Source organism: Chelon labrosus (assembly GCF_963514085.1).
Source record: "Chelon labrosus genome assembly, chromosome: 9".
In the NCBI taxonomy this organism is placed as follows: domain Eukaryota; kingdom Metazoa; phylum Chordata; class Actinopteri; order Mugiliformes; family Mugilidae; genus Chelon; species Chelon labrosus.
The window spans coordinates 8,212,237-8,283,946 of record NC_140359.1 but is presented as its reverse complement, the minus strand read 5'-3'; the positions used below and the strand labels follow the sequence as shown (position 1 = coordinate 8,283,946).

Here is a 71,710-nt window from a genome sequence, read left to right as displayed (position 1 = left end):
ATATGCCTTTTGCTGCCCTCCGCAAAAAGTTAATCTTGTTATCATCAGACCATTTAGAGATTTGATCGATGTAATTGCAAAGTTTAGCTGGCCTTGGATGTGTTTTCATCAGAAAACTGGCCACATAGCCCCACACAGACAAAGAATAGTTAGACAGACAGTCTTAGTACTCTATAGACAGAATAGGCAAACAGCTTTCACATATAGGGAGTCACCAGTACTTGCCAGACAGAGCAGCATGTCGGCCCCTTAAAAAGCCTCCCTGTCCGTGTTTCATATTGTCTTCTCTTATTGTTGTAGGGGCTCATGTTCTAGATAATGTCACTATTTTGCCATCTTTACTCGTTGATGACTGTCTTCACTGTGCCCTCACTGGAGCTAAAGCCTTCCCTTAAACAGTGAGATGCCATTGATGCTTTGTGAGCTTATTGTGGCCCATGGCTCTTGTAGTAGCATTCAACCAACAGGATGCCAGAAAGAATATACAAGAGCAGTTAGGATTTATTTGGAGTTAATCAGAGTGACTTTAAGAGGAGACAGGTGTGTTCACTATTCACATGAGCTTGATGGAAATGAGCTTGATTGAGCTTGATTCTGAACGCAGCTACGCACCCACATATAAAAGGGAGCACACAAGTACACAGTTAGATTACAGTTTTTTTTTTTTACCTTTTTTTTTCTTTGAAGGGTTCAAAATTACAAAAGTTCTAGTATTTATTTATTATATTTGTACCAAAAGCTACTATACTATGCAAAAAGCTACTGTTTCAACAAGGTTGTTCACATGCTTTTATAGTGTGCTTATTCATTCCTGTATCCTGTTACTGCCTCTCAGGGGTGAGTAAAGTTCAATGCCTTTGTGTCAAAATGAGCAAGATGAAGCCAACCAATGTTTGCATCATCCCACCCTGCTGAAATACATGCAGGAAGCTGGGTAATGAAGTGTTATAATGCATGCTATCTTATTCCAACTGGCAGTTGTTTGTCTCTAAAAGGACGGTGAGAGGATTTTGTAGCCAATCACAGCGTGCCTGAAAACAGCTCTGCCTACAAAGAGCTGAGGATGAGTCATAGTTATGCCCATCACCCCCCACAGACACACCGATATCCCCCACAAATAAGCACCACAAACACCTTCGTTATTACTGAATTATGCATTCAGAGAAGAGTGTTGTAATATCCATTATGCATTTCTAAGTATTCCCACAGCATGGAGTGTACCCATCTCAGAATCTGTGTCGTATCTATTTGACATTGCTCGCCTGGATGTGTTTAGTCCCCCCATAAAGCTTAAGAGCATTTTAAGCGAACGTTGTAAAATAGTTAGAACAGTGGTTGGTGATTAAAAGGGCTGAATAAACAGTAGTTGTTTTATATCATTCACTGAGCACAGCTAATTTGAGCCAAGGGACCTTTAAGACAGACACGCTAATAGTGTGCACTTTAGTTTAAACGAGAACCATAAAGTTAGTGTCTGGACTTATTGTTTTGATTATTATTGTTTGATTATGACATTTCTTTTACGATTCTGTTCTTTCCACTGACAAATGTAACGTACACCAGTAATTTTTAACTTTCGGAGACGTGTATGTAAATGTTTTTTGTCTCATGGTCTTCGTTGCTACCACAACTTCACACGTGCCGCAGAGGGCGACCGATAAGTGATGGTTGTTTCGCTCGCTGTCATGGCAATGTCAGTTCTAAATTCTGATTTAAGCTGGATATAGGTCACATGCCTCAGGTGCCCGTGGAATTATACATGTGGTCGAGATAGGAAGTGGAGAAAACAGATTTTAAAGCAGATTTAAAAGCATGATCTGTGTCAGACGTCTGTGCGTGTGTGGGCGGCTGGGTGGGTATGATCAAGTGCTTTCAGCTGCGGTGCACTTGTAACCGTGTTGTCCTTTCCCAGTAATTCTGATCTAGATCACTACCACTTGTACTATGGGTTGTCAGATTAGTTGCTGGCAACAGAACATCAGCCAAAAATATTAATTGAAAATTTGGATATTGCAAATAAATTTTTGTTGCTGTACTGTGTACCAACATGTTTTTCAATATTAGATTTTGCCTTTATATATCACATAAAAAAATAGTGACCCTACTCATGTTCTTTTTTTCACTTTAACTGACTTTGGCGCCTCCACATCAGACTTCTCTGGTATATTCATCACATACAGTAGTATCATCTGATTCGATCACTTTTTCCTGATTTCTAAAATGACAAAAAAATTACGAAAGATATAACAATATATCGAGACTGGCGACCTGTCCAGGGTGTACCCCGCCTCTTGCCTCATGACAGCTGGGATAGGCTCCAGCCCCCCCATGACCCTTGACAGGACAAGCAGTTACAGAAGATGAATGAATAATAATATATCGAAAGAAATGCCATGCCTGCCCATCCCATCCCACTTTTATGCACAGACCTTTACATCTGGATAAATATTTTTGTACTATCAAATTAAAAAAACGATGGCATCTAACCAATATTTTTGCATCACTGTGCTTTGAAAACATATCGTAATAAAAACTAGCAAAGGTTCACATTATTTACAGAATATTAAGTGCAGATTAGGACAAGCACAAAATAGTGCAGTGGAATCATAAAAGCAACTGTGTAAAAATGAAATGATGGTTTGACAAAACTTAACTCAACATCAAAAACCATGACAGTGAAGAATCCTTCACAAACTAAATGAACTGATTTTGATTTGATTTCCACACTGACAGCATCACTGGTGGACACAAAGCTCACTGGCCAGAAATCCCTAAGGCGTTTTATCGTTTGATTAACAATAGAGCAGAAACCAGAAAAAACAGCCTCTAATATACAGCTTTTATCAATGACGCATTTGGTGCTGATGAAGACGGTCGGCAAAGAGCCAAAACATGCTGAGATGTACACACAGATGTATCACTTTGTGAGAATAGTGGCTATTTTCCCAGTTTTTGTTCAGATTGAAGGCTTTCACACCTCATTTTATCTTTATTTTTCTGACACTTCCAGCTGCTTTTTGAAAGCGCTGAGCTGCCGCTTTGATTGATAGCTCCTTCTCAACCCGCTAAGCTCAAAGAGCTGAAGAAAAGCAGCAAATAACCTTCCAGGCAATGACTGAGCTTATGACCTCTGATAGAAATGTCTCTCTTTGAAATGAATGGACATGTATTTGATGTGTATGGTTACGTTGTAAGTCATGAGTGAATAACAACCTTTGTTTTTGAGATTATAAAGCTAATATATTAGGCAAGGAATTTAGAATAACTGTCAAGGTAGCTTCAGCCTGTAGTCCTTCCAGGAATTACTAATACTTCTTTGGTCTCCTTTTCCTGCAGGTACCTGGGGATCACACGTCCTCTCACCTATCCAGCCAGGCAGAATGGTCAGCTGATGGCCAAGATGATCCTGGGAGTATGGTTGGTATCAGCATCAATCACCCTGCCACCTTTCTGTGGCTGGGCTAAAAACGTCCACACAGCCGGTGTGTGCCTCATTAGCCAAGACTTTGGCTACACCATCTATTCCACAGCCGTAGCCTTTTACATCCCTATGCTGGTCATGTTGGTCATGTACTACAAAATCTTCAGGGCAGCTCGCAAGAGTGGCGCCAAGCACCGTTTCACCAACCTTTCACGCCGTGGCCGCCTCGAAACAGTGGCTAATGAGGCATTGCGCATGCAGGGCCTGAAGCCACCTGGTGTGGCGGAGGAGTGTGTTGCCTTGTCTTGCCTGTTGAACCATGAGCGCAGAAACATTTCCATCTTCAAACGCGAGCAGAAAGCAGCCACAACTCTGGGGGTGATCGTGGGGGTCTTCGCCGTGTGCTGGCTGCCGTTCTTCATCCTGTCCACTGCCAGGCCGTTTATCTGTGGAGTGGAGTGTAGCTGTGTGCCCATATGGCTAGAGCGCACATTGCTGTGGTTAGGCTACGCCAACTCCCTAATGAACCCCTTCATCTATGCCTTCTTCAATCGAGATCTGCGCTCCACTTATCGTGACCTTCTCCGCTGCCGTTACCGTAACATCAACCGTCGTCTGTCTGCTGTCGGCGTACACGAGGCACTCAAAGTGTAAAGCTGTGTTGTTTAGCTGCATTTCTTGTGGGGAATGGAGGTCCTGAGCTTGTACACTTGGTGCTTAAAGGGAGACGTGCACAAGGCAGCCTTGTAGATAAGACACAGACCGAAAAAATGGGGTCACTGTTGGTAGCTGTTATGACATGGCTCGTGGGCTGCAACAAAAAGTGAAGACAGATGACGACGAGTTACAAAAAAGTATATATTTCAACATTTGTACAAAAAAACTGTAAAAAATCTAAAAAGCAACAGGTGAGACATAGTCCAAGCTTCTGCAGCGGAAGAGTGGCGTTCTCCACACCTTCACGTGTGTCAACTTAGCTCACAAACCACCCAACGACACCTGCACTGCCACTGGAAAGGCATTAGGGTGCAGGTGGACATAACAGTGGCTCTACTGGCCCCTTCCGCAAAGGCCTAGAGACATCATGATCACTTCAGCGTGTGCGTGACTCAGTCACTCTATTTTTGGAAAAGAAAATCATAGAGCGTACTTGATGGGCTATTCAAGTCGACACTGCTTTTGTGCATATGCCACAACTCCGTCCTGGGTCTGGATTTACGGTGACATAATGCAGTGACAAAGGAAATGACATGTAAACACAATCAATCATCTGAGGGCTTTCAAAGAGAACTGAAAGCAAAAATAAATGTGTATATTAGCAAAAGTGATGTTTGTCAAGGAAAAACATTTGTTTTGCAGCACAGTTCGTTCTAAGCATCTTTAACTCAATGTGTATTTTAGCACATCCCAGATTATTTTCAAACAGGAGGTGAACACTGATCAGTATTGTGATTTGTGACAAGCTTACATATTATTTCTGACACTTTATCTCCTACTGTAGCTATGGTCCTCATTATCAGGAGCACCTTAAATGTTTCACAGATGTGTAAAATCTGGCGACGATAAGGAAAGTTGGAAATGGTGTTGCAACATGAGCAGAGCCTCTTCTATTCATAGGACTTATGTGTCCGTTGTTATAAAAGAGACTGAAAGTAGTTTGTTTAGTGTCTGCATAAAACATTTGTCTTACATGCCACTCTATACATAAATCATGAAATTGAACAGTGAATGACAGTTTGACAGAGATTTATCCAAACACTGTATTGCACACTTCGCTATCTGAGTAGGAATCAATGAGACTGTGGACTTCAGTTCAACCCCTTTTTTATTTTTTTGCATTGCTCAGTTCCATTCCTCATTTGTCTTTTGACAATTGACAGAGCCAGATAAACCTTTTCACTTTAAGAATTGGCACATCCTTGTGACTCGTGTTCTCCTCTGGTTGTTAATCTTGTTTCAATCTCTCCTTTGATTCAGGATGTGGTCACTCCTCTCAAGATTACACTCGTATTTGAACTCTTCAGTGAACCCATGTCAAATGTCATCAGTCGGGCAGTGTGTGCTTTTTCTACCTCGATTTTTTGAAAATACTGTACATTTCAGATACCACTGTATCATTTTGTAATTAACTGCAATTTTCTATTGTGTAAAATCGATCTGTATACAATTGTGTGTGAGTGCTCTGTGTGACCTCTTTGTTATTATCTTGAGAAACAAGCTGGGGAATTGGCAAGGTATTTCATCACTCTGTAAATAAAGTATCACTTAAAATGGCACCGTGGCCTACTTTGGTAACCTCAGCTGATATACCGTACATTCATGCAAACTTTGGTTTTAGTTCAATAAACTGAGAATTATTTGATTCAGGAGACAACTGACAAACGTCTCCTTGCTCTTCAAACCCCACAGAGAACTCCTTCTTCAAATGCCTTTCACAGTTTGTCGTACAAAATTCATTATCCTCCCAGACTAGACTTATAGGTCCACCATGAGAAATAAAGACAAAGCCTGAGGGCAGCTAGAAGCTGCTGAAAAAAACCCAAAACAGGCATTTCTTAAAGGATTAGCACCAAGGCCATTGTGCTACTGCTGTGACTACTTATAAGTGTTTGAGGATGGTGACCCAGAAAGATGTATGTATTCTTTATCTGCTTGGAGTAAAATCTTTTATTCAGAATCTGGGTGACAGCTGTCTGCTTGCTTTCATGTCTGAAACTGTCCTGAGAAACAAGAATGGGTTCGACTTGTGATATGTTTTGTGGTAAGACTGTACGTAGAATAAATTACGCTGGCGTTACCACTAGTACAGATTAATTTGGATTGTAACTATGAGGATAATTCCCAGGAAAAACACTTTAAATAAAAAAAGTCCCAATCTAACAATGCATACCAAAATGTACCACAGCTGTGCTACAGCTTGGCCACTTTGCCACTTTGGGCGAGTGCCAAGTTGAGCATAAAAACAATGTCAGTGTTAAACCTGGAATAATAATTTCCCTAGGTCTTCTGGGGTCCAAAACACAAGTAGGGAAAATAAAAGAAACATAAGTTGGCAGTGATGTTTCCACCCCTGGAGTGGCTAGCATGGTCCAAACAGCAAAGGTCACTGCAGTTGTTCTCAGTTTTTCTTTGCAGAATTCAAGAGAAACCTGGCATATTGTATTTGAAGAGATGTGGACTAAAGAACAAAATGTGAGCAATGTTACCAAAAACATGACACATTTGCATGTTTACTTAATATCTAATATCCTACTGATATCAACTCAAAAATAAAAGCTATTTTAATTTGTTTTACAGTCTTGAAATAATATTCCCTAAATCCCTTGCTTGTTTGGGTTGGCAGTACACTTTTTTCTGCATATTACCGTCTGTCAGAGAATTTGCTGGGACAGTTCCCAAATGCAGCATAAGGACTTTTCTAATTATATTTTTCACTCTCTCCAAATCAAGTGAACACTGTCACACAACTCAGCACTAATTCAACCATTAAAACCCATATGCAAGTTCCAGGGAAAAAATCTAGTGAGATGAGGCTTTGTGCACAAATGTTTATCTATTTGGGGCACGGAGATTTTTATATATGTTATGAATGTTTTAAACTCCCTGAAGTAAAGAGCAGGAACATGGCGTCAGCCAGCATGTTGACATTTGTTTTAACACATAAAGGACAGTAGCGGGCAGCCCTAGCGGACCTGGTGCATTGCCCCCGACATGTCTCTCAGCAGCCATGTCAACAGGCGTTACTCTCAGGGAATGAGCACCATTGTGCCTGCTCTCTCAGCTAGTGTGCCTTGTCTGATGTGTGTCACCACTATCAGTGAACAGGAGAAGAGGATGAAATGTTTACATGTGATTCAGTGTATTAATCAAAGGGAAAAGGGTATAGCAGATGAGCCTGTCGCATATGCTGCCCACAGGCTCAGTTGCCAGCTCTGACAGGCTGTGGGGGTTGATTGTACACTCTCACTTTGCTATTTTTAATCTGCCCCAGTAATTAAGTGGGGATGCTTTGATTAGGCATGGAGAAAGACATCTAAAGCTCTATGATTTTACTATCCTGCATGTCCCATACACCCCCGTTTCTAAACTCTCAGTGATTAACAGAGGGTCTTTGTTTGACACTGCATGCAGCAATTAGCCTATGATGATCTGCAAGTGATAAAGCTAATAATTTGCTACTTTTCCATACAAAGGACTACTATCAGTTTCACTTGTCTCTGCCAATGACTTTTATAGTACTAAAAAAAATAAAAAATAATTTAATTGGATTGAGAACACAGGTTCACACTCTTAAGTGCACAATGTGTTTTATATCTGAAGACGCACACAGAATATTTAGGTGAGTATAACTCTGATTTTATATGTAAGGAGAGTATGTGTATTAACATTAACTGTGTGTTCACAGAGTATAAAGTTCCTTTTGTAACATACAGCAGTGGTTTCCATCATGTTTGTCTTGAGATGGAGTGAGTCTGCTGGGTAAAGTAAGGAATAAGAACAAAATTACACTACACTAAGACAATTTCATAATTATTATTTCTTTTCTTATTTCTTTTTAGTATGTCTTATGAAATATTGAAATTTTAGTATTTAAAACGATTGCTTCACATTAACAGACAAATACATCACATATTTACTTGAAAACTTATAACCGTGATGATTGAACTACACCTACTTACTGCTAATAATGGTGATCAAGCTCAAAAAGAAACATTTGAGACACTTAGCAATCTTTAGCAAAAGCTTTTGTGTTTTATGCACATCTCTTGCCCTCCTTTGAATGTCAAATTGGACGTTTTTTCACAGGCATTGACTGACAAAGACACCTTATAAAGCTTGCTCTTTTTCAGTTTGTTAATTATATTGTCACGTCCTGTGGGCATAAATATGATAATTAAGGTAAATGTAACACACCAACTCTGTCTTATTTGCTTTAAATGCTCGTCTCTTGTGCCCCCATTCGAGGGCTCCAAGACAATTATTAAATTATTATTAGTTTATAATGTCAATGTCACCGTTTCTACATTTAAAGTAAAAGTGTTCATTGATTTAACCACAACTGCACAACATATATTTCCAATTACCTACGCCTTATCAAGTTCACCCTCAATTAGTGTCAAGCACACAGTGATGTAAATCTGATTTGTAAGGTAGTGCGGGCACATGTGTACCCAGCATTTGTATCCTCAGACGTAATTGGACTGTGAACGCAGCCTTGTTCCCCACTTCCCAATCAAATGCAGGCTATAAATAAACCAGTAAACATGTCAATTATGTGTTAATCCGATTTATGAGCCGTGTCCTGAAGTATCAACTTCCACCCACGGACACCACCAGTGGCCAATCACGGTATGGGAGGCTGCTACTAGTCCATGCCACTTCCTGCAGGGATGGGCCCGTAGCAAATGAACATACAGAGAAGTTATCTGCGAAGTGTCAGAGCGACTTAAAAAAGCGAAAATAGTTTCTTTCCTCTCATTTTATTTTCTGGAGGCAGCACTCTGTGATGAGGTTTTGTCATAGTGCTGGAAGGTAAATGCAATGCTTTTTAGGGTTACCAGCATCAAAGCAACTGTACACGAGGGCACCCGCCCATGTACACTTCAAAGTGAACACAGTAGATTTATCTCTGCTTAAGTTGTATTGATTTTGCTGCCATGTGCGTTTGAAAGTGTTTTACTCGAGTGGTGGAGTACTGAGTGTTGACTCACTCACTGCTTTGTATTTGCACACATGTTCGCGATGCTGACTGCCAAGAAGCTCTCCTACACAACGTGTCTCGGCTGTGTCGGATCCTTGTTCTGTACTGCATCTGTGATGTCAATCTAGAAGTGTCAGTGCATGTGTGAGTGTGTTTGTGTGTGTGTAGAAAGGCACGATTGATATCTACATTCATATCAAAGTCCCACTTTCTAAATCAACCTTTATTTTGAGGGATCTTAACAAAAGACGTTACAAAGCTTAACAAAATAAACAACGTGCACACTAGCATTAAAAGTTATTGTCACAGAACTGAGACAAAGAGGCACATCTCTTTCAAAAATATGCTGCAGACAGGAAAGGTGGTGTTTAAAGTGTAGTGAGACCCACAATTTTCAGACAGACCTATAATAAGCTCCTTCAGGTCGGTTTTCCAGAAATTAAAACTGTCACTGGCTTAAAGAGACGGAATAATGCCTTAGATACAGTCATGCTATGTACTGTAAAAATAATCAAGATGAAGAAATATATCCTTGATTCTAAATAACTGATTATATTAAACCTGACAAATCCAATCAGTGTTTTCTTCTGACTTCAGCCTAGCAGATATCAGCTGTCCATCTTTTTGCTTGTACGCCTCACACGCAGCAACCAGGGCAAGACAGCCGCTTGTTATCTGCTCCACTACCTTGATGGCCGTCTCTCTGCCTTTTGAGAACAGTGAAAGAAAACAGCAGTTGACGAGATTGAGGATAATTGGCTGCCATTTGCACTCGGTGGCTGCGGCTTATGAAATGACAGTAAATGCCTCAACCTGTAAAGAACATCATTGGTCATGATTTAATTCTATGCCAGTAATAGTCTGCTAGATTCATACTGAAATTGCAATACTATTGTTATGCTGAGGGACATTAAGTAGCGAGAGATAACAATGCACAAAACAGCAGCTATTGAAGCTGGTATTATGTGTTAGATCTTTCAAACTAATTTTAAATTCAAAAACTTTGCTATTCAGTCAGCTTTATGTCTTAGTGTACTGAACAGATAATGCAGTCTGTTTAATGGTGCAATAGACAGCTTCACAAAGGAGGAAGTTATTTAAATTTCAACATCCAAAGTACTCACAGTAGTTAAAAAGACGGAACTTTGTTGTCAACTTGAAATAACTAATTTCATTTTATTTGAATATGATCTGTGTATTTTGCAGCTTAATCTTAATTTGCATTGTACAAACTTTTGCAACTTTCACCTCCTCCTGCTGATGTTTATGAGAATGCTTCCAAAGTTCATTTATGCAAACACCACACATTAAGAAGGAGTGCTAGGGCACATTACATAAACACTTCTTATCATATGAAAACAGTACACACTCTGTATATGCAGCCTCAGTTGTGTGAAACCCGACTGTTGCCATTAACTCTAAACCATGATTTCGTATCACAATTTGGATCCTGACAGTAACTGCACAAAAGTTGCTCTGCGTGAGTGTGTGAAGGCAGCCTGAGACTAGAGTGAAGTTGTGAAGTGTGGGTGAAGTGGGAACTAAATTGCACAGCCTGCCTATGTCAGTTTGTTAAGGCTCTTGCAGCGCAGCAGTGTGCCAAGTGAGGAGTGACAGCAGTTGGTCTGTGAGTGTAGACTCAGGTGTTCCTGAGCTGTCTAAGTCAGTTACAGCAGCAGTCAGTGTGCACCTGCCTCATGTCACTACACATTGTTGCTGATCTGTGGGGTCACGCCAGTGGAAGGATTTCTCATCCTGACACTTCGCCTAACTACTCTCAAATCTCAGCTCTTTCGAGTCCCACTGTGCACTGCCCCACAGTCACTAAGACTTGCTGTCAGTGATGAGTAGCATGAACAAGACACGATGAAGGTCTTTCTGAGCTCAGGGCAGTAAAATTCAAAAGAAATCTCATTATAGGTCTGTTGTGTTTCTCTTAATTAATTTCATCTACTCATTCACAGTCATGGTCCAGGTGTTGTGTGTTAGTTAACAAAGCAGCTATATATTTGTATCACCCACTGTGAGCTTTCCCATGAAATACCTGTCGCATAGAAAGATGCATTTGCTGCTCCTGGTTAGCTGCTGTAACAAGACACTGATTCAATCAGGCTGCTGGCTCTGTGATGCTGTATCAGCATAATGTGAAAGCAGAGCAGCAGCAACGGCTTTAGTTTAGGTGACAAATGTTTTGGTAGTGCTTGTAGCCGGACACAGAGATCCAGTATTAATGCAAGTACAAATAAATCAAAATTGAAAGTGTTGAAATACTAATTTAGTAGAATATGCTATGTGCTTTGCATGCATGAGGCAAACGCCTGAAAAGCCACCTGGAATGTGTATAGAAGATCCTAGTCACGGCAGTGTGTTGGCCATTACCTGTTAGTTCAATAAGGTGAGATCAAGTGGGAGAGCAGACTTAACTATTATTATGGAAACATTAGAATGTGTTTTGGTGGTTAGACTGATGGTATCATAGAGCTAAATACCAAACGATGAAGGTTGGTAGATATCGAGAGGACTGCACGAAGATGAGATGCTGGTGGTGATGGATTTAGGTGGGTGAAGGTTACCTGGATGAAGACCCCTAGGGTGACCAGAGCGAAGTGGAGATGAAGCATGTGGAGGAGGGATTGAATGACTCAGAGAAAGTGGGCAATTAGATAATTGCACAAAAGTGGTAAAGTTTATATTAAGAATGATTCTGAGATGGAGAAGCAGGAACAGCTCATATTCACAGAAGAGGAAAGGAACCAGAACCTGAGGGGACAGACCATCCATACTGATTTTTCACCAAAGCTCCCCATCAGCATGTTATGATTTGCTAATAAGCCCAAAACTCAAACCCCAGCAGAGCTGATGAAGAGGTCTTTAGGAAATTTGTTCATAAACTAAAGTACCAGACAAAATGCAACTGATCATCTAGTGCTACTAGTGAATTTGTCCCCTGGATACCATAAAGGTTTCTACAAGTCTTTATGGTGATCCATCTAATAGAGATGAAGACTTCTAATGGAAGACCAACCAACCGGCAACCCATCTAACCTGAGCAATGACAGCCATCCATAGAAAATGTTGGTCATCCAGCTACAATAACCATCTACTACGCTACACCGAAACCAAATAATACAGAACATTTGTAGATTAGAGTTTTGAAATTGACTGTTGGGTCGTTCAGTGCATACATTTATTTCTTATCGATTTTCCACTGTGTGGACCTACCTCCATGCTTACATACCAGTGATGACACACTGGCTTTGTGATATTCATATAGCATTTATGACCTTTATGTGGGCAGCTGTGCTTTGCAGAGGCTGAATGCAACTCAAGCAGCCCAAATGACCTTCAAATGACAACACTGGTTACTTCTTTCATCTTGAGATTTCAATGCTCACTGACACAAGACACTGGTCCTCTTGGCTTCGCCCATCTCCCACAGTCAGTTCGTGTATGTTTAGCACCCCCCACACTGCACTTTTAATGTTGAGGCAGCATATCACACAAAAATGAGGGTTATCTTATTCTAGGTCCAATGAGGAGACTGCTGGCCTATAGCAGGCTGATTGCTGGATTCAGGCCTGTAACACCTACCCCAAGAACTACACAGAAACACAGACTGAAGGTTTAAAGGAGTTATATTGAACTCACTGAATATCTTCTGCAGCACCGGATCTCAACAGGTAAGTGACACAAAATGAGTATTACACAGAATCAATAGTGTAACCAATACAATCAATGTTCACAGTTACTCAAATGTCTGTTTGACTTAAACCAAAAAAAATGATAAAGAAAAAAACCCTCTGAGATCTCAGGTAATGAAAGTAAATTGTCCCAAAAGTTCAAATGAATGAAAAATAAATAAATAAATAAAATGAGTGCACTCAGTCCTACCGCCCTCTTATTAACGAATGTCCAGTGGGGAGTATTGCAGGGGTGGGGGGTGAAGATGTGGATGAAGGTATGAATCGGGGGGACAACCAGGACGGAGATGGAGGTGAAGATGGATGCAGCAGGTGAACCCAGGACCCAGAAGAAGGACTCTACAAAAAAACCAGTCGGGATTCCTATTGTTTACGTTCGTTCAACTCGAACTCACGGTACACCGATGGTCTCTTCTGTCTCTCGGTCTTCAGTTTTCTGACTTCTGTTAGTTTATTATCAGTTAAACTCTAAGTTCGTTTTTTCTACTTCTTTTCTTCTCTTCCAGCTACTCACACAGCACACCAGACATCGTCGAGAGGGGCTCGCAAAGGTCAGTGCAGAGGTGAGATGCTCACTAGCGTCAGGTTTTCGCGCACCGAAACTCACCTGATTTAAAGAGACAGTAACACAAACGGCTTTGTTCATAGGAGAAGCTATTTTCACTTGTCCTCTCTCATGAAAAAATATTAAAGAACTGAAATTTTATAGAATACTTTGAACATTAACACATATACCTATAATTAACTATAAACAACCTGGGGTTTATTAACCCTGGTTACACCCTCCCCCTCTTACTGCATGAGTCCCTGCATGCACATTAAACCCTACAAGGGACTTGATAGGGACTACTAGACACTGGGGTAACAATAATGTCCCGCAGGCTTTCAAAAAATGAGGTCATGGCAAGGATCAAAGGTTTCCCCAGCTCATCGTAGGTGAACTTATGTGGAACTCGTCTCTCTCGGTGAGAACGTCTGGGTTCTGATGAGTGGTACTCTTGGACAACATTTATATCCTCTTCAGGCCCTTGAGGGGCAGGTTCATGCTGCTGTCCAGAAGGGACCATCTCACTTTCCTCGTGAACTAGGGAGTTGTTTCCACTCCCTTCCTCTTCAAGTGCATCACACTCTGGAATGTCCACAACGACATGATCCGTAGATTGAGCAAAAGGTGGATCTACGGGTCTGCTTGACTGGTCAGGACTTGACTGTTTGGATGTGAGATGGTGCTGTGAGTGAAAGTCAGGAGCGTTTGGATTGAGTGAGGTCAGGGGTTGTCTTGTGGGTACACACTCCATTTCCTGAACGAAAGGTCCCCATGAAGTGATTTGTGGTGATCCCTCAAAAGCATCATCAATCTCCTCTTCATCTGTCAAATCTCCCTCCACATCACATTCCGCCTGCTGATTCCTCACTTTACAGCTCCTCAAGGTCATTTTCCTTCCTTTGTCTAGCTGTGGTCCCTGCTCTGGAGGTTCCTCAACAGGCAGAAACCCACAGGGCAAAAGCAGGTCTCTATGAAGGGTACGGTGCGACCCACTGCCCTTCTCAGGTTTGACGACATACACAGGTCCACCATCAACTTGTTTCACAACAACGTGAACAGGACGTTCCCACCTGTCAGCCAACTTATGTTTCCCGCGCACGCTGACATTCTTCACCAGGACACGGTCACCTTCAACCAATTCAGCAGCTCTGACTTTGGCATCAAACCGCACCTTGTTTCTCTCTCCTGCTTTCCTGGAACTTTCAGCTGCCAGGGCGTAGCTTTCATGGAGGCGTTGACGCAGGTTCTGCACATATTCCGAATGTGTCTTACGAGTCTCAGTATGAGGTTTGGTGCCCAGGATGAGATCAACTGGGAGGGTCGGCTGCCGGCCAAACATCAACTCATATGGCGAATACCCCGTTGTGTCATTCCGCGTACAATTGTACGCATGTACAAGGGGTTTAACGAAATCTCTCCAGCGTTGTTTGTCCTTCTCCTCCAATGTTCCAAGCATGCTTAGCAGGGTCCTATTAAAGCGCTCAACAGGATTCCCTTGGGGATGATAGGGTGTTGTACGCACCTTATCCGCTCCAATCAACGAACACAACTCTTTGATCGTGTGGGATTCAAAGTCCCTTCCCTGATCACTGTGAAGGCGGCTAGGGAATCCGTAATGGACAAGGAAGTTCTCCCAGAGGGCCCTAGCGACCGTCCTGGCCTTCTGATCCTTCGTTGGCACTGCCACCGCGAACTTCGTGAAATGGTCAGTGATGACCAAGATGTTCCGGGTGTCATGGCTATCAGGTTCGAGGGACAGATAGTCCATGCAGACCAACTGTAATGGGTAAGTTGTTTTGATGTTTACCATAGGTGCCGCTCTCTGCGGTTGAGCTTTCCTCCTGGTACATCTTCCACAGGTTTGACATTTCCTATCGATGGATTCTTTCATCCTTGGCCAATAAAATCTGGCTCTAGCCAGGCTTAGCACACGCTCCGGTCCCAGGTGACCGACTTCATCATGTAACCCATGAAGAGCTCTGTCTCTATACTGTGCAGGCAGCACAAGCTGATAGATGATGTCTCCTCGATCATAGCACCTTCTGTGGAGGATGCCATCTCTGAGTTCAAGCCTGTTCCACTCTCTGAGGAGCAATTTGACCTCAGGCTCCTCAGTGCTTACAGTTTTGAAACTGGGCTTCCGTGCACCATCCAAAAAGGCGATGATTTTCCTTATTGAAGGATCCTCCCTTTGCGCCTTATGCCAACATTCCTTTGTCATGCCAGGCAGAGTAGTTTGGCCTTGGCTAGCAAACAATTCAGGCACTGATGAAGCATCTGTGGCGAGGGACTCTGCAAGGACAGGAAGTTGCGGGGAGATGACAGTGTGGCGATGACAGAGTGCAGAGATGGCATCTGCGGGAACCTCCTTTTCCTCCCCCTCTAGAATGCGTTTTGCCATCGCCTCAATCCTCTCTTTCTCCTGTATGAAGTCCTCGTCTTCCTGAGGTGGAGCCTGCGGCCGTCGAGACAGGCCGTCCGCGTCCCTGTTGGTATGTCCTGCTCGATACTTGATGTTGAATCTGAAAGTTGAAAGGGCAGCCAACCAGCGGTGTCCTGCTGCATCAAGCTTGGCGGAGGTAAGGACATAGGTGAGCGGATTATTGTCCGTCAGAACAGTAAAATCTGTACCGTAGAGGTAGTCATTGAATTTTTCGCAGATCGCCCACTTCAAAGCTAGATACTCTAGTTTGTGAGTTGGGTAATTTTTCTCACTCTTTGATAAGCCTCTACTGGCGTAGGCTATCACACGAAGCTTCCCGCCTTGCTCCTGATAAAGAGCAGCGCCCAGGCCTTCACAACAAGCATCTGTGTGTAGCACGTACGGGAGCCTGGGATCCGCAAAAGCGAGGACAGGAGCTGACGTTAACTTGTCAATGAGTGTTCTGAAAGCGGTCTCGCACTCAGACGTCCACTCTTCATCAAAAGGAGCTTTCGGATGGACACAGTTCTTCGGACGATCTCTTTTGTAGGCCTTACCTCTCTTCTTGGCTGGATAGTATCCAACAGTGAGAGCGTTGAGGGGCTTGGCGATTTTAGAATAGCCTTCCACGAAGCGCCTATAATATCCGGCGAAGCCCAGAAAACGCTTCAGCTCCTCTCTATTCCCAGGACAAGGCCAGTCTTTAAGAGCGGAGACTTTATCTGGATCGGTATGGACTCCTTGAGCATCCACCACATGACCAAGGTATTTCACAGATGACCTAAAAAAATGGCATTTCTCAGGTGACAGTCTTAAGCCATAGTCCTTGAGACGGTGTAATACCTTCATGAGCCTCGTCTCATGCTCTTCGAGTGTCTCTGAGAAGACTATGAGGTCATCTAAAAACACGAGAACCTCACTGAGATGCAGGTCTCCAACACACCTTTCCATGAGGCGCTGGAAAGTGCTAGGAGCGTTGGTCACGCCTTGTGGCATACGGTTAAATTCGTAGAAGCCCAAGGGACACGTGAACGCTGTCTTTGGCTTATCCTCCTCTGCCATCTCCACCTGATAATAGCCAGACCTGAGATCCATCACGGAGAACCACCTTGCTCCACTCAGGGCTGAGAATGTCTCTTCAATATTGGGGAGGGCGTATGCATCTTTTATAGTGCGGGTGTTCAGCTTCCTATAATCGATACACAGCCTAATCTTCCCATTCTTCTTCCTAACCAACACCACTGGTGAGGCGAAGGGGCTCTCAGACTCTCTTATTATTCCAGCATCGAGGAGCTCCCTGAGGTGCTGTTTTACAGCCTCCCTATCGCTTGGGTGTATTGGCCTTGGGCGCTCTTTAAAGGGCGTCTGGTCCTGCAAGCGGATATGGTGCCTCACAGCGGTGGTGTGGCCCAAGGAGAGCTCGTCGACAGCGAAGACCTCTGGGATGGAATTCAGCTGGTCTGAAATTCGCTCCTTCCAATCCTCAGGCATAGGTGAGTCATCAAGATTGAATGAAAGCCTCTCACTTTGCATCTGAGGATCAGTGGTCACGGATTGCATGGCACTCAGGGGCATTGCACTCTGAACAGCAAGAACTTCTCCAATGACACACCTTGGAGGCAGAGTAACACTGTGATCTGCCGTATTTCTGAGAGTGACAGGGATCTTCGTGGAGGCCTTACAGGTGATATTCATAAGTGCACATTCAAGGAACAGTCCGCCAGGTAAGGAAGGAGAGTCAGGGGGTTCAAGGACAAAAGATGTGTTGGGATTTTCCCTCCCAACCCTGACATCCCCAACCACGCACAGCTTGTGCCCTGCTGGAACAGTGACGGGGTACCTCCCATGCAACTTCACAAGACAAGGTTTGTTTTCATTTTCATGTACTTTGGCAACGTATTGGAGAAGCAAGGCAAACTTATCTGACCTCCTCTGGAATGTCAGCCTGTCGTGGTCCATCCCACGCTGGTGGAGTTGCAGCAGAACATTTGTACCGACCAACACTGGAATTCGGCTATTAAACTGGCACTCGGGGACAACAAGCGCTAGGGCAGTTAGCTGCTCCTCCGCACCAGTCACACTGTCGGGGAAGGTTAGAGGGACCTCAACATAGCCGAGGTAAGGTACCGATTGACCTCCCGCCCCCTCAACCTCGAGCAAATGATGAATGGGCTGAATTGGGTAGGATGCCAGGTAGTTGGAACGGAAAGTCTCTGAAATGGTGGTAACTTGAGATCCAGTATCGAGGATAGATTGACATCTTGTGTCCCCTACGGAGACTGTAGAGACACAGCGAGGGCCCACCAGCCCAGGAGGTAATGTGTGGGGAGGCCCACCATCCGGGGTTTCAACTCCCGTTTTCTCTTCCACGTTGTGGGTCATTGCTGTGGGACTTGTCTGATTGACGTCCTCAGCTCCTGGTCGTCCCGTTACAGGAGCCTCTACAAGTTTAAAGATGCTTCAGGGGATCCCTGTCGTGCCCAGAATCTGTCACGCTTTTCCCTGAGTTCTGCATTCTTTTTCCGTACAAGACCAGGGTTAGGTTCATTGGTGCAATTTGCGGCAATGTGGCCGTCTTCTCCACACTTAAAGCAGAACCACGGTCTTGGTTGAGTGGGAGTTTGGGGCGTCGAAGGATTTGTGACATGGACTCCTAAGCTTCCTCTTTGCAAGGGCGTCTCCTTCCTTGTTGAACTGCTTGGGGGCCCTTCACGTTTGAATTCATTTCTCTCTTTGTGTAGCAGTTGTGCAACTTGTTTCCGAAGTTCTGCGACTTCCCTTTCAAGTTTGGAACTTGCATCAGGCTTTTTGGTAACTGTGACACTAGGTTCCTCATCAAATGCTGGAAGGCTCATGACTGAATGAACATGTGCTGCAGCCTTTGTGCTTCCTAGATGTTTTTTCATTCTGTCCATCTTAGCAGCCCGCCGGTCCTCTTCTGTTCTCAATAGGAGCAGTAATTCTGGGAAAGAGGGGGGGCTAGTTTTCCTGTGTTCAAGCTGGAGGCCAATGATCAAACTCTGGTCCCAGCACCCTCGACAAAATTGCCTGAGTAAGTACTTATCTGATTCTGCAGGCGAAACTCCCCCTCTGGAGATGGCTTTAGTGAGAAGGGTTTGGAGGCGGTTTAGGTAGACAGAGGGCTTCTCCCCAGAATTCTGGTTTGAACCCAAAAACGTCGCAAATAGCTCTTCTCCATCCTCTACTACTCCAAATGCAGATTCAAGCTGAGTGAGGTAAGCTGCAGGTGGTGCACTTGTTCCAAGAGGCTTGACAATGTCAGCAGCTGGGCTAAGAAGACTCTCCAAGATCCTTCTTACCTTTTGGGAGTCGGATAATGAAATATCATTAAGAAGAAGGTCCACCTGAGTGCGCCAGGCATCGTAATCTACTTCGCCGGTTGGCTTTGGAAGTCGTCCCGAGAAGGTCCGGACTCTGCTCTGGCTGAAGCTAGATGGTGTTGCATCACTGCGAATGAAATGTTCAACGATAACCTTCTGGACTTGAGGTGGATTAATTGCGCTCGCACTCAGAAGTGAAGGACTTGTGGGGGAGCTGAGGTGGGGAGAAGCAGAAGCTGGATCAGCTGGGCTTGGCTCAGGCCTGTCAGCTGGACCTTCATCAGTTGCTCTACTGTCACTACTTGCTGCAGGAACAGGCTGATCTGACAGTTGGAGGTGAGTATCGGGGCTCAGTGGGGGATCTGGTGGGACGCGTTCTAACTCCTGCTGAAGCACATTCCAAAAACCAGCTTTACTGCTCCCAGCAAGAGTGCTCAGGTCAGCTAAGCATCTTTGGGCTAACTCTCTCCCAAGCTCCTCTTGACACATCTCACGAATAGTCCTCACATGCCAGGTGATGTTGGGGTCACGGGGGCTAGGCACATGTCCAAGGTTTGCAGGATCAAGCCTTGAAATTGTCTGCTCTGAGGAGTACTCTACAAGGGTTCTGGCTTTTGGCTTATCTGGCACATCAGGAACCCTGACCATTTTCTTTATGTCCCCGATAATCTTAAAGAAGTCGGTTATTTCTTCGTCAGTATACTGTTCATCTATGCCCGTAACATAAAGGCAACTAGGTCCATGTACATCAAACCGGTTGCAAAGATCCATTTTATCATGCACTTAAGTTTACTGAGTTTTATGGTCAATGATAATTTGCACGACACATCAACTAAACTCTAACGTCTGTGTGAGACTACTTATTTCAGACTATTTGGGGTAGGATCTAACTTAATCTACAGCAGTCTCCTGGCTGGCTCGCCACTTTTAGCACCCCCCACACTGCACTTTTAATGTTGAGGCAGCATATCACACAAAAATGAGGGTTATCTTATTCTAGGTCCAATGAGGAGACTGCTGGCCTATAGCAGGCTGATTGCTGGATTCAGGCCTGTAACACCTACCCCAAGAACTACACAGAAACACAGACTGAAGGTTTAAAGGAGTTATATTGAACTCACTGAATATCTTCTGCAGCACCGGATCTCAACAGGTAAGTGACACAAAATGAGTATTACACAGAATCAATAGTGTAACCAATACAATCAATGTTCACAGTTACTCAAATGTCTGTTTGACTTAAACCAAAAAAAATGATAAAGAAAAAAACCCTCTGAGATCTCAGGTAATGAAAGTAAATTGTCCCAAAAGTTCAAATGAATGAAAAATAAATAAATAAATAAAATGAGTGCACTCAGTCCTACCGCCCTCTTATTAACGAATGTCCAGTGGGGAGTATTGCAGGGGTGGGGGGTGAAGATGTGGATGAAGGTATGAATCGGGGGGACAACCAGGACGGAGATGGAGGTGAAGATGGATGCAGCAGGTGAACCCAGGACCCAGAAGAAGGACTCTACAAAAAAACCAGTCGGGATTCCTATTGTTTACGTTCGTTCAACTCGAACTCACGGTACACCGATGGTCTCTTCTGTCTCTCGGTCTTCAGTTTTCTGACTTCTGTTAGTTTATTATCAGTTAAACTCTAAGTTCGTTTTTTCTACTTCTTTTCTTCTCTTCCAGCTACTCACACAGCACACCAGACATCGTCGAGAGGGGCTCGCAAAGGTCAGTGCAGAGGTGAGATGCTCACTAGCGTCAGGTTTTCGCGCACCGAAACTCACCTGATTTAAAGAGACAGTAACACAAACGGCTTTGTTCATAGGAGAAGCTATTTTCACTTGTCCTCTCTCATGAAAAAATATTAAAGAACTGAAATTTTATAGAATACTTTGAACATTAACACATATACCTATAATTAACTATAAACAACCTGGGGTTTATTAACCCTGGTTACATATGGTTATTGATTGGAGCGTATGGAGGAGCAGGTCCAGTAGGGATAAGAAGCAGGATTCATGTTGTAGAAGAGACTGTATTGTTTGATAGAGAATTAAAATATAACTTATATAACTCTGTGTACATGACTCACATTGACAGGCATATTTTATTTATTTTTTGCAAAATAACTCAGATGCTTATTGATTCACAGCCACGACTAAAAATAACTGACCACCTCCTCATTTAAGCCGATCACACAACTTGCAAAGTGACAGTGGTTTTTGCACAGTAGGTCTGGTCAGAATCAATAGAACTGTTCCCTGTTATCAGTAACACAGGCTAGTAGCTTCCTTTTTCACCCTGAAGGCTTTTTTTTTTCTCTGCAATTTTTAAAAATCACAATCCTTCACAGTAAGTCAGACACACATGATAGATCTTTATAATGCATTACAGGCACTCGCCACAATTCATAACTACTGCAAGTTCCAGATTTAGGAAAAAAGCACTTTCATGACTTCTTTGAAGTTTATTTTTTCATCTGAGTGAGTTTTGTTGAAAGTACTTCAGTAGCTTTAGCTCCAAAGATTAAAAAACAAACAAAAAAACATGGTACTAAATATGATCAAATAAATATTGGTTTGTAGATGTTGTCAGATTGTTTAAAGAAAGTGGACTAATACAGTTTATAACTCATGTAACCCAAAGCCTAATTCATATATAAAGCGATACGCTCATTGCCCACCATGGCTGTTTAGCTGACAGTTAGTTGCTGGTGAACCTTTCAGGCTCTGGTTGCTAATATTTCCCACTTCAAATGTTTGTAAACCTAATAAACAGTTTGTAAACCTAATAATGACAGTGTCTGGATGAATCTAGCTCTTCTTGCAGTCACAGCTCTCTATGTGAAAAGAAAATGCTTATAGACGCACCAGGCCATCTATCACCACTGTGAATTCACAGTGGTGATAGATGGCCTGGTGCGTGTTGTTTGAGTGTCAGCGCTACAGTTCACTGAATTTCATTTAAATTCCATGGATTATTGTTGCTAAATCATTGCTTAAGGAAGATTATGTAAAATTTATCCAGATGGAAAATATGTATATGTCCTGCTGAGGGTTGGTATCTACAACAGATCTTTACAGAAATGCTAAAAAAGGCTGTTAGGATGGGCACTTTTGTATTTAGTATTTAAATAATACAAACACAAACCATTTTGTTAACAATCACAGCAGAGTCAACCCTATTACAGAGGAGCACAAGCCTCTGTATCTATCATACTGTTGCATACGCTTACATCTTAAAACCCAGTACAACACACATTATTATATTCATTCAAATTCACCACACAAACAAACCCTCCATGCCAATGAATCTTGTACTCCATCTGGGCTGGTGACATGCAGCCCATTCATTCAAAAACGTTCCAGTTTATTTTCATTTCCCAAACCCTGTAAGTGTGAGGTGAATTTGTCCACACCCATTACCCACGATAAAAGAACAAGTGAGTGCTGCGTGGCTTTGTCAGTGGTGTTGCCTCCTATTTTGGTCAAGGTTAAGATGTCAAAAAGCCCGGCTGAGCCCTGCTCCGCCATACATTTCCCAATCCGGATTTATTTACGTTGGAGTCTTTTCCATTTGTGACCCTGTCTGCCTGCAGGAGGCGAGGGTGGGAGAGCAGATTTTAGTAGCTGGGATTTGCTGATAGCTCAGCTTGTGTTATTCATCCTCCAAAGGACAGCACGGCTCTGTTTGAATGGGTCAACTGTCTTGTGCATAATGCACATTTGACAGACATCACTGCTCCAACATCAGCTAAAATGTGAATGCTGCTGTGTGGGAGGAATTAAATACAAGACATCTTGGATACCACAATCCAACGTTCATATTTGAGATCACACATTTAGTTGTTCTTCCTCTTACAAAACATGCTTTATTATGATTGGAGTGCAAACCAAAGATGGCATGCATCAAAAAACAACAAAAAAAATAAATTAAAAACAGAATACTACTAAAATATACTGAACTTATTGCACAAGAAGACAAATTTGAGAGTCTAAATGTCTAAAATGAAACACCACTTTAGACATTTAGTCGTCTCTATGTAACTCTGTAACCAAGGGCTGAAAATAAAAAGATCCCTAAGGCAACTTGATGTTTCAGATCATTTGCAAAATTTTGCCTTGTTTACAACAAACTCAATCAGTAGAAATCAGCCATGCGTGACAATTTAAGTAGACGCTAGTTTTCTGAGCAGTCATCTGAACCAGACACTTAGTTTGTGTAGCAATAAAGGCTGGTAGTACTTTGAACTACAGTCTGAAGAGACTTTTATATTTAGGCTTGTTGTTTCAATTGTATATAATCTACGCTAGACACAGTCATTGTCATTAAGTTAAATGTTGATTCCTGATGTGGACATTGCTTTCTCAGCCAAGTTTCAGGTTTGTACAATGATTTTTGTGGTCAATACATAAACTGGAAGCAACAGACATGAAATGACTGGTGAGACTTATGGTTAGTTTGGAAAAATGCTATCCATAACACAGAGGATATATTTGAAATGAAAAAGTTGTAGAAATCCTTACTACTATCCCAAATGAACAAAAGCCAGCATAATCCAGCACGTCTGCTTTCTACTCTGGTAATGGTCTGGCATGGTCTCTGAAAATACACCAGTAACTGACACGGTTTCTGGTGAAGTTGGACCCAAATGCAAGACACAGAGGGGAGGCAGGAGTTGGAAATAAAACAAATTTAATGAAAACTTACGAAAGAGTAACAAAAGGCACAGCAGCGATGGCAGGAAAATCCAAACACACAAGTCAAAAAAATGATAAAGACCAAAACCAAAATGAGAATATTGGAGCACGAGAAACACAGGGAACTAACAGGGGTAACATCACACCACAGAACAGAAAAGAGGTTACACAGCAGACAATGCAAAAAAGACACAAATGGAAAGGCCGGGCTATATACACATGGGCAGAAGGGTGATGAGACACTAGTGAAACAAATGAGGGTGGAGCACACAAGGTGTAGCCAATCCAACAATCAAAGGGGGAAAACACAGGAAGTAAAACAAGGCAAGAAACACCAAGGAAGAACTTTACGAAATAAAAACAGGAAACACAAGGAAAACTAAACAAGGCCACAGGAAATACTCAAAACTCAGAACCATGACATGAACCAAAGTAGATTTGATGCAGTTCTTTATGGAACAGATATAATCTGTCGCTCACTGTTGGGACTCATGTACAGCAGCAGTAAGACTCTACTCAACTGTATCCAGAAATGTTTGATGTGGTCTTCTCTTGACGACAGCCGGCTACCTGCACAGACTCACCAACGGTTAGCTTCAGAAGGTCTGAGAAGCTGCTCTATGTTTTATATAAAACAGAACAGACGTTAAAAAAAGGGCAGGATGGGCTTGCCAAGTCCACAGTTCAACTACAAGGGATAGGAGGGATTATTGATTCTGGGATTTACTTTTTCTACACACTTTACCTCTCTGCGTCTCTGGACCAGTGTGTAGTCTTCTTCCTACTGGTAGTACACACAAACATAATATTCCGTATAATATATTATATATATATGTTTAAAAGATGCCCTCCATGTAGCTGGGTCATTAGTCTTTGACCTTGCAGCATCACATACTCAGACACCCAGACAGTGTTGCAACATCTTCCTAACAGCTGTCAGCCTATTATATGCGCCACCAAAGGGAAAATCAAAAATTAAGAAAGAACTCCAGGCTGTTAAATAAAGAGTCCCAGTTCCCTCAATCGTGACTGCTCCAGGACTTTAACAACTTCCAGCTGATGCTGCACATCCAGCTGTGTGACATGGGACAAGCCAACATTTGGACAATCATTTTTTTTTTATGCTAGTCAACCCATCCACGGTTAGAGTGTGAGTGTGCCATCTGCACACTTTGTACCAAATTATCAAGCACACGAACAAGCAGAAGAGACCACACAAAACAGCAGTGAGCAAAAACTACTTTCAGTGTTGTTGATGTCATGTTTCTGTAGCTGGGTCTGTTTAGAATCATTAAGCAAATACTTTAGGTCCGTAAAGAGTTCAGAGGTCAAGGAGATCCTGGTTAGTTTGGAAGTCATTGTTGACATAAATCAGGGAGTTTGTTAACTGACTGTTTGTGGTCAGACATTACACACTGAAAAACACTTAAATCCAGGATGCTCTGATTTTCAAAGTGCTCCTCCATAATACTCTGTTCACACTGTTTGCACACATCTGATAAGACTTACAGTAACAGCAAAGATAGGATGTGAATCCCATTTTTAGCCCTGCTGGGGTTTTGCATTGCAAATATTGACCCAGTTTAATTTGTTACACCCCCTTGAAAAATGTTTCTGACTTTTTATACATAGAATGGATCAGAAATTATAAACTAAGTTCTGGCCAAGTGTTTTTCAATAACCAAACAATACTGTGTTGTTACCAAGCCAGGCACATGGCTTCTGTCCCACTCTGACTGGAAGAACAAGGCCCTCAGTGAGTTAAAGTAAATGTGGCTTATTTGTACATTCATGGTATTTGTGCTTTCTTTGGTTGCAGCTCTCACTCCAGTGAACACTTGACCAGTGGGCAGCAACAAAACACCATCAGCAGCTCAGTTAAGAGATCATCATCTCTTAGGAATGACACAACTGAGTTCAAATGTTTGGAGATATTTGGGTTACATCATGAAGAGATGGTTCAAGTGTGTTATGCAAGACAGGTTTCATTGCAACGTGACAACCGCAGAAAAAAACAATTTTAACTTAAAATCCAGGTGTTTTGACGTAATTTTGTGTTTTAGCAACATGATCCACCCATCCAACGGCACCAAGTGGATTTCAAGTGAGGTAAAACTGTACTTCAAGTACAAGTTGCACAGTACTTGTGCTAGATGGAGTGTCACTGCTGACAGTTCCCTCAACATTTTTGGCATCAAACACCAGTGGGTGATGTACACTGTGCTTGTTAGTAACAAACAGACTTGGCTCAGAATCAACTCAGAATCTGACACAAATCACCTCCATTCCTGCGACTGCGATGGCGCCCTGAATATCACCCACTGTATTCCTTAGAAATAAGTTTGCATAATTGTCCATCAGACTCCGATACTGGCGTGACAGTTATTATTTTTTTTTTACCACTATTCCGTGTAAAATTCCTGAGTTTCAAGACACCCACCCTCTATGGGATTCAAATCTGGGCTTTGACTAATGCATTTCATAACTCTCCATTTCTTTGGACCGTTCCTTGGTGGACTCCCTCAGGATAACTATCCCCTTTAATGGTCCACTTCGGTTCAACTTTTGGACAGATGGCCTCACGTCATCTTCAAGCACTCTGTGATATGATGAAGAAGTCACAATGAAATCAATGACTGCAGGCTGCTTCATCCCTGAGGAAGCAAAGCAACGAGGTATTACATTTCCACATTGATATGAAGTTTATTTCTTGAAAAACTGTCTTTGTTCTGCACCAAACATGTCTACTCATGCTGTGGTCAAGCAGCTCTATCTTAGATTAATCTGTCCAGAGCAAGTCACTCCAAAAGGCTTGATCTTTGCCTGTATGTTCATAGATAAACTAGTCTCGGTCTAATATTCATTTAGGACAGCATGAGCTCTTTCATGTAACACCTCTCATGCACGTCAACTTGCAGTTTCTTTCTGAAAGTACACACGTGCATGCTGATTCCAAAAGTCGGCAAAGTTACCTGCAGATACTGTGATGAATTTTAAATGGTCTGCTTCTGGTCTAAATTTGGTGAGGCCCATCATGGATAATTTAGCATTTGTTTGAAAACAGTGAAATTACTTATTTCAGAAAAAAAATCTAGTCATTTGTACCTAATCTGGAAACACTGGTTCTAATTTTATGGCTCTGATAGTAAACAATTAAAAACAACTACGCAATATCTTTTGGAGTATGTCAACCTGTTTCAAAGGATCATGTGTTTGTTTGTCCAGATATTGTTATTTCCATGTCCAATGTATTTAGATTTTCTCAAGGCTGCATTTGGACTTGTGAATAGATAATTTCTTATGAATGTCTCTGAGGATAAATAGGGCTGTTTATTCAGTCTAAACAAAGGCATGCAGCTTGAATTACTATCTAGTAACATTAATAGATGAAACAAAGATGAAAAACTAACATTTATTAATTTAAAAAAATTAGCAATTTATCACTTTAAAACAAGGTGCTACCAACCTTGATCTTTCACTACCAACTGACTGCTCCCTTTTGCACTCATATGGAGCACATCGTTGAAATGCTGAGTAGCATGAATCACTCAGTTGCATGCAAAAGAAAATAAAAAACCTAACGCCTCTCGGGTTGACACCTTCAGTTTTCACACTCGGTTGTTTGCAAGATTTACAAGTAGCACAAGATCCTCACAGCTTGCTTTTTGGTACGTGGATGAAAATGTTGCTCCCTTTCAGGTTCTGGACAGTGAGATTAGACTGAGACTCTGCTCCTATAACAGAGAAGTAGAGTGAAAAAGTCAATGGCGGTGAATGGTTTCACTTAAAGAAATTGGACATAGTCAAGCAAATAACGAGAAACCGAATATAGGAAACAGGACTGAATGTAAATGACACTACCAGCCAGCGCTTAGCCAAATTCAAATATAAGAATTAAAAAGAGCGCTCCTATGAACTATACTCATAAACAGAGTGAAGATAAATGTTTTGGATTTTTGAATGCAATAAACTGGCTTCTTTCCATAAAGCCCTCCACCTTACATCCTGAGAGAAACCAAAAACTAGAAGGCTGGCTGTTAAGACCTGAATATTTTCTTTTCTTCATTCAGTCCTTGGGTATTACAGAATTCCTGTCTGGCAGTACAAAGAAATATAATAACGACACTTTTAAAGCGTCTACACAACCACGGCTTCGCCAAACAACCCAACTATTACAATCATAGTTCTCACTTCTTTCTGCATAATTTCTGTACTGTATCACCTTCTTAACCCTGCAAAGTACAGCTGGACATTGTAGCTGTACTTTGCATTTAGCATATCGATATTAGAGGAGTGGATTACAATATGTAGCCAAAGTGGTATGAGAAAAGTGCTCCAAATTGAGTGTCGCAATACGTTCAATGGAGTGCTTTCCAGCATGACTCATGGACATCACAGCCAAAATTGTTCAAAGCCCCTGGCCCATAGAGATGTGAATAAATATAATGAAGATGCTGTACATGAAGTAAAGCATATAACAGTTGGCAGTGTTAGGGTTAGGGTCACTAAACAAGAACTAGTTCAAGTTCATAGTTCACATTGTTTAATTTTGAAGTTCATGGACTCCAAAATGAACAGTTAATTTTTCCATTTTTCTTTAAATGTCAGTAGAATCTCTGACTGACCTGCCCATCCCCAGTCCGTGATATTTTTTCCACCAGTATCTGTACTGCTTTTTTGAATAACCATTAACTGTATATACTAGTAAATAACTCAAATGTTTGGGTGGATCAGTTGCTTCTCTGGTGCTGGAGGCGGCTTCTCTTTCAGCTGCACCAGCCATGCTGTATGCCGTAAATCGCACGTCGGATGAATGGGGGTGAACGTGCACAACACTGACAGTAGCTACCTAACCCTAATCCCCCTGATCAAACGCCTCCATCTTAATAATACACTTGGTTGCTATGACCACTGACTAAAAAGAATGCCTGACTCTTACTAGTAGCCTGTGATGGAAATGTACAACAATTAAATGGCAGAACAAAAGACAAAAACTTTCAGAAAAGCTAAACGCTAAAGAAAATCATATTTAAATGAGAAGAAACTAATCGAAAATAAGAGCAAGACACTAAGAGTGAATCTATTTGATAGTGTTCAGTGTTTACAGCATCTGCACTTCCACTAGTCTTCTTGATTGCAGTACTTACAGTATGTCTCAGTGTTTCACTTTGTTCTATTGGAAGATGGAGCATTACAGATAAAACAGAGTGCTTACATTTCCATTAGAGGCTGCCATTCGCGGGTAAAGTGCTGTCGAGGGTTCAAATGAGTGAACCCTCCAGAGGACAAAGAATGCTGCCACAGCCTCATAACCTTTGAAAAAATCCCACCTGCTTTTGTCCAATTTGCTTCCACGTCTGCTGGCACAGTTCTGGGGTTCTAAAGATCATGATGTTGGACACAGGGACGCCAGACATTCCTCAAGGTACTGAGGGCTTTTGATAAGCTTTCTCATGGGGACATCTCTCTCATCCATTAAAGGCATGAGGATCTCTGTAATGTGCAGCCAGATTTCAACATCTTGATGAAGTAAACAGTAAACATCAAGTAAACATCAATTGAATGCAGTCAACATTTCCGTGAGCAGGAAGAGCATGTAAATAAAACTGTTGACCCCAAACTTTGTGTCTATGAATAAAACTAGTCTCTAACCCCACTTATGTCTAGATTATGTTTCTTGTCAACACAACTAAACATTTTTTACACTGTGAACACGAATGTCTTGACAAGATAAACAATGCATACCACAATACTCTCTTACATCTACCACCATTTTTATTAAAAAGACTAAAAGGTCACGCTTTGTTTGTTGGACACTTACAGTGAAAATAATACTGTTTTCATTCCATATGAGCTGGGTTCTGCTCTAGGTTTCATCCTGTTAAAAGGGAGTTTTCCCTTGCCACTGTCGCCTTCAGGCTTGCTCTGGGGGTTTCAGGCCGGGTTTTGTAAAGCGTCTTGAGACGATTTGTATTGTTATTAACGCTATATAAATAAAATTGAATTGAACTGAATTGAATTCACAGCAGTTCACAGCAGACGTTTCCCTTACATGAGAATATAGTGTAAAAGCACCGCAGCTCACCAATATCACCGGATTAGTGGGAACCCCAGGTTTGTTTATTGCAACAAGACAGTGGGAAGGTAGACATGCTGTCTCTAAAGTGTGTTCCTTAGGTCTTATTACACAGTTTAGTTTTGGTTGCAGACATTGCAGCCCATCCACACTGGTGTAATGGTGAATTCCATTCTGACTCAAACAAACAAAACACAAACACACACAGACCCTGCAGCCTGCAGCTCATTTGTTCATTTGTTTTAATCAGCACAAACTTACCACTGGTTTCAAAAGCAAAGCTGCTGCCTCTGTGATGTTGCTGATATCATCTGGTGCTAGAGGCGGACATAAGACCTAAAACTCTGAAGCCCCCCCTTTTATTGAATCCCAGAGTATGAGAATATGAACAAACAATTATTTTGATGATCTTACAATCTTGGTGGAAAATAGCAGCATGACCTGATGGTAGTCTGGAGGAAAAGGCCACGAGGTGAAAAATATTCAAAATGGTGCTTCCTGTGTGGAGAATGACGTGCTTTACAGATGACGATTGGCCTAAGACATTATTCATTGTCATGTGGGGAAGTTTCATATTTTATATAGGATGGTGGTATCTCTAAGGACGTGAGATGTGTGGACCATGAATTGAATTTGAGTTTCATTGAATACTGGCTGTTGTAGTTGATTTGGCCTCAGGAATGGTACAAGAACAAAGTTACATAATGGCCAAGTCGAGAGAGATTCTATTGTGACAAAGTTATGTACAAGTTTTGGTTTGAGGTTGTGATGAATAAAACCTTGTATCCTTGTAAAATGTGCTTTATTCATTTCTTGAATAGGTTTTTCAAGTAGTTGTAATTTCTGCCGTGCGATCATTTGCTGACAATTTTGCAGTGTTGGAAGCGCAATGGTCAAACGACATAAGGAGGAGGTCAGGATCAATGGTGAGCACAGTAGGGTCATAATCTGCAGACCATTAATGTCCAATTAATGAATGTGCAGTTGCAGATCAGCAGACTAATTTAATAACCAGCACTGAAGTAGTTGGGCCCTGACACCGAAGAAGAGTTTGTAAGCTAACCCTGTGGATGTCTGTAAAGCTTACAAAAGACCTCATTTGTATTATTGACACTGTACTGACAAGAAGCGTGGGATTCAAGCACTTGTTGTGGGTTGATGCTGTGAGTGAGCGGTCAACTCGTTACACTTCATACACATTATGACAAATTTAATTCCGCATACACAGAACTAAGGACGTGAATAGATGATCTAAAATGAGGCGTCCTGTGCTGAGCATGAAGAGGTGAAAAGGAGAGAAGCTCTCTCAGCAGCACTGGCCCTCTTGTCTGCATCCTTAGTGCTGACGCTAATTCACATTTACATCTTAGTCATTTTGCAAGGTTCTTATGCAAAGCGACTTATAATCAGAGCTACTCAACTGGGAGAGCAGCTGTAATCACAATCACTGTAAGCCTTCATTAAAAGATGGAGGCCCGGAAAATAATAAAATAACAGCTTGGTTAGTGGTTATGACACTCCATTTGCAGTAACAGCTGAGCACACATGTCAAAATGCAAAGCAGGATCATGTATTAAACGGTTACTTCCCTTTTGAGTCCATGGAGCTTTTGTTGAAATAATTCCTGTTCTTTCCAGACTTGATAAGGGTTAACATCTCAGCGGCAAGATATGCAAAACCTCCTCCCAATTGTCCTTTCCATTTCCCAAGCCTGATTATATTCAACTTACACATGAATATTCTGCCGAGGTCCTGGCGCCTTATAAGAAAACATGATTGAGGTGCCCAGGCAAGGTGGCATAAGTGAGTGGCGGATTAGATCCGCTGTCATCAGTTCCTCTAATAAATGCTCGATACTGCATTTCAGTACTTCGTTTATAATCTGCTGTAGAGAAAAGGTGTGTGTCCAATCTAGTCATGGATAATTAAAACAAATATGAAAAACTGGATTTCTGCATTACTAACTGATATCAAGATAGCTGGTGAAGGATTTCCATATATTTTTTTATGTCCTCAAAATAACAAAACATTGTAAGTACAATGTCTGAAAAGGGTGAATAGATGTAACCAGGGGACGTTAGCATGCTACTAAAGTGTTTGCCTAAAACATACATTACAGTATGTTTCACTGTGTGGATAATTATTATGTTCACTCAAGTGTTTTTTTTTTTTTTTTTCCACTTCATGAACTGCTATATTATTATACCACATACAGTTACAATGAGGATGTTGGGGTGGATGGTGGGTGGACAAAGAGCAGTGTTCATGTTCTGTGTACTGCATTTTGTTTCATGCCCTGTTTGACCGGGCACTTTGGTACAAAGTAACCAACCCAGAATAAAATATGTTCCTGTACAATTTTGATTTGCCAAAGTGGCAGCTTTGATGGATGATTTTGCATTATGTTCCTGGGCAAGGTACTTTTATGCCTGACACCAATGCACTGACACCCCCACAACACAAATGGATGTTTGAATGGGATACTAAGCAAGAGTTATTTAAACATACAAACATCAATCATACCTTTTTTCCAGGAGCAGATAATGTAAGAAACACAAATGTCTTGAAAAAAAAACAAACAAAAAAAACCATTATTGTAAGGGCATTTAGAAGTCTCTACGTGCATTAAAAACAAAATGAAAAACAGCATTATTTTAAAATTCAATAAATGAACCCATTTTCTATAGACCTGATGTTCTGTACTCATGCCTTTACCTCACCTTTTCCTTTCAGATCCTGAATGTTTGGTTGCTAAACTTGCTCATTGTGTGTCTACTTAGTATCTTCCATTCGGACATGTGCAAAAATCCTCCACAGGGAAGCATCTACTGCAGCAGGCATAATGATGAGACGTGGAATCTTTTCAGCTGGCAAAACATTCCAGTTTGAGCTCCTCATTCCCTCAGGATCAGCCCAGACGGCCTGAGCCGAGACCCTTGACCTCACTCTTTTGGCCATCGCCCAAAGCTCAGGGACACTGGTGACAAGTGAAATGGAAACTAGCACGAAATGTTCCATACAATACTTGCATTTCCGTCCACTGCACACAAATCCTTCTAGCCAATCCTATCCTCCATCTTACCTTGACATACTGAATGCTTTTAACATGAATTAATTTTCCTGTACACATCATGAAAACATTGCAGACACTGTGAACCCCAGCCTCTGACTAGTGTGGTGAGCTTATCAGGATGACTTAGAAATGTTGAGACATTGGAGCATAACGTAGCTTTAAAGTGAAAAAAATAAAATGAAATAAAAAAACAAAAAACAAAAAAAAACATTTCCCTGGATTGTAAAGACAGCTCCAGGAGCCATAGCATCCACTGCAACATTTCAATGATTTGTCTGGCACGCACACAGATATTGCAGGCAACCCCCGACACCCTGCAGCAGTGAACTATATTTATATTGGTACATTCTCTTAAAAAGAAATAAGTTACTATTATAAATGAGGAAAAATTAAAAACAGATTCGATTAATTCATCCTCCATGAGATCAAGCTCTGCTCCGTTTATCCTGTGGATCAGCTGAAGCAAACAGCATGTACAATTACCATCTGGGTATTTCCCAAAGGTAAGGGTGAAATACACTCCATAAGCAAACAAATATGTGTAGCACTCACTGCACATTAGTCATCAAACGTGCATGGGTAAGCAGAGTCACAAACAGAATGGAGAGTCCACAGAGCAGATTAAAAGCATAGTTCCACTCTGGAGACCCTGTGAGAAACAAATGTTTCGGAGGCGTGCGAGTGTTTGATTTGTAACCTCCTCAAAGGACAATCAAGTGGAGGAGTGTTGCAGGAGAGCAGACAGAGATAGAAGCCAGTGAGGAGAAGGATTTACTACGGGGTGCAGATCACTTGTTGTAACTTGTTGTCACATAAAGAAACAATGCCTATGGTGGGGGCAATAAATCCAAGCTCTTCCATTCTAGTTTGTCAGGTTTAGGTACTGGGATGATTCCTGATATGAATCTTGATATAATTATGAAGTCAGCAGAAATACTTCTTAACCTGTGTAGCATTACTGCTATTTCTTGTTTTTATGTGTTCTCTGCCAACTGATGCTTGTATTGTAAATTCTCCTAGATTGGTATTTTCTCCATCTGTTGTACTGTATCATCTCACTGTGGCCACTGAACAGCGGCACCGGACAGGCTGGCAGTGAAACTACTTTGTGTTGGCAGTTGCTGAAAGAGAGCAGAGTCTTAATCGCACTCTTTTCCCAGGCAGATTTTCTCGGCAAGCAATTAATTTTTGGACTATACCAGCTCCATTATAAAGTAGCAGAGATATAAAATCTCTCTTGCAGTCCATAACATCTTTAGAGAAAAATGTACAATGGGGCATTAATACAGAGTCAGGACTAAGGTGACATTAAAAGATAACCACAAAACGAAGCTCTATTTAACCAAGGCGCAAGTCATAAATAAAGAAACATACATCGGTCCCATAGAGAAGGCAGCGCCACAGCTGACAAAACCAACTCAATCAGCCCTTATCATGATTTGCATACAAGCACATGATTGGAAAAGCACTTCCTACCAGTCAGCTGTGAGCGAAGAGGGGACTGCAATTTATGACTGAAAGCCCACGACAGAAGATTGCAGAATGATGGGGAAAATGATAATAAAAAGTATGTTCAAACATATTTCAGCATTAAGTATGAATTGTGTGGTGCATAAAGGGAACAGCTAAGCATAATATAGATAACATTTGTTGGTACAGAGTTCACTGATTGTTGTGTGGCGACCAACAAGGACACATTAAATCCTGTGCGCTTGGTGCCATTTGCTGCTTGTAATAATTTTTAAACAAAGTTGGAAAACACACAGACGAAAAATCTTTAAAGCACCTTTTTGTGCAGTTGATTTCCAATAAAATGAGGGAAGATTTTTTTTAGTCATTTTTAGTGCCATGCATTTGCATTTTGAGTTTCTTTTTATGAAAATGTAATTGTGTGCTCACCTGGACTCCTCACAGGGAAGTGGCTTTTACACAAAAGGTCGTCTCTGCAGTGGCACGACCCTCCACCCACGCCTCTCTCCAAGGGGCCTCGCCTCAGGCTTTATCTGGGCTGCCAGCCCCACTCTCCACACTCTTACTGTACAAACAAGCACAAGCCCGTACACACACTCCGAGCTGTAATTACTGTCAGGGCAGGCTGTGCAGACAAAACAAGCTGCATCCAAGTTGCTCTAAGGTCCTTCCATCTGGCAAAGTGTCCATATAGATTCACCTTATTGTGACTATTTTTGAAAACAACCGGAGACTGACCGATCAGAGAATGACTCAGGGACTGGATAGCAGTTACAGAACACATTATTATCAGGTAGGATAGGAAAACAATAATTTTATTACACACTGAGATGTATTTATCCAAAAGTAACATCAACAACCATCAAAACAACTACTGCTAAATGTATATACATTTTACACAAAGAAAAACTTACAGAACAAAGTTAATGATTTTTAAGATATTGTTGGTTTTATCAACTTAAATGAAGGAGGACAAAGTTCAGCAAAACCCCAGTGTCATAAGACACAATACGACCTGGCAAAGCAATAATTTGGCAACTGTATCATCATCATGTTATAAAGCCTGTTGTCATCTTAAATATGTGCTCTAAAACTCATGGACAAACTGAGCTGCTTTAACCTCCACCGCACCCATGTGATCCAGAGGAAGATCTTTAAGACTTTAAGACAACCAACATCTGAACCTATGCAGTCAAATGACCAGGATGATATAATATTGTAGCATAAGGACTGAACAAAACGTCTTGGCACACATAGTTGATCATAACACCTTTCGAATCCATTTTGCCGACTTAGTGGACAAACAAAACCACAGCTGTGGAAAGAAACAATTGACTTCTAATTCAAACAAATCTGTTTTAGTGAAGAACGTTAAAAGAGCCCCCAAAACACACCAAATGAAGAACAAATAAGACAAAGATGACAATCGCTCTTTGACTGGCAGCTGATCTAAAATTATTATTTAAAAAAACAGAATCAAACTCACTGCATCTTAAATTACCTTTGTCTGTGTGAGTTTACAGAACTCAGCACTGGTTCCAAAACCATAGCAACCATTAATCCAAAGTCCAGCATAGAGCGGCTGAGTGAACGTGGTCTTGACTCTGTGGAGGAGAGTCATGGTTTCGGAGACGCTGTAGAAAGACAGAACACCTGCACCGTGATCCAGGTACACTCTGGAGGAATGAGGACCTGAGACAAGAGTCTGGATATTGTTGTACAAAAATGTGTAATTGTCTTGGTAGCAAGATAATGCCCAAGATTTATTATTATGTCCAAATCCACATTTGGTCCCCACTCTGCTGATATTCTTGTAAGCGACTGCTACATCAACTCCTCCTCCTCTCCACTCCACCTCCCAGTAACAACGACCGGTCAGGCTCTCTCTACTCAGAGCCTGGAACCATCCAGCGAATCTCTCTGGGTGACGTGAATAAGACCGCTGTTGTTTCATTAGTTTAACCTTTCTGTTCCCCTCACACAGTAACAGATGTATGTTTGCTGTGTTTGGATCCAGTCTGATTTCGCATGAATATTTTAAGAATCCGTCTCTGGTCTTTGGCTCTGGTTGTGATGGTAAAACATCATCAAACATCACTGTCTGTGAGATTTTTGGAAATTTCTGAGGTTTCTCTCTGACCTCTGACACAGCTGCTAAAACATCCTCAAGTTCAGAACGGATATTGATGCGAGATGAGTCTGTAGATCCGCTGAGCGGTGACAGTGAGGGATAGCTGTGTAAAAACTCATGATGCTTTGTGCATGAGCGCTGCTTCAGCTTGGTGTCTTCCTTCTTCAGCTCAGTGATCTCCTGCTCCAGCTTCTTCTGATGCTCTCTGACTCTTCTCGCTGCAGTTTCCTGCTGGGATTTGATCGGCTGCTCCACGTGAGAGCTTATTTTCTGGATCTTCTCACTGCCCTCCTGGCTTTTATCAGCAGAGTGATTAATGGCCTCCACCTTCTGTTGAAGCAGCTTCACATCTTTCTCCCTGTCCTGTATTCTCTGGTGGATGTTTTTTTGTCTCACCTCCAGTTTTCTCTGCCGTTCTGCCACAGCTGAGACTGTGTCATGGTCTTTGTGGTCATCCTCAGAGCACAGATAACAGACGCTCTGGCGATCGGTATGGCAGCACATCTTCATTACCTCATTATGACAAGAGCATATGTTCTCCTGGAGCTTCTTGGATGGATTCACCAGCTTGTGTTGCTTGACTGGAGCTGCATCGTAATGAGGCTGAAGGTGTTTCTCACAGTAAGATGCCAGACAGACAAAACAGGACTTAAGGGCTTTCAGTTGTCTTCCATTGCAGACATCACAGGCCACATCTCCAGGTCCAGCATAGCAGTCATCAGCTGGAGCAGCTTGGAATCCAGCCTTCTTCAGCTCCCCCACTAAAACTCCTAACAGGGTGTTTTTCACCAGAGCAGGCCTCGGTGTAAAGAGCTGTCTGCACTGTGGGCAGCTGTAGATATTCTTCTTATCCTCGACATCCCAGATGCATTTTATGCAGTTTATGCAATAGTTGTGTCCACAGGGAATAGTCACCGGATCCTTCAGTATATCCAGACAGATGGAACAGGAGATTGTGTCTTGGTCCAGCAGAACTCCTTTCTGAGCCATTACACCTCTCAGTGGCAGTGACTGAGCTGCATGTGTTTCTTCAGTGACTGACAGCTTGAGCACTTGGATGACTGGCAGTTGAATAATCTGTTTTAGTCCAACGTAGAGGAGGGAGGAGTTTTCAGACTCTCGTTCTGGGAAAAGCGCTGACCTGAAAGAATACGACTAAAAAGCATAAAACAATAAAACATAATTACTTGGAGCAAAGTTTTATTGGAACAAAGTACAAATCACTAAACATAGTGGCATTAGTCTATGTCTAACATACAATAACTTATATAAGTGTGGTTCCATGAAATGTTAAAAGGACTCAGCTCAGCGTTGCTAGACTCGATCAGGCCCATTTAGCTGTTAACAAATTAAACTCAGTGGCACATGACCACGTGTATGACCACGCCACTGTTACTCCTCTGTCCACCACTGCATAATCAGTTCCCAACAGAGCGACTCCAGACTAACTTTTCCCTTTATGTGGGTAGTAAAAGTTCGGACTGGCAAAAAAAGAGAGAAAACAATACAAAACAACTGACATTAATGCTTTTTCAAGTGCAGCATCCAAGATTGTTCAACTTGGCCTAAAAAAGCTTGCAGCTGAAGGGGTTAAATCCTCCATTTATTTTGTGCCAGCTTGTTTTGTTATTATCCGTGATTGTTTCACGACAGCTGTATTATTATCACATCTCCAGCCTCTGCAGTAATCAGACGTTCATTCATTTTCACTGTATTCTGACTGACTGCACGGTGATTGATGAGTGAAGTAAAACTGTTCAAGCTGTTCCTATTGGATGAAGTTGTCTATCTATCTATCTATCTATCTATCTATCTGTCTATCTATCTATCTATCTATCTATCCTGCAGTATATAGACAGTGGTGGTCACCCCTATCCACAATACACTCTGAGCCAGTCCGTATTTTTCTGCCTGCCTTAGTGATTATTAAATTCATGCCCTCATTGGGATGGCTGCTGCCTTTGGGGAGTTGCTAATAGTTTAGCATGCTAACCACCAGGTCACTTGATGTAGGAAAGGTATGATAAAATGATGCTGAATGGGAATGTCGTCATTTTCCTCCAGTATAACAGCAAACAAACCCTATACGACTATTTTACAATATATGAATATATTAAGTTGCCATGCACCTCTGCCATTTCTGAAAACAACTTCAAAAATATCGCATCTATTGTACCCAGATCTTAGAGAAATATTCCACTTATGATGTTGTGAATGTCATGAAGGAGGAGTTTCAATCTAAAATTTTAAAAATTCTTTATTTAAAAATGTGCAAAGAATTCAGGGTACAAATATCTAGGCAATCAACAAGCCACAGGGAGCAGGAAAAAAAATCAGAGAACAGGCAAAAAGTCTGAAAAGTCAAGTAGATCAGCGTTTGTAATTAGACCAGGAAACTGAATCAGAACTATGAAGAACAGCTGGAAAACCTGATTTGTTATAGTTCAAAAACAATCTGGTCCCGGGTGGTAATCAACAAGAGATTTATTTACACCAGGGTGAGTATTTAATTGACTGGACACAGGTGGTGCAGAAAACCGTCTGGAAACTCAACAGGAAGTAAGATTAACTGGACAAATTATACAACACTTTTTAAATTTGGGAAACAGGGCTGTATATTCAATGTTTATTTTTAATAACTCTTTTTCATATAAAAAAAATAAAATGATGCAAGATTTGGATATAAATATAGACTGCCTGGCCAAAAAAAAAGTTGTCACCAAAAAAAACCCAAAAAAACACTCTAATATTTCGTTGGACCGCCTCTAGCTTTGATTACAGCACACATTCACTGTGGCATTGTTTTGATAAGCTTCTGCAGTGTCACAAGATTTATTTCCATCCAGTGTCGCATTCATTTTTGACCAAGATCTTGTATTGATGATGGGAGAGTCTGACCACTGCACAAAGCCTTCTCCAGCACATCCCAAAGATTCTCAATAGGGTTAAGGTCTGGACTCTGTGGTGGCCAATCCATGTGTGAAAATGATGTCTCATGCTCCCTGAACCACTCTTTCACAATTTGAGCCCCATGAATCCTGGCATTGTCATCTTGGAATATGCCCGTGCCATCAAGGAAGAAAAAAAAATCCATTGATGGAATAACCTGGTCATTCAGTATATTCAGATAGTCAGCTGACCTCATTCTTTGGGCACATAATGTTGCTGAACCTAGACCTGACCAACTGCAGCAACCCCCGATCATAGCACTGCCCCCACAGGCTTGTACAGTAGGCACTGGGCATGATGGGTGCATCGCTTCATCTGCCTCTCTTCTTACCCTGATGCCCCCATCATTCTGGAACAGGGTAAATCTGGACTCATCAGACCACATGACCTTCTTCCATTGCTCCAGAGTCCAATCTTTATGCTCCCTAGCAAACTGAAGCCTTTTTCCCTGGTTAGCCTCACTGATTAGTGGTTTTCTTAAGGCTACACAGCTGTTCAGTCCCAATCCCTTGAGTTCCCTTCACATTGTAAGTGTGGAAATGCTCTTACTTTCACTATTAAACATAACCCTGAGTTCTACTGTTGTTTTTCTTTGATTTGATTTCAGCAAATGTTTAAGTGATCACGATCAATCATGATTTTTTTCCGACCACATTTCTTCTTCAAAGACGATGGTTCCCCACTATCCTTCCAGTTTTTAATAATGCGTTGGACAGTTCTTAACCCAATTTTAGCAGTTTCTGCAATCTCCAAATGATTTCACCCTTCTCAAACATCTTTTCCACGACCACAGGATGTGTCTTTCGACATGGTTATTAAAGAAATGAGAAGCTACTCATTGCATCAGTTGGGGTTAAATAACTTGTTGCCAGCTGAAAGATAATCACCCATGCAGTAATTATCCAATAGGAGGCTCGTACCTATTTACTTAGTTAAATCCAGGTGGCGACATTGTTTTGGCCAGGCAGTGAATTTTTTGAGTCCTCAAGACGAAAAAAAAAAAATAAAAAATCTGAAATAAGCAAACAAGATGAAGCCAAGCCGTCAGCTCACAGTTGTTGGTCGTCATAGTAACACAGCAGGCAAGGTGCGCAGCAGTTATAAATAGTCACTATCTGAGTGAGTGAAGAAAAGATTTGGCACTGTAAACAGAGCTCAGTGAAATGATGATGCACCTCAACCCTGAACACACTCTGAGTGAACTGAACAAGCGTAAACCAAGAGAAATCAAATCAGACTGGATGTTGTGTTGAGAGCTACTTGGCACACAGCTTTCAGAGCTGAGGTGAGGAGAGGTGAGACTAGCTGTCCCAAACTGGAATGACTCTGAAATCACTTTCTTTATTCCATGCACTCATTAGCACTTTATTACCCTTTCAATTAGATACACAGAAAATTCCAAGTGAGTTGTAAATTGACACTTCTGACACATCACGATCACTGTGCATTATCACTGACAGATATTGTGTCACACAAATGTTTATTTCTGCAGATGTGGTTTATTGCACTGTGGGAGTGTTAGCAGAACGCAGTACACATGCTATAACCACTATGCTTTTCCCCTCCCATGCAAATGTTTGAGATAATTAAATAGCAAGAATTTCACATGAAGAATTTAGCCTGTATTAATCATTCATTCATTTTCTGTAACCGCTTGTCCTCTGGAGGGTTTCGGGGGGCTGGAGCTTATCCCAGCTGCCACTGGGTGAGAGGTGGGGCACAACTTGGACGGGTCGCCAGTCTATCGCAGGGCTAACACAGAGAGACAGACAAACATTCACACTCACATTCATACCTACGGCCAATTTATTTGGCCAATTTATTTGGACGGTGGGAGGAAGCCGGAGTACCCAGAGAGAACCACAGGGAAAACGTGGAAACTCAATTATACTTAATTACACACACAGAAAGGACCCAGTCGGCCGATGGATTCAAACCCAGAAACTTCTTACTGTGAGGTATCAGTGTTAACCAGGCCTATATTAATTCACTGAATATTTACATTAAAGTGAGATGTGACAGATAAAGGATGGAGATTGCCACCCCCCAAAAAATCAATGACAGCAATAGTTATGTTGTTGATAGTTGTTTATGTTCGACAAAGCTTTCATGTGGCAGCAGTAATTATGATGGGAGTAAAGGAGGTAATTCAGTCCACGCAGAAGGAATTTTGAGGATGACGGTTGGGTCAACAAAACACTGGATTAACAGCTGTTGCTGTCTGCTGTTGAAGCCTCAATGTTTCCCAAAGCTTATCAAAGCACTGATTTTAACCCATTACGTTGTCTTTGTCTAACCAATATTTAACCATAGCATTGTCACGTCACACCTTCATGATCTTCACCTCCATTGTGCGTCGTTTTCTGTTAGACAAGTTGACATAAATGAGCTTTAAGGGGTTTTTGTTTTGTGTGTCATGTACACACAGTAGACCATTGTGTAAACAAGGAACTAGAGAAGGAACTTTTAAACGGAGGGGGATGCACAACTTTTTAGCTGTGCCATTAAACTGATGGTCAGCGTTAGAATTTCTAAATTTCATTGTCATACGTATTTAGCTGTTTTTGCCACTGTGAAACAACGGGAATAACTACTACATTAGTTAAGGTTACAAGGTAAACTCTATTGAAAATGCATTGTTTACTTATATTTATCATGTTGTACAAACACTGCACGTATTCTCTGGCATGATCTGAATTGTCCCGGCAAAGTAATTATTTGATGATGTCCCAGCTTAGATATGCTGGGTTTAAATTTAAGGTACATAATATCTTAAGTACATAACTCTGTACTGTACTACAAGTTATTTCTGCACTAAGCTGAATAACCTTTCCTTGAAAACTATGCTAGGCTGCAGGGCAGGAGACTAAACCAATCAAAGTAATATCAAGAAAGAAAGGGAGGATGTAAGAAGGTGGGAAGGAAAGAGATGGATGCAAACAGCTTTTGCTGATGAGGGTGAGCCAGTGGGCCGCTGGCTGTTTGTTCCACATCAGAATGTCAAGCAGGGCACCATCAGCCTGTGCTGAGTCACAGAGGTGAAAATAATGTCAGGCGTTGGAGAAGTTGGTGTCACAAGACTACCAGGACCCCAAAGTCACCCACAACTCAAAAGCTGTGCAGACGAGGCTGAATACTACCCACACTGCATCATCACAGATATGTGTGTGGTTGGAAATAGACCTTTAGTAAACATGACTTCTCTGATATGTGTAGTTGTTGCTTTGTGGTGAGTGTAGCACATTAGGACATGAATAGGAGGCTGCAACAAGGCTCCAGTGTCTTTACACCACAAACCACAGGAGGATCTAGCAGCTAAATATCATTTCAACTAGCAGAGACACATTTACTGATGTGTGATGCTCACCTTGCTTTTCTGATCCACATTGTGGGAAAGTTGTGAAAGTGAAGTTGTGAGTGAGCTGAGCAGCAGGCAGCACCAAATTATATGGGTCTATCTGTGTGTGCATGTCCACGCCATCGCAGCTCCACCACTGACAGTACAGCTGGCTCAAATCAGTCGTCCAACAACATGAAGCACTGTGGCTGTGGGCGGTGTGAATGCTGTCACTCCTGTGACAGACCAGAGACCTGGACTGGAATTGTTTTGTTCGACTTTTTCTCAATAATGACTAAAAGAACGCGTCTCTGCAATCAGTGTCAACTTTTATTGATTCTGCATTTGTACTGTATCCCACAATAAGAGTCAGTAGGAAGGTGGATGATGGGTAGCAAGAGTCTAAATTAGTTGACATTGCTGCAGAGATCTGAGTGCAGTAGGCCCTACTGGTGGGTCACACAGGGTCAAATCAATAATAGGCTCTATATTTATCTTGTCATGGGACCAGGAGAGAAATAGAATCTCTGAGATCTGACCTCTGGGAAATAACAGGCTTTTAAATGTTAAGTATTTGTATGACGCTGTCATTTATATTCGTTTTAGGGCTTGTAAGGCAAAATAGATAGATCAAAGGTCATTCTAGTCTACAGTCATGCTAGTAGCTTTGGGATTCTGTACTTAGACAGAGCAGTGCCATGTGCAACATACTAAGTTCAGAAAGGCAATGCTAAAATGCATATGTTATTCTGGTATATATGTATATTTACCTATATTTATTTAGAATAGGAGCAGGTAAACATTAGCTAATTAGCACTAAACTTTACAGTTGAGGCTGCTGCATCACATGCATGAAGACAACAACAAAAGCATGACAATGAAAGACAAACAATTTGGTAATATTCTAATGCTGGAAAAAAATCTATATAACTAAACAAAAATCATATGAGAATATCAAAATGACCCCAGACAAAATTCATGAAATCACATACAATTAGTTCTGTGGTTGATCAGACTCAGAAATATACATTTACTTTACCTCGAAATGTACCACTGCTTGGCTTCCTTAATCCTCAAATAGGGGTTTCAAAGAGTGAGTGATTATTTCATAGACAGGAAATTAATTGTAAGGGTGTTACGCTCTGTGCTCGTCACATACATGGCATCTAAAATGGGAGCGCTTGGCCCAAATCTTCTCAAGGGAAGCTTTTAGTTTTCATTCGCTTTTCAGCCCAGAGCTTAACATTTGACAAAGTTGCCACCTCAGCAAACCACATGATTATTCTAATATGACTTATAAGTATAAAGAATTTTTTTTCCCTCTGCAGTCTGAGAAAGTTACTTGAAAGGACAGGTTTCCGTTAAGGCCAAGTGAGGACATTTTCAAAGTTAAACATAAACAGCGGTGTATTTTCCACCTTTAAATTTATATCCCTGCAACGGATATGTGCCTGTGCAGATCCGGAATAACAATCAAGTTTTATTGAAATATTTCTGATTCAAGATTTATTTAGATTTAGGCTAAAGACTGTACATTTCTTTTGCTGTTCCAAAGGATCCTGTTTACTTACTTACTTAAAGCCTCTGGAGGACAGGATGTATTCTAGGGTGCTTTTATATCATGAATAAATAATAAGGTTGCGTTAGAGTGACCATGGCTGAACAGACAGTATTAGGACCATGAGTTTCTTAAAGAGTGGTTTTGAAGCTAAATGTGGGTGGCTTTGGTCGTCGCCATCTTTTGCTGTGCCTGACTCTACATAGCTTCCATCAAATCAAAAGGAACTTGAGATGGCACCCAGCTCTCAAAACCGTCATGCTCTTAATTACACATGACTTTAAGCTTTGAGATAATTTAAACAAGCAACGCGATTACATTGTTACCATGAATGAGAAAGTTTACTATAAAGACCAAACAAAATTTTTGTTTTCGTCTCTAATGAATGTTTATTTCTGCTGTAATGTTCTTATTGTCACGTGATCAGTGGCTAGCCGACATGATGCTTAAAGCACCATGGCACAGCAGTGAAGTCGACTACCCGACTAGCCTGTACAACCACTAGTGTTTGCACTCACAGCAAGAAGACTCTAAGGTTTCAGCTGGCTGGCTGGGGCTTTTCTGTGCGGACTGTTCTCCTGGGTGGTTTTAATGTTATGCCTTATCGGTGCATAAATACCCATTACAGGCCTCCATGAACATTTTTCAGTACTGACATCACATAGCTGTATAAGAGCAAACATTTGCTAATGATGGAGAATCCATACTGAGCAACCACTGTCATAAACAACTGTACAGCCCTTTCCTCTGAAATCCCTTTCAAGTGCCGGCTTGAATATTCATTAGCGATCCTTCCCACTTGAAGATGTTCTAGAAATCCCCTTCTTATTGAGCACAGACATACTCACCCGGTTAAATAACTGCATACAAATGTAATCAACTGCACCTTTGAATGTTAATGGTAAAGATGGGAGACACTGAGAAACAGCTTTGATATGCATGATGCGATTCTTTCCTTTTTTCTTACAGCTCATTCTCATTCACTGGACACAAAGCCTTGTTTACTAAAAGGTGCAGGGGATCCAGCTTGGTGTCATTACGTAAAGCTTCTGCTGTAATTTATCTTCCAGTGGTGCATCGTGAAGTCAAAACGTTGTGATATGCAAAGCCAACCAGTCCTGTCAAGCTTGTTCTCATCCTACCATTATCTGTTTCATTGTCACTGTTTTACTGGTGAAGGTGTGGGCCAGTCAGCCAACCACAGAGCCTGTCAAACTGTCAGCCGTCATGAAAGCAACTCACAGCAATCAAACGTCAGGCAACCAGTGGGGTAGTAGAGAGGGAGTACAAAACAACAAAAAAAGCAAAGAAAAGGTAATTACAGTGGTGAGTGATACATAATAGAGAGTTTTATAGATTATGACAAGAAAGAAAAAAAATCTTTTTAGCTTTGTTGCTATGTTGTCCAGCACAGTATATAGAGCAGATCCTTTCAAGACATTTAGTTTTAGAACTGGGTTGGCTGGGCAAAAAGATATCTGTGCATTATTTAAAAAGAAAACTCACGTAGGACTATTTTAAAAACAAAAGTTATTCATCTAAAAGGAGTCTCAAAGGAATCCAGTTTTGCCTCTTTTAGGCACTGCACATCTGTTAAGTGCAGCTTTTACTGTACAAAAACACCAAAATCTAAGATCTTGTTCTTCCCCATATAGCCATGAATACATTTCCAAACATATACAAATATGTAATACATATATAACTGAAACAACTGGTTATTTATTACAGAAGTAAGGTTGATGCAAATCAACAATGCATTGATGATAGGCGATTTAAACTTTATGTAAGCTGTGATATTGATAAAAAGCAGAATCATATCTTTTACAAAAATACGCCACCAAACATTCATCATTCATTCATCTTCTGTACCCGCTTAATCCTGTTAAGGGTCGCAGGGGTCTGCTGGAGCCTATCCCAGCTGTCATCGGGCGAGAGGTGGGGTACACCCTGGACAGGTCCGCCACCAAACAGTGTGCAATTTAAATGTTACAGTATACTTGTCATAGATTACTGTCTGGTTTAATGTTTCACAGCTTAAGGATGGTCTGTTTCACTTGCATTTAGAGATCCTTTGCTGTAGGTTCACTACAATAGTTTTCAAATGCAAAAGCCACACTTGGAAATAACTCCAGACGGTTTCTTCTGCTAATGAAGGAATATGTCACATCTGTCTACTAAGCAGCTGTTATGTATTTTTTTTATTAAGTAATTGGAAACCAATACATTGATATTCATTCTGATAGTTTTAGGTCACATTGTCTGTTTAATGTTTTTTTCTTTTTTTACAACTTCAACACTTCTACAGTCCTATCATTGCAACGCTAATAATATGTTTTTTCAAAGACATTATTATTATAACTGTAATGTTATTACTGAATACTCATTTGAGTAGATAATAGTGAGTAGGCAAATGTTAAGAACTGAGTTTGACAAGAAGTCAAGAAGTGGTATCGGTGCTTCCCTGGTATCAATAGTAATGTTTTGGTTCCACTGCATAAAGCTGTTTAGTGTGGCCTTCTGTGATAGATAAACATGTCATTTAAGAATAGCTGTAGTTTTAGACATAAATGTGGGCTAATTAATAAATGAGTGGATGTACACACATATTCCCAACATTTTTTTTTTCCCTAAAGCAGCTCACACATTGACATCCCTAGCTGAGACTGATAAAAGGAGGCTTGCTGAGATACCAGTGTCTCACTTCATTCATGAGGCCTCTGACAGGAAGTGACTCATTCCCGTCTGCTACAGTGTCGGTGGGGAAGAGATGAGCCACATGACCCCAGTGTATGATTAATTAGTGATCATTATCCTATCTCCGCTCCTCTCAGTGGGTGTAGTGCTTTTGTCCTGGGCGTTATTAGCATAGCTAGCTGCAACATCAGCCGCTTTTCAACGTGACTCTAGAACACGGGAATGTGTGTGTCGCAGAGGTCTGGCAGAGGCTGTCCGATGTATAGGCCTCAGCGACATACTAACATTTCTTTCTTCCCTGTGAGATGGGGATGAAGAAGAGAAGCCAGGAAGCAGGGAAGGAAGGAAGGAAATGTTCAATAGATGGCAGCAAGGGTGTCATTAGACCTCTTTCAGAGGGGCGTTAGCACTACTGTGACCGAGCTCCAGTTAATAAAGAGCTCATTCATGGAGAAACACAACGGCAAGTTTTAAATAAATATCTATTCATGAAAAAACATGCACACAGTTTCATGAAATGGTAGCGTATCTGCAACTATCTTTTGATTGCTTTCCTTAGGCAAACTCTTCAGCAGCATCAGTTAAGATACTATGCATATGCAAAAAGGGTTGATTGTAACAGCAGTATAATCCTGGCTGCTGATGTCAGATGATGATTATGCTGATTATTTCATCCAGTTCACGTATTTGAGGATTAAGGCTGGATACATTTGTGAACTGTGTACTGAAGTTTGAAATGTACTCAGGATTTACTGTAATTGTTTGGCTGACGATGTACCACGACGGCACCTTGCAATTAGCTGATCTCAATCAAAACTGTTAAGGGCATGATAAAAAAAATTTAAAAAAAAGGTCATTACTTCCCGTTAAAGGTGGGCGGATCATGATCTAAACTGACTTTAAGCAGACATGCATTTCTGCAGATTTGATATATTTTTTCTTCCCAGATGGAGACTGATCATCAGTTAGTAAGGGAGAAGCCAGAGTTAGAAGAAATGACTCATGATGAATGGCAGCGGTTGAAAAACATCACATAATCTCAAGGAAAGACATCGCTGCTTACTCTAGTTGCATACTTGACTTGTATGGACGTCTGGCGTCCCACTTTCAGACAATGTGATTTTCATACACAGTATTTTAGGAATGAATTGGACAATGTTTCTACTTGTGCTTTGCCTCCAGTGGGGGAATTAGCACTGGTTTGCCAAGCCTGGAGCAGCTTTAGGAAACACATATTAAATAGAAATCTAATAGAAAATACTGTAAATATATTAAAGATATCTGTTGCTGCAATTACAATCCATCATTGAGTTACACTTGCACAGACACACACTACTTCCTCAACAACTTCACTCATGGAATAGATAAGTTCTGATTTTGGAGTGCACTCAGCGGAGGGAGTGGTGCTCAATAACAGCAGCAGTAAATCCTAAGAGCTGACCCTTCTCTTAACACCTACTCTCACAGACCACACACCTTCTGATTACCTATCATCTGGTGTGCTGCAGCCATCAGACACTCCAATTACATCTGCTAATGGAGCAGCCTCTTCTCCAGCCTTGTCCTCCATCCAGGTGTGAGGCAGCTGCTGTGAGATAAAAAGCTGAATTGTCAGAACTCAGGAGAGTGGTACTTGTTGTTTCGAGACTTCTGTAAGCCAAAAGTGGAAAATGCTAATTTATTTGAAAAAACAACTATTTACTCATGCAAACTTTATGTTCCTTGAAGCCAGAGGTTTTATTAAAAGATCAGTTGACACTGAAATATTGCTGGGAAAAAAAAACGTACTGGGTTGTATCTATTAGAGGTGTTCAATCAGTGGTGCTATGGCTGGTGTTTACCAGCTATGAACACCTCTACAAATCCAACGTGCTTCACACACAGAGAGCTGTCTTAAGATGCAGCTACCATGACGTGCAATTTACGACTCCAAGAGCCACCAAGCTGCACGATTAACAGGCTTCAATTCCTCAACTTCACTTTCAGTCCAGAACTAATATTTTTCACATGATTTTTAATGGCGCCTGTGACATTTGTTTTAAATGTTGCCTAAAATTTGTGTAACTAGTTTTCATGAATGAAGATATACTGTATTTAACTGTGATGCTATACAAACATAGCATATACAGTAGCTACTGCTAAGTCCAGCAGAGGATTGAGCACAAATGTGAAATTTTGACACATTAACCTGGTAAAGATACAACAATCTGCCAACAAACACTTCAACTAAAAAACAACACTGTAGGCTCAGGGCAGACTTTCCCAGGCTGTTTCCAGTTATTATACTAGAGTAAACTAACAGAGCTGCTTGTGTATTTAGTGTACATATGAGAGTGGAACGGATTCTCCTACTTAAAACTTGTTTATAAGACAATTCGTATGATAAATAGGTGTCAATGTGTCATCTAAATTACTGATGCATGATTAGGTTGAAATATGCTCTTAAAACCCCTTGTCTGCCTTTTAAAAGCCTAGCTTGGTGTTTCCTTATTTAACCACAAAGTCTTTGTTGTTAGCATAGGCGAACCCTGCGTCTTACCCCGGACCACTGGTGTAAATAACTCCCTCTTTTGATGTGAAGTAAAAAGACCCCAACTTAATCAAACATCAGCATTCATCTTGCTTCTTTCTTCGAACCCTTTAATCTCACAGTATTTGCTAGTGTGGGCCTCCTCTACATTTGCTTATGCAATATGGCTTTTTGAGTTATCTACTCCAGCTATAAAAACTCAAGCATCAGCAGGCAACAGGATATCCTGCAGAGAAATGTGGCAGAGAAAACAGCTGCCTCTGATTTATCTGGGCTTGCTCGATCATGTCTGATGACAGTGAAGCTTTCAGAGGACTGTCACAGAGCAGAGTGGGGCCATTATACACTGTTTCCAACACTCCTATCTGATGGAAAAAAGGTTGAAACCATCAGACCAGCACTGAGAGCTGCTATACTGACAGACTGGGGCCAGACAAAAGCGAATCTCTCTGCGTCTGAGCTCTCCTCTCCATGGGAAGTCTTTGACATCTCCAGCCAGCTGTTCTGCGGGGGAGAGCTTCCTCCATCATGTTTATCGACTGGGAGCTGTCCTCTAATTGAAAAGAGCTGAAATGGAGGCTTTAACTTTGACTCCCTCTTCATGAATAACTCATCAATGGCTTTATGAATAACTAATCAATGATTCTGAGTCAAAGATAAGACACGCATCCTTGCAGAACTTAGCTGGAGCTAAAATCTCCAGACTTTACCTCATTAAAGACTGAAGTGTAAATATCATCCCCCATTTGTCCACTCGACATGCAACAACTGTGATACACGAAGAGCATTTATCCACATTTATTAGCATTTCTTCCTTGAAATAAACACAAGAATTCCCAAACCGCAGTCAGGCTTTAAGACTTAAATGAGACAAACAGGCTTAGAGTGACCTTGTGCTAAACATTCTTTTGTCATCATACATTCTGGTGAGTGAGCCTACTATTAGCATAAACAGAGCAGAGAAAGGTCGACCTAGAGTCCAACCATGCCCCACGATTAGAAAACTGGTGATTAAATGGCTACTTCAACCACCAGCCCCAATTTACAACATAGCAACGCTGTACTGATCCATAGATATATGTAGGGTTTAATGCAGATTTCCTTGGTGTGATTGTCACTAAATGTCATAAAAGTTAAGCAGGGTTGGAGTCACAAAACCAGAGTCTACTCAATAAATGCCTTCACAACCTTCTCATATAAATAAAAAGGCAATGCAGGTTTCAAGGCTTTAGAAAATATGATATAATGTAATATATTTTTGTACACTGAGATAATTTTAGTCACGTCTTAGCTGTTGACCAAAACACAAGGTGCTGGAACTATAGCTACAGCTCTTTAGTACAGAATGTAGCTCACACTGCAATGGTATTTGCATAATAGACTCAAAAGCTGTTTCTTAGACATCTGTGAGCTATTCATTATTTCTTCATCACTTGAGCAGATGAAATGTCATGAGTTGATTTCAAGTGTGGCATTTGCATTTGGAAACTGTGAACGCTGTGAACCTGGAACATGTCACGATTAGTAGCAGCGGAGGGAGGATCCAAATGCAGGACACAAAGAGGAGGCAGGAGTTGGGAACATAATATGCTCTCCAAACACACAAATCCAACAACAGATAAGGACCAAGACAAGAACTCAGGAATACAAGAAAGCACGTACACAGGACAAACAGGGGTAACGTCACATACAACTTGAACGAGAACAAATGAAAGGCAGGGCTATATATACACATGGGCAGAGGGGTGACGAGATACAGGTGAAACTAATGAGGGCGGAGCCACCAGGAGAAACCAATCCAACACTCAAATGGGGAAAGCACTTCCTGTGGGGAAAACACTTCCTGTGTTTTCTCCATTTGATTGTTGGATTGGTTTCACGACTTGACTTGTTGCACAGGTGGCATCCTATCACAGTACCACGCTGGAATTAATTGAGTTCCTGAGAGCGACCCATTCTTTCCTAGATTTTATCCACCTGTGGCCATGGAAGTGATTAGAACACCTGAATTCAATTATTTGGATGGGTGAGTGAATACTTTTGGTGATATAGTGTAGTTTCCCACAAAGGACTCTCAACCACCATTAAATATTAACATTATATTTCTAATTGTGTTCATTTGAGAGCCTGAAACTAGGGGACCAGTTCTAATTTCTGTTTCATATACTGTATTTTTGTTAAACCTCTTATATTACAGCTGATTTGCTTCAATTGAAGTCTGTACTGAACGTATAACTATAACTTATATGGACCTAAATGTATATTGTCCACCCAACATAATTAATAATAAAATAAAAATATTAAGAATCTAATTATTTTAGACTCTTATTCATGTTCACATCCACGTAACTTAGCTGGTTATGAAATTTCTCCATGGTCCATGCACCAAAGCCAGGACAGCAGGAAAACCAAAACACACTTAGACCAAAATTGTACAAGATAAATAAAACAAAATGTTCATATCTGGCCAAGACTAAGAGTCTACAGTCATGTTAGCTGCTGAGTCATGTTTTAGGACTTTTAGCTAGGTAAGATGAACACACTCACAATTGTAATTGTAAGCTGATGTTTACCATGTTTAATTTGTGTTAATGTGCTAACATTTACCAATCAGTGATAAAAAAAAGAAGTATAGCTTTGAGTTAAATAGCTTGGTGGGAATGCTTGAACTGCAGATATTAAACCAAACTATTGGGCAAATGAAATTTTGAACATATAATGGTGCTAAATAAAAAGACAGAGGATTCCCAAAGTTGTTTGAATTGATCCTTTTAGGGACATCTGAAGCAGATTTCACATCAATCCATCCAATAAATGTTGAGATATTTCAGTTAAAAAGTAAAAAAGTAAACTTTGTGGTGCCTTTACAAAGAAGGAAAGGGTTAGTGGTCAGACATACAGATCAGGATTTGTATGACACAGGAGGACGTCTGTTGAAAGGTTCATGGCAGTTCAAACAGTAGCTGTTGAGCTAATTTAATGTGCAACAGCCAGCAGAGCTACCCCACCACTCATAGAGTCCCACGTTAAAATGATGAAGCCCTAGTCTTAATTTAACCTACAAAATCTTATCAACCCCTTTTATGAATGATGTGTTGAATAGGTTTACTGCAGCTGACCTGGATGTGTTCTGGTCTGAATATAACAGATGCAGAAAAGATTAGCTGTGCAGTGTAGTGTGAGTGCAGTTGGTGACCAGAAGAGGTTCAAATCAGACTAAGAGGCATCATAATTGAGTAGTCGCTGTCATGTGAAAATATAAATCCTGTGAGTTTATTTATTTTACACCATTCCATTTTTTTATTACCAGGCAACTCAGATGGAATGACCTCAGAGAACTTGGTCAGACATCCATTAAGAACTCACACCGCAATTTTAAAGTCGTTTGGTTGTCAGCAAGTCCTGAAAAGTGGACCTATTAGAGACTCAAGGCTTCTGTTGGATAACAGCAATAGAGCTGGAGTGAACTGCAACAGAGTGGAAAGAGTAAGAGCTTGATTATGGCCAACAATGGCTCATTAATGCATGTCTAAAGGGTAAAGAGCTTCTGACTGAAGCTGAGCTGAAACAGTTTATGATGATTCAGACTTCCAGTTGAATGAGCTGACTTTGAGCATTTAGGGATTAAAACAATTACAAATGTATCTCACTTGGTAAGAACGAATATGGTGGAATCAACATTTGTGTAATTAGTCATCAGTACATGGTACCCAATGTAATTAGTACATGAGCATGTGACTAGTGGTTACAGGAGCCAATTTGGGACTGTTGGGTCACTGGTGCTGCTAACCCTGCTATGTCCACAGCTCCCTGGGAGCAGCATATGGTTTCCCATTTCTCTGAGTGTGCTCACTACTCTTTGTGTGTGTATGAATGGATGGGTTAAATGCAGAGAATGAAAGTCTCCATCAGGGATCAATAAAGGCAATGAATAATATAGGTAACATTATTTATTGGATGAAAAGCAAACAGGCTGGTCTTAATCTTTTGGGAATTGTGAGGTTCATTACAGTTAACACAGTCTAGGAAAGAGAAAAACCGACAGGTTGAAATCCATGCTAAAATAACTGAGGTGACATTCTGCCGGTTGTAAAAAGGCTAAATATTCTTCTCCAATGTCATTTAATAAATACACTTTACAGTACACGTTTTATATTTCACTTTTAGCACATACACGTAGTTGATAGTAGTATTAACAGTAACATATGGGCACTGTGTGTTGATAGAATGAGTCTCAGCCACATAACTGATGTAGGACCTGATAAGTGATATTGCACTGAGAGAAAGCATTTACACAGGTGTTACCTTTCTGCATGAAGGGAAACTAACCTGCAAGAAGCTGGGACACACTCATTGGTTTACATGGAAACGTTTTAACCTTTACCTGTCACCTGAGGTCTGCTAATGAAGAGCAACAGATGTCTAAATATCTCCGGATAAACCAATAAGGGAGACAGCCGAGTATGCAGGTTTCTCTGTTTCATTGTATCCCCACAATGCTATAAAACTGCCTTAGTAACAGGGCGATGTAGCTTCAGTGCCACCATGTGGACATAAGCGACAAAAATGCTCCAACTTTCTCAAATTGTGAGGGAGAGAGGTCTGACCAATGGAGACATGCTGTGACCATGTGGCAAATAATGAGGCTTTTTATACAGGGGGAGGTAGAAAATCATTATGGCTGACAGCTGATTGAAAGCGCTTAGATTTGAAAGCCATGCTCTCCCTTGAGTGAAAACAATAGTGACTGACACAGAAAACCCTGAAATGTGTTGCAGCAACAGCCACTGCTGTCAGTCTTTGACTGATGCAGAGAACGTGAAATGAAAAGCTCATTACAAAAAGATTCAATGGGGATTTACTGATGATTACAATGGGCCAGTAAATATGACAGTAAAAAAACCAAATGCTGAAAAACACTGGGAGGATTTGAACACAAAAAAGTATCAGCTACGGGATGGAAAACTGAGACCGTTTTGGGTTACAAAGCAATGAAAAACGCACTGAAGACAATTCATCATCTTTTGTTGCACTCATTGTCTTGGCATCAACTGTAACTTAACACTTTGCTCCCATTTTTACAGCACCCCATTCGTGATACTTCCACTCCAACAGCCAGCAGACTGAGTAGTGATGCAACATTTAGTGGTGCTGTATTTAGCAGTAGGGTAATAATCATTGAGATAACAGGATGTAACCATGTTTTATTGCTTCCCCTGTCTCACATTACCAACACAGGTGATTTTCTATTAACGGTTTTAAATTGTGACCCTTTTCCATTTGACAACTGAATGTTTTGTCATCAGCATTTAGACGATTTAACACCTCTGGGAAAAGGTTGCACACAGGCCACGTTGCTCTTGATCCTTTAGACTCAAATCCGACCCTAAAATTGACACAAATATGTCACAATTTACTATGGTCTCAAATTTCCATCAGAGTAACAGGTACTTAGATGAACTGTTTTTCCAATATTAGCAAATGTTATATTTCACTTGTGCTGGTCTTTGCTCTGCTCTTCTGTGTCATGCTGACACCTACACCAGTGATTTTGTGACTAAAGACACACACTTAACAGTTACAATTAATGCTCCTTGGGAGCAGCAACTCTGTAAGTATCAGAAATCTACAAATCTACGGCATCACATGAGGCAAATGCATCCTCTCCATACCTTCAAAAATAAAGATGTAACCAAAAATCCAAACCACATCAGTACATCCACTAGAGGAAAGCAGCCGTAACTTCAGTTTCAGTTTAAGCACCTTAGGGCAAAAAAGACAATGTGTACAATAAAAGTGAAGCTGATTTTAAATAATCAAACTTAAAAATCTACACACTGCCTGATTATAGTTTTGAATATTGAGATTTCTGAAAATCAATCAGCCAGTCTTTGCTTGACACACTGATACTTGGAAAAGGGAGGAATGTGCAATCACACATCAAACTTTACAGAGAATATAGCGTGAGGGTGGAGGATGCTGAGGAACCGAAATTAGCTGAATCGATTCCTCATTGGTGATGCAATAATGTCACTACAAAGTGATTTTTTTCTCTCTCAAAAAATAAATAAACTGGTAACACTGGACACTGGGCAGGTAAGACATTGAATGACTGAGGATTCATGACACTCCTCAGTGTATGATCTTGTGTACGTCAATTGTTAGATCGCATCCTAAATGTTGTATCTGTTAACGTTGTTCGTGCAAAAACAGTAACAGTGTCCATGTCAACGTACAGTACATGGAGATGATGGATTTCTGATTATATTGTAACCATACACATAAAGAGGGGCTGGAAATGCTCATAAGATCCCCTGTCTGGGTAAACAAAGTTTAAAAAAGTATGGCTGTCTGCTGGCTCTTCCAACTGCACCTTTGACACTTTGGTGGAGGCCCAGAAGAAGGCACTACCATCAGTAGTGCACGGATGGTGTTTAGTCCAGAGGCACCTCTGATGGGCTGGGTAACATGCAGGCCGTGGCCCGCTTAGATTCCTTCATCTTGTCCAGGCCAAAGAGGAGGTCCAGCTGGGTGACTGGTCGCAACCGCTCCTCATCCACAGGTCTGGAGCCAAGGACACAAGGAATCTGAGGTCAGTCACAGAGTCTAACAGCTGATCCACAGTTCTACACTGCACACTAACTGTGCAGAGAATGGTCTACACACTAACTTTTATAATGGGCTGTTTAATCTATACTGTACAAATAATAGAGAGCAAAATTCACAATTCAGGCCTAACACCAAACCAAAGCTTCACCGAGCCAGAAAGTGAGTGTTTGTGTAACTTCCTGTACAGCCTGCAGGCAGCTGCAAACCTGACTACAGCTTTTTGTCTCTGCTTCCTGCTGCTGTCACTCTCTCTCTTGTCTGCTTTACAGCGGAGACACATCTGGATCAGAGCGAGAACCCAGGCCATCTTGCACACCTAAAAGGTACTCTCTGCTTTATCGTCTACTTTACTCTAAATGGGACCATAATATATAATATGAAATATGAAATTAGTGACTCAGACCGTTATTTCATAGACTCTTATACAATTAGACATTTTGAAAACAGTGGAGTCGCCACCTGCTGGACAGGAAGCAAGCTTTAACACACTCAAACACGGAGACCACGTCAACTTCTGTTAGGTAGGACCGAGTTGGGCTTTTGTTTACTATGCAAACCGAATCTTTGGAGTATGTTTAAAATTATCTAGTCACTTTGTCACTAGTGTAAACATACTGAATATTATTATACCAACTATAAGAGCCAAGAGCCGTCGGATCTTTATTCTACAACTCATTTGAAACCACACACTGCTACTGCTGCTGCTGCATTTTGTATCGGAATTGAGCTGGTTTGCTCTGAAAACAAAAAGTAAAAAGTATTTCTTCTTTCAGCAGTAATGCCTTGCTCCAATAGGGGTTTCAACAGTCGCTAAGCAACAGCTGAAGGACAGGTTAAACAGATCAGATATTTTTATAAACCTTTTCTGTAGGCCTTTTCATGTACTACCAGGTGTTTTGAAATCGGATCCAACTCGATTGGTGTCTAGTTTAATGGTATACAGTACTGTGTGTAAAGAATCAACCTGAAATGCTTTCAATTAGTATTAAGACTGCATTCATGCTTCATTATAATCAGTTTCACTTGTAATCCCAGGGTTTAAACACTATGAAAAAAACTTGAATATTTCTTAAGAAAACTAAAAAAAAGGCTGAAGTATTGTACTGTACTGAAATTGTACATCATTCAAATGAATACATGCAATCAACTTTGAAAACCCCACATTGATCTAATAATTGCAAATTGTTCAGGGCAGGTGCTACAGTTGAATATCAAAATGCTTGCTGGACAAACATGGAAGTGCCATGATATATTGTGGGTGTTTGAATGTGAGTCATACTTGTCCTCCTCCTCGCAGTCCAGCAGCTGCTGAGCGATCTGTCTCATCTGCTCCTTGCGGACGTAGTCCCGCACTCGATACATGGCAGCATCGCGGCAAAGCTCCTTGAGGTCACTACCGGAGTAGCCGTCTGTCTTCTCTGCAATCTCCTTTAGATTAATGGCATTGCTCAGCTGAGAAGAAAAGTCGGACAAGCAACGTGAGGCTATTATATAAAATTACCCTGTCACGACTCTTTGGTGTCATGTTCGTTGCTGCCAATCAAGTGCCAGCTGCTCATGGTGATCTGGTTTATATGTAATGTGAGTTGACAGTGAAAGTACAGGTGTGAAATGCTCTCTGAAAATGACACAAGACAGCTGTGAGTGGAATAATTTCTTCTAGATTTGACTAGTATGAAAGGAATCACATCTTACATTTTCTCCTGCTAAAATCAGCCTTAGGATGTCCTGCCTTTGCCTTGTGTTCTGAAAGCATTTAGAAAATAGATTACATTATTATATAATTATACAGCACCTCTCAGACAGCAATTAATCAGCAATTTATAAAGTTTTCCATCATTAGTCCCACTATGTATGACAGATTATGTATGACTAAAGAGAGTGAAGACAAGGGTCAATTATGTGTAAAGAGAAGCTTATTCTACTTCTACTACTACTACTACTACATGTCCTTCAAACTCAATCTGAATAAAGTGGCCCTGTGAATAAGACAAGCATAAATGTGCACAACAAGATAAACACATAGTGACAGCAAATATGAGTTTCGAAAATGTTCTTCTGCTTAATCCTTTTCCCTGAATCAATGCTGCAGCTGTGCACATGTCTTACTGGAAGGCCAACATGAAAAGTTGTGGGCATCCTGCGCAGAATGGCTGGATCCACATCCTGTGGCCTATTTGTCGCTCCCATCACCATAACCTACAATTACAAGAATCACAGCATGAACAAATTATTCCAAAGTAACCACTTTCCGCAGTGTAAGACAAAGCTCTGGTTGAAACCTGAGTAGTTGAGGAGGTGTCCAGGCCGTCCCACAGGCTCATGAACTGGGCTTTCATCATAGCCGTGGCCTCATGGTCCAAGCTGGAACGATTCCTCAGAAATGAGTCTGACATACGAGAGGCCAAATCATAAAATGAAGACAGTGTTTACACCAAACCTCTCTCTAGAAGTTATAACCATGGGCTGTATACAGTAGTCCCTCGTTTATCGCGGGAGTTACGTTCTAAAAATAACCCGCGATAGGCGAAATCCGCGAAGTAGTCAGCTTTATTTTTTACAATGATTATAAATGTTTTAAGGTTGCAAAACCCCTCACTACACACTTTATACACTTTTCTCTTGCAAACATACCGCACTTCAGTCACACTGCCAGCGATCAAAGATACTGTATATGTAAATTTGGCAAGCTGAATGCATTCTGTACTGTACAAGAGACACCGTACGGAGGAGATTGATTGACAATGGTCTACAGTCCCTTAGCCAATCAGGACGCAGAAGACGACATGCGGGCTCTCCCTTAGCCAATCAGGACGCAGAAAACAATGCGCTGTAAAAAAAGAAAAGAAAAAAAGCATGCAAAATTGCACTAAAAAAATCCGCGTAACTGCGAGGCCGCGAAAGGTGAACCGCGCGGTTCACCTTTCGCGGTGAGGGACAACTGTATACACAAATAAGGGCAGGACAAGAACACATCCAGTTATTTGGAATGGGTACTTTGAATTGGAACAGTACCTGGGCAGTGACTAATGTTTTAGGTGATGTGACAAGAATGCATATTGATAAAAAAAATAAAATAAAATTGATATAATGAATTTGATATGGTAAAAGGGATAGAGTCACTGATCTTAAGAGACTCAGGAGTGTATTAAGTCTATATAAAAATGCTAAGAAGCCTCACTCCTGACTGAAAAGAATTCCCTTAATCCTGAATGACAAAGAATGAAATTCTAAAAGAAACCGTTATATTTTACTTTTCATCATTTCTGCCTCAACGAATAACGATGAAGACTGATTAAATGTAGCAGAATAATAAACTTCACAACAAATCATTTTTGACATGTGCTCGGTCTGTGAAACTCACCAATCTCATCAATGAAGATGATGCAGGGCTGAATTTTGACAGCTAACGAGAAGACAGCGGCAGTGAGCTTCTGTGATTCGCCGTACCACATGTCTGTTAGCGTGGAGGCCTGAAGGTTGATAAACTTGCATCCTGAGGCTTTGGCTGTTGCCTTGGCGATCATGGTCTTTCCACATCCTGGAGGACCAAACAATAAAACACCTGCAAGGACAAAAATGGATGTTTTCTTCAAACGCCTCCATTGTCTAGACAAAACAGCTAAAAACGACTTTAAACTATGTGTTTATTCATAGAGTTAGGAATTTAAATGTGCTTTATATTAACTAGTACTGGCATCTGTGTTGAGGCTTTGGTATTAGCAATCTTTTCCGAGAGGCTTTTTAAAAGTTACGTGGTACATACAAAGCCTGTAGTCTAAGAATGGAACTGGGTTCCCAAAGCAGGTAATAGTGAAGGTTGACTCATCCTGAAGCTCTGTGTAAAGCTTTGTGCCAAACAGTAAAAGCACTGCACAGATTTATGTATTCCTCGAAGTGATTCTCTGCTGTCAAGCTGCAGGTGGATAAATCTTATCTGATGCTTTGTGGCACATTGTTCAAGATGGAAGCATAGGTACTGGAGGGCTTTCCAGGAACTAATGAGGAAGGTAATGGCTACAAGACAAACAGATAAAAATTACAACCATCATGTCTCTAGTAGGTCATGAACCATAAATCTCGGTTTCAAGTTGTCTTCTTTTCTGAGGCCCTGAAACAAACATTATTCATTTTAAAAAGGTGCAGTCAGGTTGTAACAATAACTTGGTTGTCACTAGCTATGTTTACATGATCAGCAGTGTTCCATTATTATTTTATCATTTGAATAATAAACTCAATCAGAATGAAAACTTCTCTTGTGACAACCTTAATCAGTAAAGATTTACATTTCTCTTATATATGCTGTCCGTATTTACTTATGTGACCTCTTAGCCCTAATGTTCCTAAGTCAGCATAAGTTCACTGTAAGTTTATCTTAAAGTGGGCCCCTGAACAGAACTTCCTGGGAGCAAACTGCTGACATTTCCTGTTCTGCATTCTAAGCATGCTACACGCTAACCGCTGTCTCCTAAACTTCTTGCTTACTTTCTTTTGTGCAAAAACTCTTGGTGCTTGTCCACTGGTTCCACGTGTACAAGCACGGAACCAACGTGAGTTCGCACTATAAAGCCTGTTGTATCTTTACATTTGAGGTGACATGCTCTCAGGGTTTTATTCTGCGTGTACATCTCCTTCTGCGCAGAATAATTGCAATAAACCAACAAAAGTGATCACTGAGTCTGAATCATTACTAGCTTCTCAACAACCCTCTCTTGCTGAATTTTTCCATGACGTGTCAGACAACAAAAACTTATGTTACACGTAATACTTAATAACACAAACTGACTGGAACTTAAAAATTATTTGTAAAATATGACACTTGTAGTTGAGATCAGATACCATGCTGTGGTACCTTTAGGGGGCTGAAAGAGTTTGGATCCAGCTAAAAGGTGTCTTTTCTGAAAGGGCAGGATGACCGTTTCTTGCAGCTCAAGGATAACTTCATCCAGACCTGCTATATCTCTCCAGGAAACCTACAGGAAGTGAGGTTGTAAATAGGTCGCTCTGAGTCGTTGTGTCAGAAAGTGCAATCATAAAAATGTCAAATATGTAATGGCAATTGATAATCTCAGGATTAAGTGCTACAACTGTTACCTTCATAGTTTGAGGATCAACCAGATGAGAGGCAATGTTCATCTCATAATCTGTTAGTTTGACCCCTTCTACACCAATCCTCTTCATCAGCTGTTCTGCCTGGAGAGTTAAGACACACAACTCAGCTGAATACAGCGCTGCACAGCTGACAAAAAATGCTGCTCCAGTCATTCCTTTGCAGCAGTTAACTTGGATCAACAGCAGCATCCACCGCGTGCTTACAGTATTGAATGCTTATGTTATGTGCTTAAGCTCCACATACCCTTTTTTTGGCTTGGCTTTTCTGTTTTGAGGTAGGATCCATCGCTTCAACCACCCATTTGATGCTGTAGTATGTGGCTGCACCAAAGACGGTCAACCGCACCAACATACCCACAACTTCATTCCTGGACAAGGGCCGCATCAGGGCCTCTCTGGGAAGGTCTTTCAGCAGCATCTCTGCTCGCTGATGTCACTCCATTGGCTGGATACAGAGGTGGGAAACAATCAGAAAGGGCAGTTAAGTTTCCTGGCAAAGACGTGTGGTAGCTGTGCTCCATTCTGTCGTGTGAGTGTGTAATTTAACAAATCCCTCAATTTAATTTTGCTCTGCAGTAAACATGAGGATGCATTTAACATTTTGCACTGCACAATTTGCCCAAGGCTGACCACTTACGAACACTGAATGGTAGTGAGTTGAATAGACGTAATTAACTAGTAAAGCCCATTTACATTGAATGGTTTATGAGATATAGTCATTTTGAAACGTAGACCACTTTTCTGCATCAGAGAAAAATATTTATTAGCTCCATGACTGTCAATAACAAGGCTAATAAGCAAAAAATTATTATTCATGCGTGCAATACACCAATAAACTAATATTACCACTAGCACAGTCAATGTGAAATAGAGTAATAAATACTACTTTAAAAGGGCCAACTTGTATTAACATGTAACCGAATTGAACTGTGGTTCGAGGATGATGAGCCATGAATTATAAGATGTCCTTATGGTATAAACTTTTACATTTGTGCAGTAAATTTTACTTGTCAAATTTCTGAATGAGTTTAGACGTAACTAACAATTCTGATGCTCAAAAGCTAAGCATACTGTCACTGTTATGTTTGCTGCCACACTTGGATTATATGTTACTAGATTATACTACGCTATTAGCCGGTGCTGCCATTCATTTACACACAAACACAATTTCGCTGACTCTCGATAGTAGTCGCATCCCTGATTTAATAACGTTACCAAGGAAGAAAGACGCAAGTTACGGCAAGTTAGCATCTCACGCGAGCTAAAGCTAAGACAACTGCAACGTCAAAACCCCAGCCTGACACTTTAGCACCGTATAATTTAAATATTACAGACATTTTTTTAATTTGTTTTAATTCCTGCTGTATACACTGGCACACATGTAAGTAGCATCCTTCAATACGTGAAAGACAAAATAGGAACGCTTACTGAAGCTGGAGCCAAGAGAAATACAACGAAAACGCATTGTAGGTGCAACACGCTTTGTGGCTCGGGTAGGAACAGATGACCTTGGTTCCTGACGGGGTGTTTCATGCAGCCTGCCACTGGATGGCAGAGCTTCCACACAGATAATACACACATCAGCACCATGGACAGCATCTACATCACTACTGCAGGTACATTACCCTGGAAGGAAGGCAAGGACCGGTAACAATTGGTTTATTTATTGCAAGTCAGTTATGGACTTTGGAGGTTTAACTAAATGTTGAATATTCAACATGTCAGAGAGGATGTGACACATTTAGGAGACATACTGCATATACAATATGTCTGCTATGTGTAAAATATACAACGTGAGAGAAGAGGTTATTTCTGTAGTGCAGGCAAACACCCAAGTATGTCCTGGGGTAGGCTACATGCAAATGTTCCCTAGCCTGAGATAGCTGAAATCTGAACTCACAATCTGTGTTTGTTTTCCACTCATTTACACCACTGTCTGATAATGGATAATTCAGTCTTCAAAGATAAGGGCTGTAACAAATGGGCTTCTCCTACAAGCAATTTATCACACATGGACCAAAGGGATTGTTAATTGTCACAGATTGTGAACTAATTTTGAAGATGCCGTTACAGCTGGTCCCTGATTTGGTTTTTACCAGTGTAGCACTGCTCATAGGAAACACAAGTATGGAAGTATAAAAAACTCTGCTAGACATCCATAATTTGCAATATTTTAGATGGTTTTATGAACACACAAGTATTTTCCTCCAAGACTCACAACCCCTGCATCAACCTGAAGCCAAAATAAGCCATAACAGTTTTCATTTTAACATTCACCTCACAGTCCACAAAAGACAGAATACAATGTGGCCTAGTTTACCACACTTTTATGCGGGCATAATTAACGGGTTTTTGAACAATGTGCTTGAAAATATGTGATTGCCTTTCCTATTTTCCCCTTTAGTTTTGCTTCCTCCCTCTTTGTAGTCCCATTAGGTGTCCAAATTGGATGCAGAATTCCATCCTGCACAGTTCCAGCTTAAACCATCCAGTGAAGTTAAGTCCACCCTTGTTGTGGAAAATGGCACAGAGACCACGATTGCGCACACCTTTGGCTGTGAAAATGCTTCATAAAAAGCTTTAATCCCCCTGTACTGCAGCAGCGAGTCCCAGGAGATAGCCGCCTGACGGGGCCATTTTGATGGGTCTGGGCATGAAAGCGCAGGCTTGTGTATCTGCAAAGTGCAGCCGGGGCTCCACATTCCCACAACACATTGCACCTTGCCCAAACAACTACTCACCAACACATTCGGTCCACTATGCTGTGGCTGAAATAAAACTTAAAGCATTCACACGCCAAAGCTGCACTCTTTTGAGAGAATAGGCTGATTGTTTTGCAGCAGGGGATATACAGCCCCGTTGACTGGTAATATTTGTGCTATTACACTGTACTGCACTGTTTTTTATATTTTTATATTTTGGTTTATATTTTTTCCTTGTGTGTGGACAGTGCGTGCAGTATATCTAACTTTTAACTGTTATGTTAGACCTTTTAACACGCAACTAAATGTTAGTCACAGATTACCTTTTCGATCTCCTAGGAAGAGTTATTACCTTTAGCAGGACAGGGAATTATTTGGGAGGGGATTATTTATTCACTCGTTTTCCAAGAGAAAGAATTCCACTGATCTTAGTACAGTTTCTTTTAAAATCCTTTTCAAAAGAGATCTGGACCAACTGTATTCATTACAGTACAAGTGTAGATTTATTGGTTTATTCAAAAGTATGAAACTTTAGAAGTGTGCTTTAAACAACTCTTTTTAAAACAAGTGGATGATCATCAAATATTTTTTAGATTTTTTTTTTTTTTTTAATAATCATTTCCCAAAAGCCATTACAAAGTTACATGTTCAAGTGTCAGGTTCCTGCATATTCATAAAGAAGCTGTCTTAGCAGCAACTATAAAAACAAAGTGTTGAACCATTGCACTTTCTGCACTAACTGCAATTCCACTCTTGCTTCAGGTTTCCCTTTTGGCACTTATCAGCTGCCAACTGTTCAGGAAGGTAATATAAATGAGTCATGTCTGTTATATGACAAATAAGCTGATCATTGCCATTTGGCATAGATGAAAAGACAGCAGGATGAGCTGAATAGAGATGCATGAAACAACTAACGTCTGCAGGAGCCTCAATTCAATACTGCTCAACACAGGGATTTTGCATGATGCAGAGGCTTCCTCGAGCATCATGCAGTCTGTGTTCATTTTGCCAAGGTAACTCACTCGGGTCCACAACCCACTGACATTGCCAGAGAAAGATTATTACAGCTGTACATCTAGACTGACTACTTTCTTCAGTGTCCTCAACACTGTGATCCTCACCATGGTTACAGAAGCACTGACAACACACAAAAAATGCTCAAAACAAATCTAAACAAAAAACGCGATAATTGGTTTTCTTCATCTCCTCCATCACCTGAGACAGGTGAGAAGGCTATGCATTCCAAATGGCGCATTGCACATATAGTACATTAGGCTGATTTTTGAATATCTTTATTTGATGATTAGAAATGTAAATACATCATGCTTTATTTTAAATGGATTTTACAGTTTTCTATTTTTTAACACATCATTTATTTCTGTACTGCTGCATTTTTCTCATTTATTTACAGTATTTAGTTGTCAAGTCAAGTGTGCTGGCTAATAATGATTGCAAATGTAGATATTCAGTATTTGGTGACAGTAGTCAACATCCATGAGATTGACAGAGGGAACACAACTGTGCACTGAAAACACAGGAATACATGTTTAAGCCAGTGGTTTAAGCTTAACAGTGATGACATGAGAGAGAAGAAAGAAATGTAATAGTGTAGCACGATAAAACATATAACTGTATTAACGGATGTGTGAAATCCCAACAAAAGGCAAATTGAAAGCAGCTGGGATTTCCCGTAGACAGCCAGTGTAGCAACTGTCACAGTGTGAAAGTTTTAAATGGTAAACTTCATCTAAGAATAAATGTGTTAATTTCTATAGCCTGGAGACCCTGACAGCAGATATGTAATTGTCACCGTGAATGGATTGTAAACACCGTTTTTCCCCTACATGCAGCTTCGAAATGTATCATCACCAGGTTATCATCTGTCACTGGTGACAGGCTGCTGGTCCTCCTCCTACACTTCTAAAATAACATGTTCAGCCAAAGTATTTGTGGAAATCATGTTTGTTTTTCCTTTCAGATTTAATTGGCACTATTGCAGTTTATGTTAGGTTGACTGAGCAGCTCTACTGAATGTTCTTTGTTGTTTCTATGGAGATTATTAGCCTGCTTCATGCAGAAGATCAGAGGTAAAGTGGTTTCTTTCTGTGCATTAATTGCAGATATTACCTGGGTGGCCATCATAGGGATTTAACACGTCTCATTTTCATGCTGAATTTTAACCTGACTTTAATTCCACTTTAAGTCAGTCCTTACAGTCTGGCCTCACTACTTGTTTCTCCTCTAAAATTGTGATATTTTCATGTGAATGATCTTGTACATCTGTGTGACTTTAAATGCAGTTACTATTGAAATATGACGAAAGCAATACGATTTCTTATATAAAATATAATAATAAACAGTTGTTTTCTTTCAATACTTCTTTGAAAAGCACCTAACATGAACATGTTCTTGACCTCGACAAAATTAGTTTCATTTGAAGTTGGCTGTCTCTCTTTGTCAAAAGGCTGACAGAGTCAGCAGCTCCAAGAACTCACTACTCCACCTCCGCACATCCACCGTGGTTACATCCTCACTGTTCATGTGAATAGCTGGACCTGACTCCATAATCTCTACCTGGCATGAAACATTCTGAGTCGTGGAGATAAAATTGAAGTGAACAGCTCCAATTCCTCAGGTAGATTTTAATAAGAAAAGCCCCGGGAAAGGCAGGTAGGTGGCCTGGTGTCTGTGTACGTGTGAGAAGGATGGCATCCGTTATGTGGGCTTCTAAAAAGCAGGGGAATGACAGACCTCCTCTGACAAGGAGGACGTTTAAGTTCAGAGCGTGTGAGACTTGTCCTGTCGAGTGAAAACAATTGGCCAGTTCCAGCTGTAATTCATCAAACTGGCAGTACCAATCTGTCTGGGCAGTACTTTGCCACGTGGAAATGAATGAATAAATAAAGGAGAACACACATCAGGTATGCAGATAAAAAAGAGGGGCCTGCTGGGTTGACACTGTCAGTATGTACACTATTCGGCCCTTGTTGGCAAAATGACATGCCAAGACTGAAACACTTGAGATTGTCTCCTATCCACCATACCATACATCACATACAAATGACGCGTGACAGTGGAAATAAAATTTAATCTTATTTATTTATTTTTTTTACTTTGACTGTGAAAAGAAAAGTATTTGTATGCACCCCATGTGGATAGGGAAAAGTATGCTTCACCCCTCACTACCCTGCTCTTGAGCTATGACCTGCCACATATTCATTATTGATCCCCACTTTCTGTTGCGGCTGTGTTGCCTTGGTTACCAATAGATGTGCATACTGCCTTGCAAGGGTCCTTCCATGGATAAAGCAGTGTGCGGCGGTGCTGCGGTTGGACTGCAGACACATTGGGGTCATCTTGCTGGATTCTTTGCCTCTTTTATCCTCAGAGTGAGGAATGCTGAGAAAATCACAGGGAATGCTTCCCGTGGTACATCAATGACGTACTTTTAGTGGAGTTGTTTCAGTTTCAATTTACACATGGAGACTACTAAAGAAATAGTGTAAACATTTCAGCAATTATGCTTACTTCTTTCTTGATAGGAGTTTGCTGAGAAGATTGATTCCATTGAAATGTCTGTAGGATACATGTGAAAAAAGGGCCGGCAGGCAATTAGCTTAGCTTAGCATGACTAAAGGTGAAAATAATCAATAATCAATATCTGACTATACCAGCACCTATCTAGTATGCATCTCATTTGTTTTATCTGCTCAAAATAAACTAAAAGTGATGATGGTTGTGGCTTCACATTTAACATACAGTTAAACACCCACAACATTAAAACCACTGACAGGAGAAGTGAATAACACTGACCACCTTGTGACAATACAATGTTGTGCTGGGAAACTTTTGTACCTGGCATTCATGTGGATGTTACCAGGCACCACCCTATAGCAGTGACACTCCTTGATCAAGTATCTGTGGGATGCACTGGAACAAGCCTGATCCACAGAGGCCACTCCCCTCAACCCATAGGAGCCAACTAAGGCCCCGACTAACAACATTCTGGACTCAAGGGAGACAGTTTTAGGAAGGTGGTCATAATGTTATGCCTGATCAGTGTATATGACATGCCAAAGTATCAACCCTCCCTCTAATTCATAAATCATAAAAATGATTTTTTTCCCCATAGTGTCAAACTATCCTATTAAAATGTTTAAAGACAAAAAGACAATTTTGCATCAGGGACCTGGGAACATTCAGTCAGTATCATTAGTCACTCAAAGTCTTATCTTAAAATGCATCATTCAGTTCTGACTTTTTATGGGATCCCTTGGATCAATTAATCGTCACAAGAACAAAACAGCTCTGAACTGCAACTCCTATATGTGGACTTATTTTCCTTATGAGTTGGGCTCCCTCAGCCATGGCATATCATTCTGTGAGTGACACCTTCATCATAAATTACACACAGGCAGCGTGATGGCACCCAACTTTAGCCTGGGGGTAATCAGTGGGTGGTGCGGGGAGTCTTACATTGCTTGGCTGCACAGGGAGCCATATTGATTACCACTCATGTTTCTTTTGAATCAATCTCCATCACCCATTGGCCATTTTCTCCATTATATTTCATTTGGGAAGACGGATGAGGGAGATGGCTGGCTGTGTGTAGGAGCCTAACCGTGGCGCTGCACAGATTCCATCATTCCATCAGGAGATTTAGCATTGTCTCTCACCATCCCCCATCTTTCCCATCATCATCCTCCCTCAATGCACCTCCTTGGGGATCCAGAGACAACATTTACTTTGACTGATTAAAACCTCTTCCAAATAACACTGTGGGTTCAGACTGGACACTTCCCATGACAGGTGATGTTCCATATATATATATTTCACTACAGACATGCTAGTCTGTAAATATCTGTCTCAGTTTGAACCATAAATGAAATGCCTGGTTCTGAAGTTTTAGTGTGCAATTTTTTAGTCCATGCATAGAGCATTTCCAGAGGCAGATTCTGTCATTCATAGTCCAAAGATAATGGATATCTTTCCATATTTTTTTATTTATGCTCTGACAGAATACTAAATCAGAATCCATATTTGGCCCGCGTCCTTGGCCTCGCCCTCCACCTCCCCCACCACCTCTGGCATAACCCCACATGGCATATTTATCCTCAAACACAATCTAACTTTTGATTGTTCCTCGATAAGCCCGAGTTACTGGATGGAGGCTGTGTGTGGAGCAGATCACACTCGGCTGGTGTCAGCCAGATTTATTTTTCCTCCCAGCACTGGAGCTCGGTCAGCGCTCAGCTCAGCCCAAACCCCCTGGCGCTCTCACCAATCTATCAAGTCCATCAGTGTTTCATGTAGCCTGGGGGACACTAGCTGGCAGCCTGAATGAGCTCACTCTTCCTCCTCCTCTTCCTCCTTCTCTTCCTACCCCTGCCATTGCCTCCTTTCCGTGTGCAACACGTCTGAGCTGTACAGGCCTGCTGATGCTGCCTGTCTGGATTTTTCAACACCCTGCGATCTGTGTGTGAAAGCATCAAGTGAACCAATTTCCAAATTCCAACACAGCTTGTACCACAGCCTTTAAATGGACGGATAATAGTAAAGACAAGGCCTGGTGGGGTGAAGCGGTGGTTAAAAGGTGCACAGTAACACTATGCTGTTAACTGCAATGTTCCTGTTGATCCTTGTCGCATATTCTTTATTTTTGTGACGATGTTAGCACACCTTTCTAATCTTTCTGCGTTGGACATGTGTACGATGGCCCCGAGGTGCCAAACACAAACACAACAGACAAAAGAAAATCAAAAATATTTTGCAAAACACAACAAAATGTAACTTTACAAAAAGGATAGGGACAGCATTTCTTGCTAATGAGAGGTAAGAAACCAAGTCCCTGGTGACACTGAACGGAAGAGTAACACAACAGTGAATGTATCTTGTTCTGATTGTTCTGTTTTTTTTGTTTTGTTGGTGTGTTTTGCATGCCAGGTCTTTCTTTTGCTGAAAACAACTTCCTTGTGCAGAACAACTTCCTGACAAACCACAGCCGATCTGATCCATGCACACACTGAATGCGGAGACACAAAGAAGATCGAAGAAGGTGGAGTAATATGCTGGAGTTACATGAGCATTTAAGTGAGTGTTATTCTTCACATAATTGAAGAATGAGCACAAAATCTGCACAAACTAATCCAATTTCCATGTTATTTGAAGCCAAGGAAATCAACCTGGTTTTCTCTTGAGTTGTAATAAAAGCTGATAGGAGTTCAGGACTAATATTGAGCCATTATATGACCTCTTCAGAGCTTCATCTGATCACAGGGAGTTAGTCGAGGATTTACTGTGGCAACGCTATATATGTCATCCCTTCAAGTGGCCTATAGTAGCTTTACTACAGTTAATATGATTGTAAAGGTCGCTTCTGAGAGCTGTCGTATACTACAACGACTGCTCCTCACTCTGTTAGATTGCTAGATATTAATTCTAAAGAATATACAAACTACTTCATCTTAACACAGCACGACTGATTGCAAAATTAATCCTGGAGAAGAAAAAGAGCAGAGCCCTCACTTCAAAGCCTCTGTGCTGTAAACCTGTGCAGCATCAGCTAGCTCAGGTTTATATATAGTATCCTGTATATACAGTATGGTATCAGGCATTTCCTGTCTCAACGTGTGGACCAAATCTTTGGCAATTCTGGAAAGAAACTTGAGTTCTGGGGTGATATCGTTTTCTGGCAGAATGTAGAGAGGGCCCTGTTTTATCTTCTAATGCTTGTGATCTTTGGCCTGCTACTGAGCTCTCAAGGAACACATTTGCACAGACTGCGATTATGCTCTCAAAAGGTCACCACAGAGAAAAGTGCTTATAATCATGTATCTAGTTTAAAACCAGGAAGAAGTGGATTAGGACTACTTTATGAGGTCCTGGCTCTCTTTTTTCTTTTCCAGTTGCTTAGTAACAGGGTTGTTACCACTGTCGTGCCAACAGTTCGCATACAGTTTGGTTTTGTGCCTGCCTAAAAGTATTTCAGAAATTAAAAATTTGAAAAGTTGCCCTCAGTTTACTTGATGATTATTTAGTTTGTTGCCACAACGAAGACCAGATTAATGCAGTTTGTTCTTTTCCACAAACCCACAAGCTTTTCAGTCCCACTGGGAGAATATACTTTGGATACAAGGCTAATGAGTTTAAAGTAGCTTTTTGAAAAAAAGAAAAAAAAAGACAAAAAATAACAAAAACAAAAGAATGAACTGAACCAAATAACCAAATGAATAAATTCACACACAAACAGATGATGCTTGGGATCAGCACTAGAATCACAAGGATGTCCAAGGCTACAGCACAACCTTCAGCGGCCTGAAGCATATTCAAACCAAAATCACCAAGGAACATACATATTTAGAAATATTTCACGTTGAGTAAAACGTGAGAAAGATTCTTAGCCTAACTGGTAAAATGTTACGCTTGGTGATGAATGTTGAGTCAAACCAGCAGCATTTATTCTGAAAGGCAACTGGATGAATGGGCTGTGATGTAGATGCCATTGTGTTTAAAGTCCTGGCATGCTCATTCATCCTTATCGTACATGTAAAATAAATCACACTTTATTTTACACATCATGGATACTGCCTATTCAACATCCAAATGTGAGTTTCTACTTTTCCTTCATTTTATTTTTACC

General features: G+C 41.0%; 3 protein-coding genes across 3 annotated transcripts in view; 1 reads left to right on the top strand and 2 right to left on the bottom strand.

Moving 5' to 3' along the window:
• Positions 1-4,298, top strand: part of htr7c (5-hydroxytryptamine (serotonin) receptor 7c) — a 20,809-nt gene extending 16,511 nt beyond the window's left edge. Inside the window, exon 2 of the mRNA XM_084551101.1 lies at positions 3,337-4,298. Within this exon, the coding sequence (XP_084407227.1) occupies positions 3,337-4,075 (739 nt within the window). The 3' untranslated portion in view covers positions 4,076-4,298. The remainder of the gene's footprint in view (positions 1-3,336) is intronic.
• A 31,643-nt stretch (positions 4,299-35,941) lies between these two features.
• LOC311493172 (tripartite motif-containing protein 16-like) lies at positions 35,942-38,376 on the bottom strand (the record flags this gene model as incomplete). Its single annotated transcript, XM_084551733.1, has 2 exons — positions 36,813-38,376; positions 35,942-36,683 (listed from the first exon to the last, which is right to left on the bottom strand). The coding sequence occupies exons 1-2, from the start codon at positions 37,568-37,570 to the stop codon at positions 35,942-35,944; spliced, it is 1,500 nt and encodes a 499-aa protein (XP_084407859.1). The 5' UTR covers positions 37,571-38,376.
• A 13,927-nt stretch (positions 38,377-52,303) lies between these two features.
• atad1a (ATPase family AAA domain containing 1a) lies at positions 52,304-62,946 on the bottom strand. The gene is made up of 10 exons (XM_084551176.1): positions 62,798-62,946; positions 61,614-61,814; positions 61,352-61,450; positions 61,110-61,230; positions 59,622-59,822; positions 58,540-58,646; positions 58,367-58,456; positions 57,953-58,003; positions 57,537-57,709; positions 52,304-56,212 (listed from the first exon to the last, which is right to left on the bottom strand). The coding sequence occupies exons 2-10, from the start codon at positions 61,785-61,787 to the stop codon at positions 56,083-56,085; spliced, it is 1,146 nt and encodes a 381-aa protein (XP_084407302.1). The 5' UTR covers positions 61,788-61,814; positions 62,798-62,946; the 3' UTR covers positions 52,304-56,082.
• Between the last annotated feature and the right edge of the window lie 8,764 nt (positions 62,947-71,710).

Coding starts and splice junctions, on each gene's coding strand:
- atad1a (XM_084551176.1), bottom strand. CDS start 61,787: ATGCTGCTGAAAGACCTTCCCAGAGAGGCCCTGATGCGGCCCTTGTCC. Junction 59,823..61,109: donor ACTCTTTCAGCCCCCTAAAG/GTACCACAGCAT, acceptor TTGTCCTTGCAG/GTGTTTTATTGTTTGGTCCT. Junction 58,004..58,366: donor CTTTTCATGTTGGCCTTCCA/GTAAGACATGTG, acceptor AAATGCTTTCAG/AACACAAGGCAAAGGCAGGA.